Raw genomic sequence first — 72089 nt, 5'->3', positions numbered from 1 at the left:
GCAGGTCTCTGCCTCTGCTTCCATCAGTTGCTGGATGAAGGTTTTTATGGTGACTTTTAAGATTGTCATTAATCTGACTGCAGGGCAAAGCCAGGTTGAGCCCCCTCTCCTCTATTGCTTAGGGTCTTAGTTGGGATCATCCCCGTGGATTCCTGGAAATTTCTCTAGTGCTGGGTTTCTTACTAGCCCCATAAGGGCTCCCTCAATCAAAATATCTCTTTCCTTGTTCTCATCTCTGTCCTTCCTCCATCTTGACTATTCCATTCTTTCAAGTTCTCCTCCTGCCTTCTCTTCTCCCCTCATCTTACCCTTTTACTCTCCCTACTTCCCCCACCCCCATTCTCCCAAATTTGTCAGGCGATCTTGTCTATTTCCCCTTTCTAGGTGGATATATGTATGCTTTTCTTAGTGTTCACCTTGTTACTTAGCTTCTCTAGGATCATGAAATATAGGTTCATTGTCCTTTGTTTATAGCTAGTATCCACTTATGATTGAGTACATACCATGTTCATCTTTCTGACTCTGGGTTATCTCACTCAGATTTTTCTTCTAGTTCTATCCATTTGCATGCAAATCTCAAGATGTCATTGTTTTTTTACTGCTGAGTTGTACTCTAATATGAAAATGTGCCACATTTTCATTATCCCTCTTTGGTTGAGGGGCATCTAAGTTGTTGCCAGGTTCTGGCTATTACAAATAATGCTGCTATGAACATAGTTGAACAAATGTCTTTGTAGTATGACTGAGCATCTTTTGGGTATATGCCCAAGAGTGGTATTGCTGGGTCCTGAGGTAGGTTGATTCCCAATTTTCTGAGAAACAGCCATACTGATTTTCAAAATTGCTGTACAAGTTTGCACTCCCACCAGCAATACAGGAGTGTTCTCCTTACTCCACATCCTCTCCAGCATAAGCTATCATTGGTGTTTTTGACCTTAGTCATTCTGACAGGTGTAAGATGGTATCTCAGAGTTGTTTTGTTTTGCATTTCCCTGATGGCTAAGGATGCTGAACATTTTTGTAAGAGTCTTTTAGCCATTTGAGATTCTTTTGTTGAGAATTCTCTGTTTAGTTCTGTACCTCATTTTATTGGATTATTTGGAGTTTTGATGTCTAATTTCTCGAGTTCTTTATAAAGTTTTGGAGATCAGTCCTCTGTCTAATGTGAGCTTGGTATCTTTTCCCATTAAGTAGGCAGCCTTTCTGTTATATTGACTGTGTCCTTTGCTTTATAGAAGCTTCTCAATTTTAGGAGGTCCCATTTATTTACTGTGGCTCTCAGTGTCTGTGTTACTGGTGTTATATATAGGAAGTGCTCTCCTGTGCCCATGCTACTTCCTACTTTCTTTTCTATGAGGTTCAGTGTGGTTGGATTAATGTTGAGGTCTTCAATTCATTTGGACTTGAATTTTGTGCATGGGCATAGATATGGATCTATCTTCATTTTTCTACATGTTGACATCCAGTTTTGCCAGAACCATTTGTTGAAGAAGCTTTTTTTCCATTGTATATTTTTAGCTTCTTTGTCAAAAATCAGGTGTTCATAGGTATGTGGATTAATATCTGGGTCTTTTATTCAATTCCATTGGTCAACCAGTCTGTTTTTATGCCAATACCAATCTATTTTCATTTCTGTAGCTCTATAATAGGACTAGATGTCAGGGATGGCGATGCCTTTGGAATTTCCTTTATTGTACAGGATAGTTTTGGCTATCTTGACTTTTTTGTTTTTCCATATGAAGTTGAATATTTATCTTTCAAGGTCTGTGAAGAATTGTGTTGGGATTTTGATGGGAATTCCATTAAATCTATAGATTGCTTTTGGTAGAATTACCATTTTATTATGTTGATAGTACCTATTCAAGAGCATGGGAGATCTTTCCATTTTCTTATATCTTTTTCAGTTTCTTTCTTCAAAGACATAAAGTTCTTGTCATACAGGTCTTTCATGTGTTTGGTTACTGTCATCCAAAGATATTTCATGTTATTTGTGGTTATTGTGAAGGGTGATATTTCTGATTTCTTTCTCAGGTTGTTTATCATTTGTATATAGGAGGGCTACTGATATTTTCTAATTGATCTTATATCCTGCCACATTACTGAAGATATTTATCAGCTGTAGTATTTCCCTATTACAGTTTTTGTGGCCACTTATGTATACTATCATATCATCTGCAAATAATGAAAGTTTGATTTCTTCCTTTCTAATTTGAATCCCTTTGATCTCCTTTTGTTGTCTTATTGCTCTAGCCAGAACTTCAAGAACTATGTTGAGTAGATATGGAGAGAGTGAATAGCCTTGTCTTGTTCCTAATTTTAGTGGGATTCCTTTGAGTTTCTCTTCATTTATTTTGGTGTTGACTGTTGGCTTGCTGTATATTGCTTTTAGTATGTTTATATATGTTCCTTGTGTCCTGGATCTCTCCAAGACCTTTATCATGAAGGGGTGTTGGATTTTGTCAAATGCTTTTTCGGCATCTAATGAGATGATCATATGGTTTTCTTCTTTCAGTTTATTTATATGGTGGATTACATTGATAGATTTTTGTATGTTGAACCATCCTTGCATCTCTTAAGTGAAGCCTACTTGATCATGGTGGATGATTTTTTTTTTTGATGTGTTCTTGGATTTGGTTTGCCAGTATTTTGTTGAGTATTTTTGCTATGTTCATGAATGAGATTGGTCTGTACTTCTCTTTCATGGTTGATTCTTTGCATGGTTTTGGTATCAGAGTAACTGTAGCCTCATAAAAAAGAGTTTGGAAATGTTCCTTCTGTTTCTGTTATGTGGAACACTTTGAGGAGTACAGATATTAGCTCTTCTTTGAAGTTTTTGTAGAATTCTATACTAAAACCATCTGGCCCTGGACCTTTTTTGGTTGGGAGGTTTTTGATGACAGCTTCTATTTCCTTGCAGGTTAGAGGTCTATTTAAATTGTTTACCTGGTCTTGATTCAATTTTGGTATGTGGTACCTATTCAGAAAATTGTACATTTCTTTTATATTTTCCAATTTTGTGGAGTATAGGTTTTTGTAGTATGAACTAATGGTTATTTGAATTTCCTCAGTTTCTGTTGTTATGTCCCCCTATTTCTGATTTTGTTAATTCGGATGTTCTCTCTTTGCGTTTTGATTAGTTTGAATAAGGGTTTGTCTGTCTTGTTGATTTTCTTAACTAACCAGCTCTTTGTTTCATTGATTCTTTGTATTGTTTTCTTTGTTACTATTTTATTTATTTCAGCCTTCTATTTGATTATTTCCTGTCTTCTACTCCTCCTCAGTGAGTCTGCTTCTTTTTGTTCTAGAGCTTTCAGGTGTGCTGTTAAGTCACTAGTGTGAACTTTCTTCACTTTCTTTATATAGGCACTTAGTGCTATGAACTATCTTCTTAGCACTACTTTCATAGTTTCCGATAGGTTTGGGTACATTGTACCTTCATTTTTTTGAATACTCAGAAGTCTTTAATTTTTTTCTTGACTCAGACATGGTTCAATAGAGCACTGTTTAATTTCCATGTGTTTGTGGGATTTCTGAAATTAGTGTTGCTGCTGGATTCTAATTTTAAACCATGGTGATCTGATAAAATACAGGGGTTACTCCAATTTTTTTGTATCTGTTGAGGTTTGCTTTGTTACAGAGTATGTTGTCAATTTTAAAGAAGGTTCCATGAGGTGCTGAGAAGATAGTATATTCTTTTGTGTTTGGGTGGAATGTTCTGTAGATGTCTGATAATTCTGTTTGATCATATCTCTTCTTTCTTTTATTTCTCTATTAAGTTTCTGTCTGGTTGACCTGTCCATTGGAAGAAATGAGGTATTGAAGTCTCCTACTATTAACGTGTGGATTTTGCTGTGAGATTTAAGCTTTAGTAATGTTTTTTATTACATATGTGAGTGCTCTTGTATTTGGGGCATAGATGTTCAGAATTGAGACTTCATCTTGATGGATTTTTCCTGTGAAGAGTATGTAGTGTCCTCCATCTCTTTTGATTGATTTTAGTCTGAAATCTATTTTGTTAGATATTAGGATAGCTACACCTGCTTGTTTTTTAGGTCCATTTGATTGGAAAATTTGATTGGAAAACCTTTCCCCAACCCTTTACTTTGAGGTAATGTCTGTCATCCATGTTTGTTATACTTTTAGTCAGACTAATTAGGTTCTTTAGATGTATAGAGATTGTATTCTGCATAGATAGGTAGGTAATCTTCAACCACTTCAAAGATCCATTAAACATGGCATTTAAATAACTTAGGATTCTGTTGACATGAGACACAATTGCTTCTGTCACAAAGATCTATTCCCGAGGGAGGGTTGAACATCAAATACACTCCACTTGGAGTTTGTTTTCTTCTTGGCACAACTGGCTTTTGGGCAAAGAACTGCCCATGTCTTAATCACTGACAAAGTGCATGATGTCCACTCTGGGACAAGCTAGCTTACACAAATGAGACGCCATGTTTTATAGTGGTTTTTTTCTTTCTTCTGCTTTTTAAGCATAGTTTTTTTATTGCTACTTCACATCATGCCTCCAATCCACTCATTTCCCAGTCCCTCTGTATGTGCCATTTACCTTGTAACACTGATCCCCTGAAAACTTAAAAAAATTAAAAAAATAAAAAAGTAAAAAAAATAATAATTAAAACAAAAATCACAAAAACAAAAGCCAACAAAGCCAGGTCACTGTTCTCCATCACCTCTTCATTCACGGTGGCACTGGGGCTATGTGTCACGTAATAGACCCTTTGTCCACTCAGCTTCACTTGCAAATGTTCATTGTGTAAGTGATGTCGGTCAGGTTCAAGGCCTCTGGCTTCTGGCACACCATCAGTACTGGACCCTCACCAAGAGTCTTCTTGGATATCCTACAGCTGTCCCAATCATAGAGATGCCATGACTATGTCCCTTCATACACTCAAGTAGATCATACATGAAGCAGATGTTGGGGAGTGTCAATCACTACCATGAGTAAATTCTTGGGTGGTAGCTAAATTGGTCAGTTTGGGCCTTGAGGATCATCCCCCTCAGGTTAGGGGGTTGATTCAGCTCTCCCACACCTGAGGTAAAGGGTGGAGCCAGATTTCCCAAGTATTGGGCTAGGGCAGTTCTTTTGTGCTACGGTCCACTATCAGGGACTAGCAAGGAGAGGGGTCACCTTTCTGGTGACAGAGGGAGCTGTTTCTAGACCAGTGAGGGATGGGCTTGCTCAGCGTACCCTTATACTTCAACACTTGGTTCAACACATGGTTTTCATGGGCACCTGTGGCAATACAGCAATGGACATCAGCACAGACCCCAGCTGCAGTAGGACCAGTGACCCAGGCACGGCCATAAACAGCAACTTGGTTCCAGATGTCACCATGGCCCTAAGTGGCAGCACAGACCTCTCAAATTCGCATGGCCCTATCAGCACCATAGACCCCAGACTCCAACATTGTTTTATCCTGGTGGTCTTTGTTAGCAATAGGGGCCATGGATATCAACACAGATCCTGGCTTCAGTAGGACCATGGACCCAGACATTGACTCTGATCTAGGCTGCAGCTCAAACATAGACATTACCAGGACCCTGGGTGGCAAGCAGGCCTTCCACATCAGTCAATTCCTCCCTGCTTTGCCACTTCTGATTTGCTTTTCTCCTCAGGACAGGAACCGCTCTGCCTTTCTCTGTCCCTCATACCCCACCATATACCACAGCTCACCATAATGGCACCCAACTACCCAGTACTGCAAAGAACTGGCTAGGCATGTGGTTTCATTTATCTTTCCAGGGCAAGAGGCACCAGACAGGTGTGTGTGTGTTCTTCACCTGCCTTATCCTGATGGAATTGGGGGCCCCATTTTGCTCCATTTTTAAGAGAGAGGAAGAACATCAAGTTGGGTGGGTGGGGAAGGGGATGATCTGGAAGGGACTGGGGTGAGAAATAATTGCAAAATTGATATCATATGAAAATTTTAAATAATTTTTAAAAGGAAACAAATAAAATTTGATTATGCAAGAAAAGGAGGAGGAGAGAGGACGAGAAGAAGAAGGGAGGTGAAGGGAGGAAGGAAGGGAAATTCTGCTATCTCCAGCGGTCGGACAGGAATGGCTAGAATGTGATCAGCTTTCTCACTTTGCCCAGAATTGGGTTTTGATTTTTTTTTTTGCCAAAACTGGAGCAGTTCTAGGCAGTTTAAGATATCTCATCATCCTAATAGCAGCTGTAGTTGAAATCACTTGAAGCTATCATTAAATGTCTAGAGCCGTGGTTCTCAACCTTCCTAATGCTGTGACCCCTTAATACAGTGTTACAGGTCTTTCTTTGGAACACCAGCTCCCAAATAATGACATAGAGACTTATTATTAACTATGAAAACTTGGCCTTAGCTTAGATTTGTTCCCAACTAACTCTTAACCCATTTATATTAATCTGTTCCACCACATGGCTTGTTACCTCTCCTTCATACTGTATGTCTGACTTCTTCCACATCTTGCTGGTGAATGAATTCCACAAGGCTCACATTCTTCCTTCAGGTTCCTCTCTCTTCCCCAGAAGTCCCATCTATCCTCTCCTACCTAGCTATTGACCAATTCCTCTTTATGAAACCAATCAGAAGGTGCCTTAGGCAGGTAAGGTAAAACAGACACATCTTAACAGTGTACAAAAAGATTTATCACATAACACCACCACAATTCCTTGTGTTGTGGTGCCCCAACCATAAAATTATTTTTGTTGCTACTTCATAACTGTAGTTTTCCTATTATGGATTGTAATGTAAGTTTCTGTATTTTCTGATGGTCTTAGGCGACCCCTGTGACAGTCCTTTGACCTGTAAAGGGGTCGTGGTCCACAGGTGAGAACCACTAGTCTAGAAAGGTTTCTTTGTTTTGCTTATTCTTGTTTCTAATATACTCACGTCTACCACCACTGCTAAGGAGAGGCACCCACAAATCCTTTTCATCTGTATGTGGATACATTCTCATAAAAAGATTCACAGAAATATGTGAAGTTGTACATAAGTCTAGAAGCTTCCCAGTAGCAGTAGAATATAACCAGAAAGTAAGGTTAAGAATCTTTAGGCAAGTTATTTGGAAGATTATTTATGTAGCAACATGGATTACATTTCCTGTTGTGAGTGAATACTCAAGAAGAATCTCAAGGCCCCATCCATCCTATCAGGGAAGGGAAGACAACAAAGCTTGATGCATCTGGTCATACTGTATCCTACGTCAGCAGACAAAGCTTGATGCATCTGGTCATACTGTATCCTACGTCAGCAGACAAAGCTTGATGCATCTGGTCATACTGCATCCTATGTCAGCAGACAAAGCTTGATTCACCTGGTCACACTGTATCCTATGTCAGCAGACAAAGCTTGACGCATCTGGTCATACTGTATCCTACGTCAGCAGACAAAGCTTGATGCATCTGGTCATGCTGCATCCTACGTCAGCAGACAAAGCTTGATGCAGCTGGTCATGCTGCATCCTATGTCAGCAGACAAATCTTGATGCATCTGGTCATACTGCATCTTATGTCAGCAGACAAAGTTTGATGTATCCAGTCATACTGCATCCTACATCAGCAGACAAAGCTTGATGCATCTGGTCATGCTGCACCCTACGTCAGCAGAAAAAGCTTGATGCAGCCGGTCATGCTACATCCTACATCATTAGACATTCTTTTTTTTTTTTTAAACATGGAACCCTTTATTTTTTTTATTAAAAATTTCCACCTCCTCATCTCCTCCCATTTTCTCCCCTCTCTTTTACCCTTCCCTCTCCAGTCCTAAGAACAGTCAGGGTTCCCTGCCTTGTGAGAAGTCCAAGGTCCTCCCTGCTCTATCCAGGTCTAGGAAGGTGAGCATCCAAACAGACTAGGCTCCCACAAAGCCCATCCATGCAGTAGGATCAAAACCCAGTGCCATTGTCCTTGGCTTCTCAGTCAGCCCTCAATGTCAGCCACATTCAGAGAGTCCGGTTTGATCACACGCTAAATCGGTCCCAGGCCAGCTGGCCTTGGTGAACCCCTATTAAATCAGTCCCACCGTCTCAGTGGGTGGATGCATCCCTCATGGTCCTGACTTTCTTGGTCATGTTCTCCCTCCTTCTGCTCCTCATTTGGACCTTGGGTACTCAGTCCAGTGTTCCAATATGGGTCTCTGTCTCTATCTCCATCCATCATCAAATGAAGGTTCTATGGTGATATGCAAGATATTCATCAGTGTGGCTATAGGATAAGGCCAGTTCAGGCACCCTCTCCTCTGCTGCCCAAGCAACAAGCTAGGGACATCTCCTTGGACACCTGGGAACCTCTCTAGAGTCAAGACTCTTGCCAACCCTAAAATGGCTCCCTTAATTAGGATATCTACTTCCCTGCTCCCATATCCACCCTTCCTCCATTCCAACCATCCCATTCCCCAAGCTTTCCCCATCCTTTCCTTCTCCCTTTTCTCTCCCCATCTCCCCTTAGCTCCACCCCACCCCCACCCCTTTTCTCCATACTTTTGCCTGGCAATTTTGTCTACTTCCAATACCCAGGAGGATAACTATGTTTTTCTTTGGGTTCACCTTCTTATTTAGCTTCTCTAGGATCACGAATTATAGGCTCAATGTCCTTTATTTATGGCTAGAATCCACTTATGAGTGAGTACATTCCATATTCATCTTTTTGGGTCTGGGTTATCTCACTCAGTAAAGTGTTTTCTATTTCCATTCGTTTGCATGAAAAATTCAAGATGGCATTGTTTTTTACCCCTGAGTAAAACTCTAAAGTGTATATTGCCACACCTTCTTTATCCATTCTTCCATTGAGGGGCACCTGGGTTGTTTCCAGGTACTGGCTATTACAAATAATGCTGCCATGAAAATAGTTGAACAAATGCTTTTGTAGTATGATTGGGCATCTTTTGGGTATATTCCCAAGAGTGGAATTGTTGGGTCTTGAGGTAGGTTGACTCACAGTTTCCTGAGAAACTGCCATATTGATTTCCAAAGTGGTTGCACAAATTTGCATTCCACCAGCAATGGATGAGTATTCCCCTTACTCCACATCCTATCACCAGGCTATCATTGGTGTTTTTGATTTTAGCTATTCTGACAGGTGTAAGATGGTATCTCAAAGTTGTTTTGATTTGCATTTCCCTGATCACTAAGGAGGTTGAGCAGGACCTTAAGTGACTTTTGGCCATTTGAATTTCTTGTGTTCAGAATTCTCTGTTCAGTTCAGTACCCCATTTTTTAAATGGGTTAATTAGAGTTTTAATGTTTAGTTTCTTGAGTTCTTTATATATTTTGGAGATCAGACCTTTGTCTAATGAGGGGTTGATGAAGATCTTCTCCCAATCTCTTTGAGAGAATCTAAGATCTTTTTGTCTTAATGACAGTGTCCTTTGCTTTACAGAAGCTTCTCAGTTTCAGGAGGTCCCATTTATTCATTGTTGCTCTTATTGTTTGTGGTACTGGGGTTTTACTTCGAAAGTGGTCTCCTGTGCCCATGTGTTGCAGACTACTTCCCACTTTCTCTTCTATCAGGTTCAGTGTGGTCAGATTAATATTGAGGTCTTTATACCATTTGGGCTTGAGTTTTGTGCATGGTGATAGATATGGATTTATTTTCATTCTACAGGTTGACATCCAGTTATGCCTGCTCCATTTGTTAAAGATGTTTTCTTTCTTCCATTGTATAATTTTAGATCCTTTGTCGAAAATCAGGTGTTCAAGGGTTTGTGGATTAATATCTGGGTCTTTTATTCGATTCCATTGGTAAACATCTCTGTGTTTGTGACAATACCAAGCTGTTTTCATTACTGTAGCTTATTAATAGAGTTTGAAGTCAGGGATGGTAATGCCTCTGGCAGTTCCTTTATTGAGAAGGATTGTTTTGGCTATACTGGGTTTTTTTTTTTGTTTTTCCATATAAAGTTGATTATTGTTCTCTCAAGTTCTGTGAAGAATTTTGTTGGGATTTTGATGGGGGATTGCATTGAATCTATAGATTGCTTTTGGTAGAATTGCCATTTTTACTATGTTGATCCCCACAATCCAAGAGCATGGGAGATTCTTCCATTTTCTAGTATCCTCTTCAGTTTCTTTCTTCAAAGACTTAAAGTTCTTGTCAAATAGGTCTTTTGCATCCTTGGTTAGAGTTACTCCAAGATACTTTATGCTATTTGTGGCTATTGTGAAAGGTGAAGTTCCTCTGATTTCCCTCTCTGCTTCTGTGTTCTTTGTGTATAGGAGGGCAACTGATTTTTTGGAGTTGATCTTGTATCCTGCCACATTACTAAAGGTGTTTATCAGCTGTAGGAGTTCTTTGGTAGGGTTTTTTGGGGTTGCTTATGTACACTATCATATCATCTGCAAATAACGAAAGTTTGACTACTTCCTTTCCAATTGTAATCCACTTGATCTCCTTATGCTGTCTTATTGCTATTGCTAGAACTTCAAGCACTATATTGAAGAGGTATGGAGTGAGTGGACAGCCTTGTCTTGTTCCTGATTTTAGTGGGATGGCTTTGAGTTTCTCTCTATTTAATTTAATGTTAGCTGTTGGCTTGCTGTATATTGCTTTTATTATATTTAGGAATGACCCTTGTATCCCTAATCTCTCCAAAACCTTTATCATAAAGGGGTGTTAAATTTAGTCAAATTCTTTATCCACATCTAGTGAAATGATCATATGTTTTTTCCCCTTCAGTTTATTTATATGATGGATTACATTGATAGATTTTCATATGTTGAAGCAGCCCTGCCTCTCTGGGATGAAGCCTACTTGGTCATAATGTATAAATTTTTTGGATGCATTCTTGGATTCAATTTGCCAGTATTTTATTGAGAATTTTTGCATCGATGTTCATGAGTGAGATTGGTCTGTAATTCTCTTTCTTGGTTAAGTCTTTGTGTGGTTTTGGTATCAAGGTGACTGTAGCTTCATCAAAAGAGTTTGGCAATGACTCTTCTGTTTTTATTTTGTGAAACACATTAAAGAGTATAGCTATTAGCTCCTCTTGGAAGTTCTGGGAGAATTCTGCATGAAACCATCTGGTCGAGGGCTTTTTTTGGTAGGGAGGTTTCTGATGCCAGCTTCTAATTCCTGGTGACTTACAGGTTATTTAAACTGTTCACCAGGTCTTGATTTAATTTTGTTATATGGTACTTATATAAAAGGTGTCCATTTCTTTCACATTTTCCAATTTTGTGGCATACAGACTTTTGTTGTAAGATCTAATGATTATCTGAATTTCCTCTGTGTCTGTTGTTATGTCCCCCTTTTCATTTCTGATTTTGTTAATTTGCGTGTTCTCTCTGTGCCATTTGATTAGTTTGGATAGGGGTTTGTCAATCTTATTGATTTTCTCCAGGAACCAGCTTTTTGTTTCATTGATTCTTTGGATTGTTTTCCATGTTTCTATTTTGTTGATTTCAGCCCTCAGTTTGATTATTTCCAGTCTTCTACTTCTCCTGGGTGAATCTGCTTCTTTTTTTCTAGAGCTTTCAGGTGTGCTGTTAAGTCTCTAATATAAGCTTTCTCCATTTTCTTTATGTGGGAACTCAGTGCTATGAACTTTCCTCTTAGCACTGCTTTCATAGTGTCCCATATGTTTAAGTATGATGTGTCTTTGTTTTCATTGAATTCAAGGAAGACTTTAATTTCTTTATTGACCCAGGGTTGGTTCAGTAGTTGACTATTCAGTTTTCATGGGTTTGTAGGCTTTCTGGGATTAGAATTGTTGAATTCTCACTTTATTCCATGGTGATCTGATAGTACACAGGTGGTTACTACAATTTCTTTGTATCTATGGATGTTTGCTTTGTTACCAATTACATGATCAATTTTTGAGAAGGTTCCATGAGATGCTGAGAAGAAGGTATATTCTTTTTTGCTTGCGTGGAATGTTCTATAGATGTCTGTTAAGTTCATTTGGTTCATTAAATATGTTAGTTCTCTTATTTCTCTGTTAAGTTTCTATCTGGTTGACCTGTCCATTGGTGAGAGAGGAGTGTTGAAATCACCCACTCTTAGAGTGTGGGGTTTGATGTATGCTTTCAGTTTTAGTAATTTTTTTAAACATATGTGGGTGCCTTTATATTAGGGATGTAGATATTCAGGATTGAGGCTTCCTCCTGATAAATTGTTCCTGTTATTAGTATAAAGTGTCCATCTCCATCTCTTCCGAATGATTTTAGTTTGAAATCTATTTTGTTAGATATTAGTATACCCACACCCACTTGTTTCTTTGGTCCATTTGATTATAAAAGCTTTTCCCAACCCTTTACTCTGAGGTAGCATCTGTCTTTGAGTTTGAGGTGTGTTTCTTGTAAACAGCAGAATGTTGGATCCTGATTTTGTATCCATTCTCTTAAACTGTGCCTTTTTATAGGTGAATTGAGTCCATTGATATTAAGTTATATTAATAACTAGTGGTTGTTAACTCTGGTTATTTTTTCCTGGTGGTAGTGTTTGTGTGTTTCCCTTCTTTGAGTTGTGCTGGTGGAGGGTTGTCAGATGCTTGTGATATTATCAGTGTTGTTGGCTTCCTTGGTGTGTGATTTTCCTTCTAGTATTTTTTGTAAGGCTGGGTTTTGTGGCTATGTATTGTTTAAATATGTTTTTGTCCTGGACTATTTTGTTTTCTCCATCAATGATGAATGCAAGCTTTGCTGGGTATAGTAGTCTGGGCTTGCATCCATGGTCTCTTAGAGTCTGCAGCACATCTATCCAAGACCTTCTGGCTTTCATGGTTTCCATTGAGAAGTCAGGTGTAATTCTGATAGGTTTCCCTTTATATGTTACTTGACTTTTTCCCTTGCAGCTCTTAATATTCATTCTTTATTCTGTATGTTTTGTGTTTTGATTATTATATGGTGAGGGTATGCTTTTTTTTAATCCAGTCTATTTTGGTGTTCTGTATGCTTCTTGTACCTTCATAGGAATATCCTTCTTTAGGTTGGGAAAGTTTTCTTCTATAATTTTGTTGAACATATTTTCTGGGACTTTGAGCTGTAATTCTTCTCCTTCTTCTACCCCTATTATTCTTAGGTTTGGTCTTTTCACGGTGTGTCCCAGATTTCTTGGATGTTTTGTGTCAAGAATTTGTTGGATTTGTTTTGTTCTTTAATCAGTGAGTTTATTTCCTCTATAGTATCTTCAGTGTCTGAGATTCTTTCTTCTATCTCTTGTATTCTGTTGGTAATATTTGTCTCTGTAGTTCCTGTTCGTTTACCCGGATTTTCCATATCCAGCTTTCCCTCAGCTTGTGTTTTCTTCATAACCTCCATTTCATTTTTCAAGTCTTGAACTGTTTCCATTACCTGTTTGATTGCTTTTTCTTGGTTTTCTTGGGTATCTTTTAGAGATTTATTAATTTCCTCTACCTTTTTGTTTGTAATCTCCATTTCTTTATGGCAATTTTTCACGTCCTGTTTAAGGTCCTTTATTATTTTTATAATGTTCTGTTTAAAGTCGATTTCTTCTGTTTCTTCTGGAGTAGGGTGTACACTTCTTCTTGTTTTGGGATCCCTGGATTCTGGTGATGTCATGTTGCCTTTCAGGTTGTTGGAGGAATTCTTGCATTGGCGCCTGCCCATCTCTTCCTTCAAATGGAGCCAGGAGAGTCTTGGTGTCTTAGTCCAGTCTTTGCTGTGACTGACTGTCTGGGTGGATCTCCTCAGTGCAGGAGCAGGAACTGTTCCCTTCTGGATGGAACTCCTCAGCACAGAAACAGGGACGCCTGGTAGCCCAAGGACACCACAGACAAAAGGGCGAATGTGGGTGCAGGGCAGGGTCAAGTGGAACACAGAAGACCCTGCAGCAGAAGCTGAAGGTTCCTGCAGTCTCTTGCGGGGACCTTCTGTCCTGCCTGGCTGGCAGACACTCATCCGTCTCGATCTTGGCCATTCTTACAGGTGTAAGATTTAAAAACAAAGCCGGGCGGTGGTGGCGCACGCCTTTAATCCCAGCACTCGGGAGGCAGAGGCAGGCAGATCTCTGTGAGTTCAAGACCAGCCTGGTCTACAGAGCTAGTTCCAGGACAGGCTCCAAAGCCACAGAGAAACCCTGTCTCGAAAAACCGAAAAAAAAAAAATTAAAAACAAAGAAAAAGAATAAAGACAGGGAAATAGAAAATGAATGACATTTAACACAAGGGGGAATTCCAAATAGCCACTGATGCAAAAAAGGATGGTTGTTGCTTCCAACAGTCAGGGACATTTGGCTAACACAAGCCAAAAGAACATTTTTACACCCACCAGACAGAGCCTAGATCTGAACAAGAAAAGCAGTTCAGATGGCTGGACAGTGGGAAATGAGCACGGTCAGCCATGCACCCAGGAGCTGCACGTTGCACTGTCTTTTTACAGAGAAACATGCAACAGACACTCACAAGCACATGTTTTTCTGCATCTAATAGTCATACTTTTTTAAGAAAAAGATTCTATGGAAATAAAATTCTAGTGTGGTCAATGACATTGCTAAGAGGGTAAAAGCACTTACCACTAAGCCTGATGATTTGAGTTCCATGCCTAGGTTCCACATGGTAAAGGATGAAAACCCATTCTTCTGACCTCCACATGGGTGCCATAGAATGTGTGTGTGTGTGTTGTGTGTGTGTGTGTGTGTGTGTGCGTGCATGCATGTGTGTGCATGTGTCTTCCTGTCTGCCTGTATCTCTTTGTCTGACTCTGTGTCTCTGTCTCTCTGTTCCCTCATTTACAAAGATGATAACAATACCTACCCCCCAAGGAGACTTCAATAACAGTTAAAGACACAGCATGGAGAATAGTAAGTTCTTAATAATGTGAAATGTTCTGATTACTGATACTTTGTTGCTTTTCAATCAATAGTCTATTGCCACATGAATGTAATTGCGCCAAATAATTCTGTATCATGACTGTTCTTGATGCCTTTATCTTTGCGTTTCTCCCCCTGACTGGAAATCTAGAGCACTGACCGTGCAGGCAGCTAATACTTCAGGTATAGACAGGAGGTGTTATACGAGCTAATATATGTTCTCAGAAAAAAAGCACTTCTTCTTTCTGCCCATGAACCAAACATTAAGGAAGATTTCCCAGAGAGATGGGGGCTGGCGGTGTGAGCATAAAAAACTGCCCAAGCCACTACACTTGTGGACTTGAACATGGCCCTAAGTATGGGGAATGGAATCCTTGCTGAGCTGGACTTCGTGCTCAGGAATCAGAGGTGTGGGAGCTGTAGAATCAGAAGCATGGGATTCCTAAGGCAATGACTTGCAGGAAAACACTTCTACAGGGTGACTGCTCAGTTCAAGGGTGGCTCAGCTGAGGGCCCCTGGGTTTCACTCTGCCTAGAATTCCCTCTCAGATGCAAAGGTGGTGGCATTTTTCTCCAGATTCATATTTCTGCTTAAGCCCGCACTCCCCCACACAGATCTTCATTTCTATCCCATCACCCAGAATGGAAGAACTTCTGAAACAGTACCATTGTCTAACTTGACAGCCTTAGCAATATTTATTGCCTTCTAACATTTTTTTTCTTCAGACACTTCTATTGTCTTTCATGGCCAAGTATGGATCCTATGGCTCAAGAAGGTACATGAGTTTGACATGCTTCTTTATCTGCAATGGTTGGAAAAAATGCTTGGGACACAAAGGAAATAATATTCAAATGGTTTAAAAAAAAAAAACCAAGGTACCAGTTGAAGTACCTCAGGAACCAGAGAAAGAAGGTTTCATCCTGTGCAATTCTCAACACTGTGAACCTTAGCTATCCCAAGCACCCAGCTATAGCCTGAATTCCAGTTACCCACTTCCCCTCCATCAGTACAGGACTAAATACTGCCAAACAACATCCTGAGCCATTCAGCCAGATGAGGAGAATTCTCTTCCCAGGGTCCCTGTATTCCAACAGATGGCCCAGGTAAAGTTGGAGCCAGACAGCTGGGTTTACCACTCCTTGGAAATGCTCACTTGGGCAAGTGCAAGGCAACTTGAACTAGCAGTTTTTTCAGTTGTCTGGAGAAGTGGGAAGGCCTCAGGAAGCAGAGTTTTTAATTTGGACTGGATGTTGTTGGGAAGTAGGGGTTAATTTCATGACCAGATATCTTAAAGTTTTTTCTTTGTAAAGCGTATTTTAATTTTTATATTATGCATGTGTGTCTTTCGTGTGTGTGTGTGTGTGTGTGTGTGTGTGTGTGTGTGTGGTCTATGAAGGCCAGAAGAGGGCCTGGGATTCCCTGGAGCCGGAGTTATGGACATAGTGAACTACCTTTTATGGCTTCTGAGAACCAAACTCCAGTCCTCTGGAAGAGCAGCAAGCTACCTTAACAATAAGGTCAATTCTCTAGCAAAATCCAAGCTTGTTAAACTGCAGGCCATGGATACTGTGAGAACACATAACTGAATGTGGAGCTTGTAAAACATTTAGCAACAATAAAATGATTCTGAATGTGCAATGTCCAAATTAAGTCAAAGTTCAGAATGATAAATTCTATTTGTTTCTAGAAGAACTCACCGAGTAATATTACATGATTTCACTGTCGCCTTGGTTCTGAACATTACCCCACACTTTGCACTGTGCATGCACTGTTGTCATGACACATAACACTCTTTTACTATCACATCAAGGTTCCTGCACTATAGAGACATCAGGGTTTAATTAGAAAAGGATATATTAAGATCTTCTTCCAACAACAATGCATCTGTGACTACTGGAGCCTTGGCCCAGACTGTCCTTGGAGATGTGAGTGTCTGGGTCCCTGACTGGAGGGCTCATCTCTCTGTGCCCTAGCCCTGGGAGACACATCCTGGGACCCACACCCACCCACCAAGCCCCAGAGACCCTGGAGCAGCATCCCCACATGCACAACCATTCCCCCACCACATCTGTGTCCACGGGAGCCTTGACCCAAACTGCCCCTGGAGAGAGCTGTGGCCCTGCCTACACCTGGAGGAGCCCCAAAATGTATCAGCATCCACTAGAGGCATGAATTTGCTTGCAAGTGGATGGAGAGCAATGACCTAAGGCACAGGGCCACCTTCAGCAGTTGGAGAAAGAGAGACTCCCTGAAGCACAGGCCCTACTTGCACCCTCTGGAGAAAGAGATGGGCAGATGAACACAATCAACATAAAAAGAAATATGGCAGCACCAGAACCTAGTGGTCCTGTAATAGGAAGACCCGAACATCCTAACCTTGAAGAAGAAGACAACGGCCTTAAATACAACTTTATAAAGATGATAGAGATCCTTAAGAGGAAATGAAAATTTCTTCAAAGAAATGGAGAAAAAGACAAACAAAAAATTGGAAGAAGTCAATAAATCACTTAAAGAAAGCCAAGAAAACCAAAAATAAACAATCAAACAGGTGAACAAACAGCTCAGACAGTTCAAGACTTAAAAATTGAAATAGAGTCAATTAAGAAAATACAAACTGAGGGGATTCTGGAAATGGAAAATCTGGATAAATGAACAGAAACTACAGAGGCAAGCATAACCAACAGATTACAAGAGATGGAGGAGAGAATCTCAGGAGTTGAACTTACGATAGAGGAAATACGTCAAAGAAAATGTTAAATCCAACAAATCCTTAATACAAAACTTCCAGGAAATCTGGGACACCATAAGAATAACAGGGATAGGAGAAGGAGAAGAACTTCAGCTCATAGGAACAAAAAATATATTCAACAAAATCATAGAGGAAAACTTTCCCAACTTAAAGAAGAATATGCCTATGAAGGTACAAGAAGCTTACATAACACTAAACAGACTGTACCAGAAAAAATAGAACTCTTGCCATATAATAATCAAAATGCTAAACATACAGAATAAATAAAGAATATTAAGAGCCAAGAAAAAAGAAGGTCAAGTAATATATAAAGGTAGACCAATCAGAATTGCATCAGACTTCTCAATGGAAAACCTAAAAGCCTGAAGGTTCTGGACAGATGTTCTGAAGACACTAAGATACCATGGATGCAAGCCTAGACTCCTATACCCAGCAAGGTTTTCAATTACCATAGACAGAGAAAACAAGATATTCCATGATAAAACCAGATTTAATCAATACCTATCCACAAACACAGCCTTACAGAAACACCAACAAAAACAAAGGCAACAGATAACCTACACCTCACACCAGCAAACCCAAAAGAAGCAAAACAAGTGAAACAAACACTACCACCAAAAAACATAACAGGAATGAACAATCACTGGCCTCTCTTAATCTCTTAATCTCTTAATATCAATAGACTCAATTCACCTATAAGAAGATACAGGCTAAAAGAATGGACATGAAAACAGTATCCAGCCTTCTGCTGCATACAAGAAACATAACCTCAACCCCAAAGAAAGACATTATCTGAGAATAAAGGATTGGGAAAAGATTTTCCAATCAAATGGACCTAAGAAACAAGCAGGCTATCCTAATATCTAACAAAATAGACCTCAGACTAAAATCAATCAAAAGAGATGGAGAAGGATAAAAACAGAAAAAACCCATCATGATGAAGTCTCAATTCTATGCCCCAAATACAAGAGCACCTACATATGTAAAAAAAAAAAGTAAAGTTTAAATCACATATCAAACCCCATACACTAATGGTATACTTCAACACCCCACTCTCACCAATGAGCAAATCCACCAGACAGAAATTTAACAGAGTAATAAGAAAACTAACAGATTCATGACTCAAATGGACTTAACAGACATCTATAGAGCATTTCACTCAAACACACACACAAAAAAAATACCTTCTTCTCAGAACCTCATGGAGCCTTCTCTAAAACTAACCACATACTTGGTCACAAAGCAAACCTTAGCAGATACAAAAAAAAAATAATAACTGGAATAATCCCTGTATCTTATCAGATCACCATGACTTAAAGTTAGAATTCAACTACACTAATTGTAGAAAGTCTATAAACTCATGGAACTGGAACAATGCTCAACTGAATCACCCTTAGGTTAAGGAAGAAATAAAGAATCAAAAGCTTCCTAGAATTCAATGAAAATCAACGCACATGATACCCAAACCTATGTGACACTATGAAATCAGTGCTAAAAGGAAAGTTTATAGTACTAAGTACCTACATTAAAAAAAAATAATGGACAAATATCACACTAGTGACCTAACAGCACACCTGAAATCTCTAGAACCAAAAGAAGACGTCTAATCAAGGAGGAATAGAAGACAGGAAGTAATCAAATTAAAGGCTGATGCCAATGAAATAGAAACAAAATAATACGAAGAATTAACAAAACACGGAGTTGGTTCTTCAAAAAAGTCAACAAGATCGATAAACCCTTAGCCAAACTAACCAGAAGGCAAAGAGAAAATATCCAAATTTTAAAAAAAAAATGTCAGAAATGAAAAGAGGGACATAATAACAGACACTGAGGAAATTCAAATAATCATACTTTGAAGCCTGTACTGCACAAAATTGGAAAATATAAAAGAAATGGACAATTTTCTGGATACGTACACATACCAACCTAAATCAAGACCAGATAAACAATTTAAATAGACCTATAATTCCTAAGAAAATAGAAACAGTCATCAAAAGTTTCCCAAACAAAAAAGTCCAGAGCCAGATGGTTTCAGTGCAGAATTCTACCAGAACTTCAAAGTGCTAAACCCTCTACTCTTCAAATTGTTCCACACAATAGAAACAGAAGGAACATTGCTAAACTCTTTCTATGAGGTTGCAGTTACTATGATACTCAAAACACACAAAGACTCAACCAAAAAAGAGAATTACAGAACAACCCCCCTCATGAACAATGATGCAAAGATACTCAATAAAATACTGGCAAACCAAAGCCAAAAACACATAAAAAACCAAAACCATTCACCATGATCAAGTTAGCTTCATCCCAGAGATGTGAGGATGGTTCAACATATGATAATCAGTCAATGTGATCAACCATATAATAAACTGAAAAAAAAAACACATGATCATCTTATTAGATGCTGAACTGAAAAAATCCTTTGACAAAATCCAAAACCCCTTCATGATAAGGGTCTTGGTGAGATCAGAGATACAAACATAAAGAAAGCAATATATAACAAGTCAACAGCCAACATCAAATTAAATTAAGAGAAACTCAAAGTGATTCCACTAAAATGAGGAACAAGTCAAGGCTGTTCACTCTCTCCATATCTATCAATATAGTATTCAAAGTCCTAAGTAGAGCAATAAGACAACAAAAGGAGATCAAGAGACACAATTGGAAAGGAAGAAGTCAAACTTTTGCTATTTGCAGTTGATAAGATAGTGTACATAAGTGACCCTAAAATTCTACCAGGGAACTGCCACAATTGATAAACACCTTAAGTAATTTGGCAGGATACAAGATCAACTGCTTTATAAAATAATAAAAGGACTGAAAAGGAAATCAGAGAAACATCACCCTTTAAAATAACCACAAATAACATAAAATGTCTTGGAATCATGCTAACCAAAGAAGCAAAAGACCTGTATGAAAAGAACTTTAAATCTTTGAAGCAAGAAATTGAAGACAATATCTGAAAATGGAGAGATCTCCCATGTTCTTTGATAGGTGGGATAAACATAATAAAAATGACAATTTACAGATTCAATGCAACCCCCATCAAAATCTCAACACAATTCTTCACAGACCTTGAAAGAATAATACATAACTTCATATGGAAAAGCAAAAAACCCAGGATAATCAAAACAATCCTGTACCATAAAGAAACTTCCAGAGACATCACAATCCCTGACTTCAAGCTCTGTTATAGTAGAGTAATGAAAATGGCTTGGTATTGGAATAAAAACAGAGATGTGAACCAGTGGAATTGAATCAAAGACCCTGATATTAACCTATGAACACATGATTTTGACAAAAAGCCAAAATTATGAAATGGAAAAAAGAAAACATCTTCAACAAATGGTGCTGAAATAACTGGATGTTAACATGTAAAAGAATGCAAATAGATACATATCTATCCCCATGCACAAAACCCTAGTCCAAAAAATTGATCAAAGACCTCAATATAAATTCAGCCAAACTGAACCTCACTGAAGAGAAAGTGGGAAGTAGCCTGGGACACATGGGCACAGGAGACCACTTCCTAAGTATAACACCAGTGGCATAAACCCTGAGAGCAACAATTAATAAACAATAAATAGAAGCTTCTGAAACTGAGAAGCTTCTGTAAGGCAAAGGACATGGTCAATAAGACAAAATGGCAGCCTAGAGTATGGAAAAGAATCTTCACTAACCCCACATCAGAGGACTGATCTCCAAAACACATAAAGAATTCAAGAAACTAGACATCAAAATACCAAATAATCCAATTTAAAAATGGGGTAAAGAATTAAAAAGAAAATTCTCAGCAGAAGAATTACAAATTGCTGAAAGACACTTAAGGATTTGCTCAACATCCTTAGCCATCAGGAAAGTACAAAGCCAAACAACTCTGAGATACCATCTTACACTGATCAGAATGACTAAGATAAAAATCTTTGATGGTAGCTTATGCTGCAGTGGGTGTGGAGTAAGGGGAACACTCCTCCATTGATGGTGGAAGTGGAAACTTGTACAGTCACTTTGGGAATCAGTATGGTGGTTTCTCAGAAAATTGGGAATCAACAATCTTAAGACCCTGCAATACCACTCTTGGGCATATAAGCAAAAGTTTTATACTCATACCACAAGGCCATTTGTTCAACTGTGTTCATAGCAGCATTATTTGTAATAGCTAGAACCTAGAAACAATCTAGATGCCCCTCAACCACAGAATGGATAAAGAAAATGTGGTATACATTGGAGCACTGGACTGAGCTCCCAAGGTCCATATGAAGAGCAGAAGGAGAGAGAACATGAGCAAGGAAGTCATGACCACAAGGGGTGTGTCCACCCACTGAGACAGCAGGACTGATCTAATGAGAGATCACCAAGGCTAGTTGGACTGGAACTGATGGAGCATGTGATCAAACCAGACTCTCTGAATATGGCTGATGGTGGAGGCTGATGGAGAAGCCAAGGACAATGGCGCTGGGTTTTGATTCTACTGCATGGACGGGCTTTGTGGGAGCCTAGTCTGTTTGGATGCTCACCTTCCTGGACCTGGGGGAAACCAGGAGGACCTTGGACTTCCTATAGGGTAGGGAACCCTGACTGCTCCTTGGACTGGAGAGGGAGGGGGAGGAGGGAAGGAGGTGGAAATTTTCAATAAAAAATAAATAAATTTTTTTAAAATGTGGTATATTTATACAATGGAGTAATATTCAGTAGTAAAAATCAATGTCATCTTGAAATTTGCATGCAAAGGTATTGGACAAGGAAAAACCATCCTGAGTGAGGTAACCCAGACCCAGAAAGATGAGCATGGTATATACTCACTAATAAGTAGATATTAGCCATAAAGCAAAGGATAATCAACTTATAATTCACCACGCCAGAAAAGCTAGGTAACAATGAGAACCCTAAGAGAGACATACATGGATCCCCTGGAAAGGGGAAATAGACAAGATCTCCTGAGAAAATTGAAAGGGGGTAGAAAAGGAAGGGGAGGGGGAAAGAAGAGGGAGGAGGAGAACATGAGGAAACGTGATGGTTGAGATGGGGCAATGACAGAGAGGGAGAGCATGGAAAGAGATGTCTTGATTGAGAGAGCCATTATGGGGCTAGCGAGAAACCTGGTACTAAGGAAATTCTCAGGAATTCTGTAGGGTTAAGCCAGCCCCTTGAGGAGGCGGGTTTGCCTCAGGCGAATGCATACCGATAAATGGGCGCACGGGAGGCGGCTCCTCCCTTTTTTTCTTTCCTACCTCCTGGGCAACGCGGGAACCTAGGTTCTGTAAGTTTATCATTAAAGTAGTAAATATTCTTTAATATCTGCATTGCATTTATTTACGCTGATACATTTGGCGCCCGCCCTGTGGGGCTTTGCGGTTACCCGCCCCAAATTGGGCTACCGCTTCCAGCGGCACCTAGCCCCGGAGGTCTCCCTGGACACGCAAACTGGCTGCGGAAGCAGCTGAGATTCTGAGCGACTCGATCTTTCCTGGTGCTTGCTAGAGAATCAAGCGGGATGGGAGAGCTAGCACTCCCCGGCAGTTTGGAATCTGTAGTGCCTCTGTAACAGCGTGATCAGTCTCTGTTCCCCTCCCACCTCCGCCGGTGCTCGGGTCACGTGACAGCGGCCCTGCGAGCCAGCTCAAACACGCCGGCATCCCTTTGATTTGTTCACTTTGGCGGCTTTTCTCTCTGTTCCCTTTCTGGCCCAATTGCTATTTATCAGTCTGGTGTCTGTTTCAATTTTGTTTTTGAGTCATTTATTTCAGACTTAGGCCACATGGACTCAAGTGGACTCTTTCGCCACCACTGGCAGGAACTGGTCATTGCAGGTAAAAGAATTTTTCTTTTATAAATAAAATGTCTGAGAACGTGACTATTTCAAATTTCAACAGCTCTTTTGAGTGTACCATTTGGGAGATTTTACAAGAGGTGTCTATCACCCCACATCTATGGATATTTCTGGGATTCTTAATTTTCCTTAGCACTATTTGGTTTGATAATAGGAAAATGATAAAATCTCTTAAGGCAGAGGTTGAACGTTTAAAAACTATTGAGAATGACAACAATCTTCTCAAGAATCAGTTTGAAGTTCTCCAGGAAGAAAACAGATCTTTGTTTAACATGACTCGGTTAACTGAGCAAAATCTAGAAAAGGTACAGGCTGATGTTAAGGAGAAATTCATTACTATGGAAGAAGGAACAGCTGAATTAGATCGTAAGTTCCAGCAGTCCCTTTCTGTAGGAACTAAAACATTAACTGAGAGAATCAAAACTGCTGAATGTGACAATCGAATTTTGTCTAAAGCTTATGACAGATTGGCGGAAAGATTATCAATACAAGAAGGCACGGTTTATGCCATAAAAATTATGTCCAAAGATGACAAGTTATCTCTAATGGACAAATTTCATACATTAGAATCCTCAATGAAGGCTTTGGAACATAATTCTGGACTGGAGATTCAGACATTGCAAAAAGCAATGGTGAATAGAATTGAAAAGATTGCGGAATTTCTAAATTCTGATGAAGAAGAGCAAAGGGTAGAAAGGCAAATTTTAACTACATCTGTGGATAAATCCCTCCGGGACAATTTCCACAAAGTTCTACCTACATCTCTACATGCCTTTCCAGTAATAACAACAGAAAAGGTGATTGGTTCCAGAAACCCTAGGGTCATCAAGGAAGATACATGGGAGCCTGTCCGTATGAATGATCTCAAAGAAATTAAACAGGCTGTCATGACTTTTGGGATGCATGCCTCTTTTGTTAAAGAGATGCTAAAATCTTGGGCCACAACAAGCAGAGCAACCCCCTCGGACTGGCTCCACCTGAGCTCCACGGTCCTTGAGAGTGGACCGCAATTGAAATGGAAATGCTTATTCAGGCAAGAGGCTAGACTTTTAGAACAGCAGGAAAAGGCGAAGGGAATTGACATTTCCCTAGATAAAATTCTAGGTGAAGGGCTCTTTTCTGACCCTCAGGAACAAGCTAATTTGGAAGAAAACACACTCTCCATGTGTACTACAGCAGCCTTAAGGGCTTGGGACAGGGTCCAAGACCCAGGACAGAGAACGGAATCATTTGTCAGAGTTAAACAAGGTCAGAGAGAACCGTTTAGTGATTTTTACAAAGACTAACTAAGGCTGTACAAATAGGGATATCTGACCCAGAAGCAAGACGTATAATGATTGAGTCTTTGGCATAAGAAAATGCAAATGTGGAATGCAAAAAGATCTTGAGGCCTTTAAAGTTCAGATCAGCGCCGTTGGAAGAATGGGTCTTGCATACACTGAATGTTGACACATTTGACTATGGCACTGAAGCATGGGTGGAAGAAGCAATTTCCAATAGTAAAAGGAGACACCAGAATACAAAATGTTTTAATTGTGGCAAAATGGGTCATATGAAAAGGAATTGTAAACAACGGATTTTCAGAAATAATAATAATGCATCTTCTAGAAATGAAAGAAATAGAAGGACTCAGCCTTCAGGTTTATGTAGAAGATGTGGAAAAGGCAGACACTGGAAGAATGAATGCAAGTCTGCAAGAGATAGACAAGGCAATCTGATACAGATGGGAAACGTGAGAGGGGGGCCTCACAGGCCCCCATGGCAAACATGGTTCAGTTATTTCCAGTTTCTGCAGAGAACGTGCCTCGTCAGGACAATTAGAAAGCCCCATGCCTACTGTTACAAGCAATAGTGATCAGAAAGATGAGTTACGTGTGTTTTGGCAAACTTCTATAAATGATGAAAGACCTAAGCTGAGAGTGTATGTAAATGGCATTTTTATTACTGGCCTGCTGGACACAGGTGCTGATGTAAGTATCATTACCCCAGAATCTTGGCATCCATATTGGCCTCTTCAGAATGTAAATGTTCAGCTCCTAGGAATTGGAACCCTATCTCCAGTAAGGCAGAGCACAAGATGGGTTGAATGTATAGGGCCAGAGGGACAAATAGGAAAATTAAAGCCATATGTAGCCAATATTGCAATGAATTTATGGGGTCGTGACCTATTACAACAATGGAATACCCAAATTAACATTCCTGCTACTTCTAGAGCCTATATTTCTGAAAATAATATTAAAAGATATTACAAACAGAGAAAACCAGCCATTAGGACTTTGCAAGAACAAGCAATTGATGTCCCTTCAGAGATATCAACAGCCTTGCCTCTAAAATGGTTGACTGAGAAACCAATATGGACAAAGCAATGGCCTTTAGCTGAGGAAAAGTTACAGGCTTTAAAACAGCTGGTACAAGAACAACTAGATGCTGGACATATAGAAGAATCTACCAGCCCTTGGAATTCTCCTATATTTGTGGTTAAGAAAAAATCAGGTAAATGGAGAATGGTGACAGATCTCAGGGCCATCAACAAGGTTATTCAACTTATGGGCCCTCTGCAATCTGGAATTCCTTTGCCCTCTTTATTACCAAAAGGATGGCCTCTCATAGTTATTGATTTAAAGGATTGTTTTTTCACTATACCTTTGCAAAAAGAAGATAGAGAAAAATTTGCCTTCACAGTGCCTACTTATAACAATTCTCAACCTTCGAGGAGGTACCACTGGACCGTCTTCCCCCAGGGTATGTTAAATAGCCCCTCCCTGTGCCAATATTTTGTGAACCAACCATTGCAAATAATACGCAAGAAATTTCCCAAATCTATAGTATACCATTACATGGACGACATATTCTTATCCGATTCAAACATAGATACCTTGAACAGACTGTTTGAAGAAATACAGATACTTTTACCCAAATGGGGATTACAAATTGCTCCTGGAAAGATTCAGAAGGGAGATTCTGTTAATTATTTAGGTTATAGAATAGGTTTGCAAAAAATTAAGACAAAAGGCACAAATTCGGAGAGATCGCCTGCAGACTCTTAATGACTTTCAAAGACTGTTAGGAGACATTTCCAGTCTACGACCAGCTATTGGGATAACACCTGATCTAATAATTCATTTGAACAAAACCTTGGATGGTGATAAAGATTTAAACAGTCCCAGAGAATTAACAGCTGAAGCAGAAAAGGAACTGACAATGATTGAGGAGAAATTACAACAGGCACATGTGGACAGAGTGAATCCAGAGCTCGATTGTATTCTCATCATATTACGGTCAAAAATTTCTCCTACAGGAATTTTAATGCAGAGAGATGATATTATTTTGGAATGGATCTTTTTACCACATAAACCAAGTAAGAAACTAAAAACTTATGTGGAAAAAGTCTCTGAGTTAATTATAAAAGGCAAGCTGAGACTTCATCAACTAGCAGGCATAGACCCAGCAGAAATTATAGTGCCTTTCACTGCTGATGAACTAAAGAAATTATGGGAAGATAATGAACCATCGCAAAGAGCTTGTGCTAATTTTTTTGGGAGACATTAATAACAACTATCCAAAAAGCAAGCGGCTTAACTTCATAAAGAGAACTTCTTGGATCCTTCCTCGAATTGTCCATGATGCTCCAATAACTGGAGCCCATATATTCTATACTGATGCCAATAAATCAGGGAAGGCAGGTTACAAATCAGAAGACTTGGGTAAGGTGGAACAAAGTCCTTATGATTCTGTCCAGGAGGTGGAATTATATGCCATTCTTATGGTACTAAGAGATTTTAAAGAACCTATTAATGTAGTTACTGATTCACAATACACAGAAAGAGTTATTTTACATATTGAAACTGCTGAATTTATACCTGATGATACGGAACTAACCTCATTGTTTATCCAGGTTCAAGATTTGATCAGGAGGGCTGGAGAGATGGCGCAGTGGTTAAGAGCATTGCCTGCTCTTCCAAAGGTCCTGAGTTCATTTCCCAGCAACCACATGGTGGCTCACAACCATCTGTAATGGGGTTTGGTGCCCTCTTCTGGCCTTCGGCATACACACAGATAGACTATTGTATACATAATGAATAATAAATAAAATATTTAAAAAAAAAAAGATTTGATCAGGAACAGGCTTTGCCCTATGTACATAACACACATCCGATCCCATACGGGTCTGCCAGGTCCTCTAGCACAAGGTAATGCAGAAATTGATCAATTATTGATTGGCAGTGTGCTACAAGTCTCTGAATTTCATAAAAAACATCATGTTAATAGCAAAGGTTTGAAGAAAGAATTTTCTATTACATGGCAACAAGCTAAGGAGGTTGTGAAGAAATGCCCTACCTGCTCTTTCTATAACCAAACGCCACTGCCTGCAGGGGCTAATCCGAAGGGCACCCATAGGAATGAAATCTGGCAGATGGATGTGTTCCACTTTGCAGAATTTGGCAAATTGAAGTATGTTCATCACACCATTGACACTTATTCAGGCTTTCAGTGGGCAACTGCTTTAAGTTCAGAAAAAGCTGATTCAGTAATCACTCATTTATTAGAAGTCATGGCTATCATGGGTATACCTACACAAATAAAGACAGATAATGGTCCTGCTTATGTCTCTAGGTAAATGAAACGGTTTTTTGATTATTACAATATCAAGCATGTTACAGGTATACCATACAATCCTACAGGTCAAGCAGTCATAGAAAGATCAAATTGAACTATAAAGGATATGTTGAGCAAACAGAAAGGGGTGGAAAACACCCCCAGAAATAGGTTACATAATGCTTTGTTAACCTTGAATTTTCTCAACGCTAATGAGAAGGGAACGATGGCTGCAGAAAGACATTGGATAGTGGAAAAGTCTGTTGAACTAAATCAACCAGTTTATTTCAAGGATGTGCTGACCTCACAATGGAAGCCAGGAGTAATTGTGTCTCGTTGGCACAGAATTCTATGTTAGATTAAAGGCCTTTTTCTACAGCTCTTCAAAGAGGCTGAAGATTATACTATCTATACTAAAAATAATCTATATGTATCTAAAAGACCTGATTAACCTAAAAATAAATATGACAAACATATAATTCTCAATACCTATCTAATTTGAAAACTAAAAGAATAAACAACTGTGCAATATATGAAGACAATGTTCTTCACCTGTAAACAATGTCAGTTATGTTAGGCCTTAGCCAAAGTTGGTTGACTCAACATTGCAAACGAGACTTTGGGTGATTGCCCAGGTAGTCAGTTGTCTCTGTCATTTGTTGCACATTTTGGATATCTCTCATTTGTTAAGCAATATTTAGTCCCTTCTCAGATCTTTGATGGAGTTGAAGATTATTTAATTGTAGTTACTCTCTACATTATTTAGACTCCTTGAGATAGAATGTCTAGCAAAACTCTTGTTCTCAATATTGTTTGTTATATTTTTCATTTGTTATTATTGTTTATAGTTATATTTGGTTTAGTTCTGTCTTATTTAGACAAAAGGGGGAGATGTAGGGTTAAGTCAGCCCCTTGAGGAGGCAGGTTTGCCTCGGGCGAATGCATACCGATAAATGGGTGCGCAGGAGGTGGCTCCTCCCTTTTTTTCTTTCCTACCTCCTGGGCAACGCGGGAACCTAGGTTCTGTAAGTTTATCATTAAAGTTGTAAATATTCTTTAATATCTGCATTGCATTTATTTACGCCAATACAGAATTTACAAGGATGAACCCAGATAATACTCTAAGTAATAGAGGAGAGGGTTCCCAAACTGGCCTTGCTCTATAATCAGATTGATGACTCCCTTAATTGTCATCATAGAACCTTCATCTGGAAGCAGATGCAGAGATTCACATCTAAGCACCAGACTGAGCTTCCAGAGACCAGTCCAAGTAAGGGAGGAAGGATAATATGAACATAGGGGTCATGATCTTAATGGGGATACACATAGAAACAGCTGGCATGAGCTAGTGTGAACACAATGACTCTGGGCTAATAGTGGGGGAACCTTCATAGTGTAGGAGCCAGTCACGATAAGCTAAATATGAACAGATCACCCAAAGAAGGTTCTTTACTTCCAACCATTATTACCTATCAGAGTAGGACTCAGCCATTGATACATAGAGGCCTGAGTCTCAGTAGTTTACCTGGCTGCAGAAGAAACCACAAGCTGAGATTACCCAACCACCCCATCCCCAAGAACAGACCATCCAAAGGAAATACCTAGCATTTCAACCGCTGTAGATAGGATCACCTGCCAGAGCACCTCACCAGGACACTCCTAGAGAAATGTCTCCCAATCAGAGGTCCTAAAACCTCAGAAACCCCTCACCACATTTTGACTACTATAAAAACGCAACTCTAAATGAGCTTGGGGCTCTCCATTTATTTCAATAAATTGGATGTGCAGAGAGACCGAGTTTGCAAATTTGCATAAAATAAAGGGGTTTTTTTTTTTGGCTTTTACATACAGGACTCAATCTCCTTGTTGGCTTCTGGGGGACTTTGCAGATATGAGCATAACACATAGGATCAAACTGGGCCCATTAAATGTGGGTGACACAGTTGTGTGGTTTGGACAGTCTGTGGGGCCATTACAGTGGGACCAGGATTTATACCTAGTGCTTGAACCGGCTTTTTGGAGACCTTTTTTTTTTTTTTTTGAGGAATACCTTGTTAAGCATACATATGGGGGGAGGGTCTCAGCCCTGCCTCAAAGTGATGTGTCAGACTTTATTGACTCCTCATGGGAAGCCTTACTCTCTCTGAGGAGTGGGTGGTGGCTGAGGTAGGAAGAATGTGGAAAGAGTGGGAGGAGAAGGGAGAGTGGGAACTGGGATAGGTATATAAAATGAGAAAAGATTTTTTTTAAAAAAATTAATAATAATAAAAAAGATCTCCCACCTCATTCTCAGTACATAGCACATTAGTGTACCTTTGAGTTGTAGTATTAGATACACATTGCTTCATTATTGTGTGAGTTTTTTGTCTTTAATAGATAGTAAAATTATATGCATAGCAAATAATTATTTTAAAATATATTTCATCATGATTTATTATCAGTGAATGTTTGATTTGACCTATTCACATGTCCATACTCCCAGGGTTCCTAGCAAAGATAGCAATGGAGCCAGGAAGAAGCAGCCTTCACTCCTGTTAGCTGAGAGAGGGAACATTTGGCACTTATGGTTCGCTAATGCCCTTGTTGTCACCTGGGTTTAGACAAGATTCTGAAGTCTGTTTGCTTGGTGCCCCTTAGTCACTACAAAAAGTGGTCTTCTCTGGTGGGAGATTCTGGGAGATCGAGGACAACATGAGGCTTCAACATGAAAGTGGGGCTGGCTGCTGACCACACTGAGAGCAGGCTTCCGGAGATGGCCGGCTCCCACACCCAGGCCTCTCAGCTCCCTCCAATAAGCCCACTCTGCCCAATCCACAACATAGTTATGTTTAGTTTTGCTCACAGTTTAATCAAGTATGAAGGCACATTCCATACCATGAATTGTACCCAGGACCATGTAAGTCCTTTCCTCGAAAATGGCCTGGGGTTGTGTGGGAGTCTGAGGCTTTCCAGGTGTTACCTGGCTCACTGTGAGAAGGTTGCAGTGGCCCACTGGTTAAGTGGTCAGTTGGGCAGTATGGATATGAGAAACTTGAGCCATGAGATGTTGGAGAAGACTAGTTTGCTGGAGAAAGGGCTGCTTGTTGGTTCCTGGTTGCTCAGCTCCTAAAAACACAGAAACTATATTATTTAAATCACTGCTTGGCCCATTAGCTCTAATTTCTTATTGGCTAACTCTTACATATAAATTTAACCCATTTCTATTAATCTATGTATCACCAAAAGGTTGTGGCCTACCAGCAAAGTTTCAGCATATCTGTCTCTAGCGGAGGCTCCATGGCTTCTCTTACTCTGTCTCCTTTCTCATAGCATTCAGTTTAGTTTCCCCTGCCTACCTCTACTCCCTGCACAGGCCCAAGACAGTTTTCTTTATTAATTAATGGTATTCACAGCATACAGAGGAAAATCCCACATCAATGAGATATTTGACAGGGAAAATTTGTCAAATTGTGTTACAGATGACTGTGATATCTTGGTATTAGGGGGTGATAAAAACCAAGATTCTGGGAACTCACCCTATTGATAAAGTACTTCCTAGACCAGAAGACTACACAGAAGCCCTGGATTCACCCCCAGGACCACATAAACTGGGTCCAGTGGTCTGTGCCTGTAATTCCAGCACAGGTGAATCAGGAGTCCAGGGTCACCTTACACTACATACATAGAGTTCACAATGAGCCTGAGCTACATGAAGCCCCACCTCAAAAACAAGAAAATACCCCTAAAAACCAAACAAACAAGAAAATGAAAGCAAGATGAACCTACACATCTGAAGCAGGTACTCAGGGGAGATGGTCATTTATGTTGGAAAGGAACCAGCACTGGTGTCCAACAACACAGTATCAGCAGGATTAAACAGAGCATGCAGAATAAGAGATGTGTGGAATGAAGTGGATAGAAAGGAAGAGAGTGTATGGAGACTTGTTCAAGACTCAATGTTTCAAAGTAAGCTAATGTCTTTTTTCTTTAAAAAGTGAAAGGCCCAGAGAAATGAAACAGTCAAATAAACAGCAGCCACTTTCATACTTGGGTTTGCCCAAAAATGCTGATAGAAACCTGTGGAGCCTGAGAAATGGGGCCCATTTCCACCTTGTCTGGTGGTCAGAGAGTTTGGATGTTAGATTGACAAACATAGTGGCAACCTGTGGAGCCTGAGAAATGGGGCCCATTTCCACCTTGTCTGGTGGTCAGAGAGTTTGGATGTTAGATTGACAAACATAGTGGCAAATCCCAAATCAGGGCATGATGGCTTGGTTCCTTTGACACTAAGATAGCTCATTCTAGTAAGTCCATGCCACCCTAACAGGTGGTCCTGCTTTTGTAACTATGATGTCACCTGGGAAGGGGCGTCCATCAGCAGACTTGATATAGAGCAGCTTCCCTACCTAGACAACAGAATGCTAATGATTTTGTGCCTCAGAATGACAAAGCCATTGAATGTGTTGAGTTATCCTTTATATCATGTTAATAAAGTCTTTTGTTACCTTCTTCCCCACGCACCCCTTTACATTGGGTATAAAAGCTGTGGAAAAGCAAATGCAGGAATTTCAGGATTTCAGTCACTAAAATGCCCTCCTGATGCTTTCTATGGTTTTTGTCCTGTTATTTTTTATGTGTCTTTATATTCTTTACTTATATTTCTAAAATTCACATGCCCCTAAACTGGCAAAAAGTATTTTTGTCGAGGCTGGTACTTGACAGAAACCCACAAGTTAAAAGCTATTTACATCCTAAATATATCAAAGTGGAAGAAAAGAGACCAAAACTGCAAGGCCTGGTCATTCTTACTGCATAGTGGGGAAAACAGTAAGATGGGAGAGGGTATCACACATTTTTGAAAACAATGAACCAGAAGTAGTTGATTACAAGCAGGGATATGAGAGATTTTCACCTATAGATGAAATTCTCTCCTCATGCAGAGGAGAACTTGACTTATGCATTCTCCTGAAGCAGGTTTACATAATGGTCTGTTCTGTCCCTTTAAGAGACAAGCCCACCTACTCCCTCCCCTGTCCACTGATGCAAGCAATGCAAGCAAATCTTTCTTCTGATTCCAGCCTGCCAACTTTCTCTTGGACAGACCATTGCAGTTTGTCCAGATAACAGGGAAAGTTGTAGCTGCCTGCAGACCGAGGAGAGAAGGGCAGCTTCCAGGCACTGGATGCTGAATGACTGCTCAGGAAAGCAGTACAGTAGGGACCCAAGGAAGGTCAGTGAAATTAGACATGACAACAAGCCAATCTGGATTAAATAAAGTAGCTGTATAACTGCTAACATGAACTTCCCTGAGAGTGAATGTCATATAGATAACTAAGGAATAGGTATTTGAATGCTAGGAGTATGGGGCCTAGCTGGGGACAGGGTGGCCTTTTGTCATCCATAGGCTTCTCTTATCAAAAGAGACCTCAGGGTCTTGTTCTGATTGATGAACAGTGACATATAACCATTTCTTATAGCCAAAGCATCTGATATAAAACAGCTCTTATATACAGGTGTGGAAACAGGATTTATAACAAGGCTCCAATAAAGGTAAATTGTGTGTTGAGTTTTGAGAATGGAAATATCTGCTTCGCTGCCAGAGCCACGCAGAGCTCATGAATGATGCAGGCCCTGGCTTTCAGAGGTGCTATTTCTTTGCAGTGTTGCTTCTTGAGGGAACAAATATGAAAAATAAAACTCATCATTTTACATGATACAGAGTCTTTTTATTGTCACCTTCCTGGTTTTAAAAGTGAATAGGGAAAGTCATCAAAAGACATATTGTAGGCACCAGATATTCTAATGTGCACACAGTTCAGAGTCTCTTAGAGTCTCTCACTTCTCATATTTCTTATCCCTGACCGAGAGACCTGGTAATAATGCCACGAGCCATGAAAAGGATGATTTACTTGCCTTTTGGTTCATGGAGATAATCATTTTCCTTCAACTGACTCCACAGTGCAATCTTCACATCGAGTTTCAGGGAATGAGCAGGACTGGATCTATCACATAGGCTTTAAAGAGAACTTGCCAGATTTTCAGAGATCACAGTGATAGGAATTGCCTTAGCTATTTGTCTATTGCTATGACAAAATACCACAACCCAGGAGACCTGTGTACATATGTATGTAAGTATAGCATATGGATTTAAATATTATATTATATATTTAATTAGGCTTATAGTTTCAGGGAGTCAGAGTCCATGAGGGTGGAGCAAGGACATTGCAGCAGGAACAGTTGAGAGCTTAACTTCAGTTAAAGAGAGAACATTGGGAACAATGTGTCTTTTGAACCCTCAAGCCTACCCCAGGGACTCATCTTCTCCAACAAACCTTCCCAAATGGTTCCACCAACCAGGAACCAAGTGCTCAAATAGATGAGCCCATGAGGACAATCTTCACTCAAATTACCATAGAGTTATATTGCAGAGTTTGCCCACATATAAACTATTTAAAAACAATGAAAACACAAAAAGATAACCTCCTTCATTTTATTATAAAAAAGAGATAGGAATGTAATAGTCTGTCCCATCCCTTTAAGAGACAAGCCATGCCCACTCCCTCCCCTGTCTGCTGAGGCAAGCTGATCTTCAGCTTCCAGCCTGAGTCCCTTCCTGTCTCTCTCTGTCTCTCTCTCTCTCTCTCTCTCTCTCTCTCTCTCTCTCTCTCTCTCTCAAAGAGGCAGCTTCTGTCTCTCCTTTCTCTGCACTTCTCCCCTTCCCCCTCTCTGTTTCTCTCTCTCTGTCTCTCTCTCTGCTCTTCCCCCTTCTCCCCTTCCCTTCCATAACTCACTCAATAAATATCCAACTTCACTCTGCATGGTGTGTCTATCCATTTGTCTCTCACCCACTGTGTGGCTCCCTACCTGGGACCAGCTGCCTTCGAAGACCTGCGGCATGGTCTCGTGGCATGCCTATCCATTTGTCTCTCCTCGAGGGACTGGCTGCCCAGTCGAGGTCTTTGTCGAGGTCTCTCACCTGCCGTGCAGCTTCCTGTCAGAGACCCAGCTGCCTTCGTGGCCTGCTGTTGTCTCAGGATCCACTGCCTGCTGCAGCCACTCAGGGACCTGCAGCTTTTTACTTAAACCATAACAAGGGTGCTGTTACTCAGATAGGCTCTTCATATTCCCTCGGGCCCACGGGCAGGCTGGCTGAGAACCAGATTTCTTTCCAACAGTTCTCCATCCCATCTGCCTGAGCATGATTTCTACTCATACCACAGGCTTCAGTTGGTGAGTTTCCCCATTGTGATCAGCTTAACTGTTTCTTTGAACCCGAGGACTTGACTGTTGAGCTCCCAGAAATCTTCTAGTGTTCCTAGAAACAGGGGACAGCCCCCAACTATGGTCTTTATAGCTACAGTGAGCCCTTCCCAGACATTCATCTCTGGATTGCTTCCCTTAGCTAAAATCATCAGTCCTCCCATGACCAGGGACTCAGGGTCCCTCAGATTTTACTTTCTCTTTTTTCTTTTCTTTTTTTCTCCACCACAAAAGGCCACTCAAAGAAGCCTCTGGTCTATCTGGCTTCTGAGTCGCCCCGACCAAAGCCAGTCAGGCTTTAGCACCCCGTCTGTAGGCAGAGGACACTGTACTACAAGCCCTGCAGTGATCACCATTGATTCACACTTTGCCTATAGAGGGGAAACGTCTCCCTACAGGCCTTGTGGTGTCACCATTTTCATGCGTTTTCATGGTTTCAGCTATAGTTAACAAGTCATCCATGTCTGTCAATCCAGCCTCCCCCCGGGATGGATGCCTTTCAGAGGCTCTAAACCACCAGACCTTAACGCCCTACTTCTTTAGCTCCTACCCTCACTCCGCCAGTGTCCTGCTGGCTCCACTTTTATGGGAGCTTTCTAACTACGGTCAGCACACAGGCAAATGGAAGGAATTTCCTCATACTGTCTCTGCCACTGCTTTTGCTGCCAACAAGATTGGTTGGATCCATGAGATGGCTGTTTTGAATTCCAGCCTTTTGCTCCCCACTGCATCTTGTGGTATGATGGCTCAGTGATAGGGTGGATCATGCCTCTAGGTCTCTCTTATAATTAAACTTAAAAATCCCTGCAGTTCAAAAATCACGGCTTTTCCATATAAAAGGTAACTGCTGCCATTTTGACTGAGATCAGGTGACCTTACCATCATCTTAACTGAGGGCAGGTGACTTCATAGCCATCTTATCTGTATGGCTTTTCCATACAACATGTGTCTACTGCCATTTTGACTGAAGCCAGGTGACCTTACCACCATCTTAACTGAGGTCAGGTGATTTTACCACCATCTTGACTGAGAGCCAGGTCAGGTGACCAAGTTCTACCATCTTTACTGAGGCATTCCCTGTCTGGTCCCCCAATGCTGACTCTGTTGCATATGTGTTTTGTGCTGTGGCATGCCTTTGGTAGGGCCCACCAAGAACATCTACCTCACCCAATTCCTGTTCACTTTGTATGTGTGTGTGTTCATACATGCAACTTAAGTGTATCCATGTTTACTGTTAAATGTTATTATTGTCTGTTCATTGTATCTCATTCCAGACTTTAAAGCTGTGGGGGCAAACCATGACAAGCTAAGTATGGGCAAATCACCAAAGGAAGTTTTTTACTTCCAACCATTACCACCTGCCAGAGTAGGAATCAGCCATTGATAAATTTAAATGGAGGCCTAAGTCTCAGTAGTTACCCTGAGGCAATGCTTGGTTGCAGAAAAACCCACAAGCTGAGATTACCTGACCACCACCCAAGAACTGACCATCCAAAGAAAATGTCTAACATTCCAACCACTGTAGATAGGACCACCTGCGAGCACACTCACCAGGATACCCCTAGACAAATGTTAGCCAATCAGAGGTCCTAAAACCTCAGAAACCACTCACTCCCACCTTTACTACTATAAAAACCCAATTCTAACTGAACTTGGGGCTCTCTGGTTATTCCAATACATTGTACATGTGGAGAGACCAAGTTTACAAACTTGATTAAAATAAAGGCCCTTTGCCTTTACATACAGGACTCAGTTTCCTTGTTGGCTTTTGTGGGAACTTTGTGGATTTGGGCATAACAAAAACAGTAACTTTCAAGTTTTAAATTGGTATGTACTTTTAAGTCTCTTACAACAATACAATATACTTAATCCAACCCTGATTTAAAATATATTAATCTGTTCTCTATTATTGTCCATTCTGCTGTTAACCTTCTGTTGCAAGTAGTTTTTTCTTCTTTCTGTCTTCTTACAGGTATTTTACCCATCAAGTTTAGAGCCAGTACAGTCAAACTCAGACCCAGATCTCCAGGCAAATTCTATACTGTAGTTATGCCTGATAAACAGCCCTCAACTGCTCAGATATCTGGGGAATATGGCATTTAAATATTTAATTATTAAAAAACTTTTTATAACAAAAAGAGAAAGGTTGGCTCCTAGAAGCAACACTCTACTTTCTCCAAAGAAGACAAAAGACAAATGGGCACAGAACAACATCCATCTGCAGTTCACTTCAACTGCCAAGTGCTGACCGCTGGGAAAAACTGACTTTCATCTAAACTAAAGATCACCAGACAGTGGAAAGAATTGCTGAAATCAACATCCTAACTTATAAGGTCAATGTAGGTTTATCTTTCTACAGATTTACTAGCCCACAGGATCTTCTGGAGCCTGGTAGGCCCTGAGCTAAACAGCACAATACAATTATGACCTTCAGCAACCATATTGGACCCTGAGGAGTAGCTCTAGGTGCCAACCAAGTAATTTCTCTGTGGTTTTTTAATCTGTAACTCAAGTAAAATTTCATCCTTCTCAAATATTTCTGATGCAGTTTGACAGCTGAGAGGTTTTTGTCAGTTTAAAAGGACAATCTCACCAAACAAATTTCAGTAAAATGCAAGTTAAGGTATGTACCTGCAAATTATAAAGGTGTGAGGACAAATACAAGTTATCAAATTTCTCTCTCATGCTGCTTTTCATAGTCTTGAAAATACTTTTTTATTGTGCAAAAATATCTGCCACAGTAATTCTGCTGCTGTTTAAAACTTGTGTTTTCACAAACCCAAAAAATTCTTGTGAGTTCCAGGGAGCCAAATTGAAGGATCCACCTTAAACAGATCAGATACACCCCTCTCAATTCCCTGGTCCTATTTTTTTTTTCTTAACTTTGTTCTCTATTCTGCAGGACCTTAAACATGTGTAAGAGACACCAGATATTTTCATACCACAAACACCAGACAAGAGCAAAGAGACCAGCTATACCAGGATGTGACTAGCACACCCAGCATTCCCAGGTTCCCCCCCAAGATGACGCCCACAAATGAGCAGAAAGCAGTCTTGAGAATCCACTGCCCCAATTCCTTTAACCTATGGTGCCTAACCTCCCACTTTTTATTATAAAAAAGAGATGGAAATGTAATGATCTGTCCTGTTTCTTTAAGAGACAAGCCATGTTCACTTCCTCCCCCCTTCCACTGAGGCAAGCTGATCTTCAGCTTCCAGTTTGAGTTCCTCCCTTTTCTGTCTCTCTCCCAGAGTAGCTGCTGCTGTCACTCCCCTCTCTCTCTCTCTCTCTCTCTCTCTCTCTCTCTCTCTCTCTCCTCTTTTCCCCTATCCCCTCCCACTAAATAAATATCCAACTCCACTCTGCATGGTGTGCCTATCCATCTGTCTCTTGCCAGTTGCATGGCTCCCTGCCCAGAACCAGCCACCTTTGGAGACCTGTGGCATGGTCAGGAGGGGTCTCATGGTGTGCCTGCTATTCCATCTGTCTCTCCTTGTGGGACTGGCTGCCCCATTGAGTTCTCTCATCCACCACATGGCTCCCTGCCTGGTACTCACTGCCCTTCATGGGCCACTGCAGCCATTGGGGAATTGCATTGGGACTGACTGTTCTTGGGACCGCTGCCCACAGCCTGCCATTGTTTGGGGATCTGCAGCATGGTCTCATGGCCCACTGCCCACTGCCACCACTCGGGGACCTGTGGCATGGTCTCATGGCTGGCTGCCAACTGCTGCCACTGGAGGATCTGTAGCATTTTACCTAAACAATTTTACCTGTGATGGTTAATATAGGCAATAACAAGTGCTGGCAGTATGTGGAGACATTGGAGCTGCTGAGAACACAGAATAGTACGGCCCTTGTGAAAAACAATCCAGTAGTTCCTCTAGGAGTAAACACTGGGTTACCATACATCCCAGTAATTCCACCCCTTGCATGACCTAGGGATACAGGGAATATGGATTCTGCAACATTCTACAAGGTTCATAGCAGCATTATATTGCCCATTAGTTTATGGATAGTCAACTTAAACTGTGGTATGTCCAGCACAGTGGAATAATATTTTGGCCACAGAAAAGAATGAAGTGGGATAAAGATGTGGGTCAAGGGTTAAGAGCACTTTCTGCCTTTGCAGAGGATCCAGGTTTGGTTCTCAGCATTTGTATAGTGATTCACAACTCCACTTCCAGCAAATCTGACTCCTTCTTCTAGTCTCTACAAATGCCAGGTTTGTGTACACTGTACAAACACACATTCAGGCAAACACTGAATAAAGTTAAATAAAGCAATTACATACATAGGTGAACATTTAAAATATACTAGGTAATGAAAGGACAGATATCACATGGTTCTGTGCACAGGAAGTATGTAGGCTAGATAAATCCAGGAATAATCAACAAACAAAACACAGATCATGTTGCTTAGGATCAGAAAGTTCTTGGTTAATTAGAAGTGACTGGTAGCAGATGATTTTCTTCTAGAAACATACAGATAATCTAGCATTATGTTGTGGTGAAGTGGACAACAAGATTATACTTTTAAAAAATCATTGAACTGCATTTTAAAAGGATAAAATTTATGGCTATGTTAGTTTTAGTTCAGGGAATTTATTTAAAATCCAGGATTTTAAATATTATTAAATTGCTGGAGGAGGGGGCCACTTATTAGTTTCTGTCTGCTTGGCCCCTAAATAAACACACAGAAACTATATTGTTTAAAACACTGCTACTGTTAATTATCATTTTGATAATGCTTCTTTTTGTTTTGATAATCCTTAGTTTTTATCTTAAAAAAGTTGTTTGGTTTGACTGTTAAGATACAGGCCTTAGAAAAACTTAATAAAACAGATCATAGAGATATTCAGATCCAGACAGAGAAATTTAATAGAGATCCAGTTTCAGCATTGCATTATAAAGTTAGAGAGGAAAAGCCTAAGGTTTTCAAACAATCAACCTTAAGATACCCAGTAATCTTAAAAGAATTTCCAAATGATAAGAGGCTTTGTAAGAGCTAATTGGATTCCTGTGCCAATGTTAGATTTAAGGAGATTCAAAGAAGTAATAGTTTCATATAACACGCATTTTTTTTGGTGAAGCAAATGTTAAACTCATGGTCAGTTTGTGATAGAATTATGCCTAAAGACTGGATAGACTTGGTTAAAGTTTTTTTAGAGCCTGATCCACAATTACAGTGGAGTAGCTGGTTCAGAGAAAAGGCTAAGATTATTAAACAATGGAGTAAAGCTAGAGGTATGAAAATCTCCCAGGATCAACTTCTTAGAAAAGGAGTCTATGCTGCTATAGAAAGGCAATCTTTATATGATGACAATGCCCTGGTTTTATGTCACACAAAAGCTTTGAGTACTTGGGACAAAATTGGAGAAGTAGGAAAGAAAATTGAGCCATTTACTAAAATTATACAGGGCCCAAAGGAAGCATTCATGAATTTCTTACAAAGATTGACTTCAGCTAGACAAATAATAATTGAATCTCTGACTTTTGAAAATTCTAATTCTCAATGTAAAAGGATAATTAGGCCTATAAAGGCAAGGTCAGCACCCTTAGAAGAATGGAACTGAAATACAATCAATATTGAATCTTATGACCATAATGATGCTTAGATAAGAGAGGTGATTTCCAGAGGTTTGAGGAAAAATCGAAATGTTGAGTGTTATAATTGTGACAAACAAAGTCACCTTATTAGAGGTTATAGACAAGGTATTCCAAGAAGCAATGGTTTTCTAAGTATAATCAAAACAGAAATAGATTACATAATGTTTTATTCACTTTGAATTTTCTAAATGCTAATGAGAAAGAAACAGCAGCTGCAAAGGACATTGGATAATAGAAAAAGAACTATGGAATTAAATCAGCCAATATACTTTAAAGATGTGTTGACCTCAGAATGGAAACCAGGACATGTGTTACATTAGGAAAGGAGTTTTGCTCTCATTTCCACAGAAGAAAAACTACAGATACTATCTAAATTGATATAAATTTGATTTGAACAGGAGATACCTCTTAATTTAAAAAGATAATACTTTATCAAACAACATGTCCATTTAATTTAAACTGGCCTATAAAATTAACAAATGCTTTTTATTTGATCAGATATAACTTGCCAAAAAAGAACCTCTCCAAAATTGAGATTGGAGAAGGTTTTTTTTTTTTGTTTTTTTTTGTTTTTGTCTTTTCAGGAGAATAACAGTATCTAGCTAAGAAATCCAGAGACCACTAGACAAATGAGACATCTGAACAAAAAGGATAAATAATCCAGAAAAAAATATCCCAAGAAAAAGAATAAATTGCTCTATTGCTATATCACATTTCCAACAGGATAAAATTTTCTAAATCTTCCCAAATGTTTGTCTCTGTTATTCAATACAGACATACAATGCAAATGGTCTTTCTTGTAGTACCAGTCTAGTTAAAGATTAAATCTGGCTTTGGATTTGGAGTGTGGCTCTCTCCTTCTCTAGACCCATGCATGCTTATGAAAGCAAACTCCAAAATCTCTGTTTCATGTCAGATATGAGACAGAAGAAAAACAAATATTTAAGGACCTTTTACTATCACTAATTTCATAATCTTTTGGTTTTATTTTGACTCTTTAACAGCTTTTCTTAAGGTATAATTATTATCTTAAAATTATAAGTTTTAAACTTCTTGCCATGATATTAATGGTCATATAGAGTACTAATTCTAGACAAAAAGTTTCATCTACCTTCCTGTACATGTTTTCAGGTTTGAGTCTTTATCAGTTTTCTGCAGTGAACCATGAGCATGCCTAACAGTGACCTTTGAAGTCTCCATAAGTAGGATGGGGTCACACAACAATGATTTCTCCAGCACTATGATGACACCACTAAGATTAGCTGAAAACACTACCTCAAGATCAATTTTGGACCACAAACTTCTGAGAACAATTTTGAGATGTCCAGCTGAGATGATCCAGTCTAACAGATTACTCTGGTCTGGACTTGAGATAAGCCCCACACTTTCCCTATGCACAGAAACTGAACAACAAATAATAAAGCTATCTCTCCCAGGATGTGAAAATTAACACAAATTTTTCTTTTCTGGATCCTCTAAAGATGCTGTCACCATTAGACAGCAGGAAGTAAATTTAAAAATTTAAAGTCCACACTCCCCAGAAGTGGGATGAGAGGTTTTTCATCATCTAATGGGTTATTGTAGCATGAATAATAAAAATCCAGAGACAGATATGGGGGTTCAAGTTGAACGATCAGAGAAGCAAAGCAGCCAACACTAGGAGCTCTTTTCTCTACAAAATCTTCCATGGCTGATTACTGTGGTTGCTGGTATCAAAAGTGTGTACCACCACTGCCTGGCCTGTTGTAGGAGCCCGCTTGTTTGTTCCTGACTGCTCAGCCCAGAAATAAGCACACAGAAACCACATTATTTGCAATACTGTTTGCCCAATAGCTTGAGCGTATTTCTGGCTAATCTTAAATTAACCCATCTCCATTAATCTGTGTATCTCCACAAGGATGTGGCTTTTGGGGTAAAGTTTCAGTGTCTGTCTCTGGTGGGGCTACATGGTTTCTCATTGACTCTGCCTTTTTTCTCCAAGCATTCAGTTTAGGTTTCCCTGCCTAGTTCTATTCTGCTAAGTCACTGGCCAAAACAACTTCTTTATTCATTACCCACTAAAAGCAACACATAGACAAAAGGACTTCCCACACCACTGGCTTGTATGGCTGACTTGTGTGGCTAGTTTTATACTCTGATCTTCAGGCATGCTTTACTTGTTATATCACAAACAACATATCACTATAGATTGTGGATATTTGTCATTGTTTAGGGGGATGATTTTAAGTCGTTATTGGTTATGATCAGGAGGAAAATTGAACAAAGGAGATTAAATTCAGAGTTCTTCTTTTGAAAAGAAAAAAGATACAGACATGATAGAATAAAAGAGTAGATTATTGAATCTACTCTGAAAAGAAAAAGGAAGAATATAGATATGATAAGACAAAAAGTAGATTATTTTTATCTTTTAAAAAGCAACTACCAGTTTTAAATATTTTACATTGGATTAGATTTTTGTATATTGCGAACAAATCTTGTATATTTATAAAAATTTAAGATTAATTGTGTTCAAATATACTCTCATATGTTTCTAATCTTGCTCAAGGTGTTATAATTTAACAATCTAATGCAAGTTTCTATTTCTTAAAAGTTATTATTACCAACTGTTTAGGAAAATAAGAAAATTAGTCACCTATTACAATTAAACTTGTAGTCATAGTAGGTATGTTTTCAAGGTCAAGCAGAGATATATTTTAGATAGACACGTCATCTTCAAACACTTTCAGAGATCTACAGAATATGGCATTTAAGATGTTTTAATAACATAGGCTCTTTTTTATGACAGTGAGACATGTCTGCTCCTGGTAGCACCAATCTACTTCAGAGAAGATAATGGGTATCAAAGAAACTCCACACAGAGCTTAATTTCTTTTTGGCAAAAATAAACCATTGGGCAAAAAATTGCCCTCAACTGCTGACAGTATGCTGTCCTAATTGGACAAATACAAAACAAAAGAGAATGACTGCCAAATCTTATCAAGACAAGTGAGACAGTCCTTCAGAATATTCTGCTTCACAGAAAAGTCTGCTGAATATTTTAAGCCTTTAGGCTGAATATGGATGCCCCAAAGTTGCAGAGGAACTTTGGGTGACTGTCCAGGCAGCCAGCTGTTTCTGTTATTTCTCACGTTTTGGAAGTCACTTGCTTGCACTTCCTGCTCACTCAGTTAATATTATTTCCTTCTCAAGTCTCTGAAGTATTTGAAGACTAGATAGAGTTATAGTTTTTCTTGTTTATGAAACTCAGAAAAGAAATTCACTTAAGTGTAAAGTATATAAGGTTGAGAGATATCAAACATAGTAATGCAAGTTATGATAGAAAGTAAACTAGGTACAAGACTTTGGACTCACCAAGATAGAATAGATAATGGAGTATTTTTTCTGAATTTGTCAAATGCAAATAGACTAGATATTGTTGATGTATTTATTACTTGTATATATTACTCATAATTATTACACTTATTGTATATAGTTTTTCTTCTATTAATTATAGCTTTTTTATTTTGGGGGAAATATGGTGATATTTTATTTGGTTTTAATAATTAAAGCTTGCTTGAAGATCACAGAACAAAGCTTGCCACACTAGTCAGTCATACAGATCAGACAGAGGTGGCATACATCTTTAATCCTAGCAGCCACACCAGTAAGCCATATAGGCCAGGCGATGGTGGTGCATGCCTTCAATCCCAGCATTAGAGAGGAATATAGACAGGAGGAGACAGGCATTCAGGGTCTCAGTCTGCAGTCAGGCTGAGGATAGAACCTCCCAGCATTGGTCATGGCTGGCTGCTTTGCTTTTCTGATCTTCCGCTTGAACCCCAATATCCCTCTCTAGGTTTTTGTTATTCATGCCACTGAGTATTTATTTATGGGGGGCATGAGTGTGAAGGGGTAGAGTGGAGAATGGGGCATGGTGAACTTCCTATAAAACACAGGGAGAAGTTAGTTACGGAGTAGTAAATATTTACTATTATGAGGAATCATGTATGCTATAAAAACACTAGAGGCGGACAGGAAACTGGGCCCTGATACCAAACAAAAATCAGTTCACAGTGAGCCACAGCCTAACTGTAAGCCTAAGCCATAAAGCTTCTAGAAGAGAGCAGAGGGAAAGTCCTGAGCACTGGCCTGAGCAATGGGTAGTTTGAAGATCACACCAGAAGCTTAGACTACAAAATCCAGACTAGTTAAAAAGTAGACATTGAATTAAAGCTTGGGCCCAGCATAGAAACAATCAAGAAAGCAAAGTAGCAATCTACAATAGGAGAAGGTTTGTAAATGATGCACCTACTAAGATATCAATATCCAAAATTGATTAAGAGTTCATACCACCCAACAGTAGAAAAAGAATGCAATAAGATGAAAAATTGTTTTGTTTATAATTGTGGCATCATAGTGTAGACTATGCACAAAACGATGTCCCACCACCCCATATATGTGGGCAGCTCAAATTAAACTGCATAAATATTAAAAAAAAACACATGTAATTAGAAGGGAATAGAGACATTGGGGTGAATGGGGAGGAGTTGGGAGGAGTAGGGGTAAATATGATCAGAATACATTGTTTAACATTCTCAAAGAATCCTTGTTCGTATAGTGGTGAGTATCCGGGGTTCGATTCCTCAACAAGGAGCCAAAAAAAAAAATTCTCAAAGAATTAATAAAATATTATATTAAATATGTTTTAAAAGTGGCAAAGTACCGGGGTAGACATTTTACCCAAAGAAAACATGAAAGTAGCTGACTTCGCCTTGCTCTCTGAATCTAGAAAGTACTCAACATCCTTAGTCTACTGGGGCTTAGGGGAACAGAAATCAGGGGCTCCCTGAGACACATTCTCATACCTGCTAATGTAGCTGTCACTCAAAGGTCAAGAAGAACAGATGCTGACTATACAGAAGAGAGGAGGCTGTTTAGAGCTTTGTTGTTGGGCCTGTTTGTCAAGGTGTGTAGCCTAGATGGCAGTAGGGTGAAAACTTTTCAGATAATTGACACTAAAGCTATCATATAACCCAACAATCCCTGTTCCCAACTATATATCAAAGAAGATTCACCGCCTCTTAAAGATGTCTTCATTCAGTACACACTGTTCTCCATAGCCACAATGTGGAAACTATCTGTGTCCATCAGTGCATAAATGGAGAGAGAAAGTATGATGTATTTATACACACACATTGAATGTCTTTAAAATGGAGAGCCTGTTGTTTGTCACACGTAATCACCCTAAGTGAAATGGGGAATTGAATAAACCAGACACAGATAGAAACTGCACAACCTCATTTGTTTGTGGACTCTAAAAAATAAACATTAAAACACACAGAACAAGAGAGTAAAATAGTAGTTGCTGGGCACTGTAGACTTTACTGTTCTTTCCACACACGTAAAAACATCAACTCTGAGATGAGAAGAGTCTTAATTGTCTTAACATGACTATCATAGTTATTTCATTATCCAGCTGCATCTCATAGCCTAACCTGAGATACACTTTGAATATACAATATAGTTTTTTCAATTGAAGAAAAGCACTAGAGTAGAACAAATTGTTCTTCTATTTAATGTTCAGAGTAGCATCCTCCAGTTTGATATTTGAGCAAAAACTAGGATGAATCTAGTTAAATAGTTGGGAAATACTTCGTAAACTATAAAGATGAGTATTTCTCTTTGTTGTACTATAGAGTAATTATAGCCCCGGGCCAACTGCATTTGAGGATCTGCCCAGTCTTTTTCATTATACAACTTGGGGACTTACCTAAGAGACAGACACAGTTCTCATGCAGCATGCTCACTTCAGGTCCCCTTATTATTATTCTTTTTTCAAAACAAAGTTTCTCTGTGTAGTCCTGGCTGTCCTGGAAATTGCTCTCTAGACCAGGCTGGTCTCGAACTCACAGAGATCCACCTGCCTCCACCTCTGGATTGCTGGGATTGAAGGTGTGCGCCACCACTGCCTGGCTTGGTCCATATTTTTAAGACTTTTCCCAAAAATACTTTTAAAAGAAAACTCATTTGACAGAGGAGCATCGACAACAGACATGTTGCCTATCACATACTTTATTATTATTATTTTGCTTTTGTTTTCTCTTTAAATAAATAAGTTAGGAAATGGAAGTCTTTCTGTCTTGCCACCAGGGTTGGCAGACTTTTTCTGATAGGAGTTTTGGGCTTCATGGAGTCTGGTTCACAACTCTCAATTCTGCCAGTGAACACAAATGCAGCTGTAGGCAGCACATAAATAAACAAGTGTGCTGTAGTCCACAATGTCTTCATTTACAAAACCAGAGTAGCCATATTGGACCCTGTTTGTTAAACCTTGCCCTACCCAGTCTTTAGAAGTGTGTAAAATATCCGGTGTATAGTATTTATTCTCCTTGAGATCTAAAGGATGAATGAGACAGGAGGGTGGGTCAGGAGAGCAGTATCACCAAGGCAGATAAGAAATTATGTGCATGCTTGCTCTGAAAAGGGTTTGACAGCCATGACTCTGTGGACAAGAAGACTTTTTCTGAACCACAAGGATCTGAGTTCAAATCCCAGGCATCCACATCAAAAGCCAGATGAGGTTGAACACACATTTGCAAGCCTAGCACTGGTGTGTGGGGAGATCCCTGGGGCTGCCTATCAGCCTCATTCCAGGGTCTATAACAGAATCTGTCCCAAGGGAGGAAGGCAGACAGTAACAGAGTGGGACATTAAGTCAGTAGACTGCCGTCTGTTGTTTGAATTCATTATCAAAGTGGGGTTGCTCTCACACGTCCTTCAGACCCAAGCATATTTACACAGGCATCCTCCAAACCTCTGTCCTCTGTTACACTGGGCTCATGGCTCCATAACAAGGAAAAGAGAGGCAACAAAAGCAAGGAGAATTTGTGTTCTGGGAGTAGCGATAGGTCAGCTCTTTCCAACTGACTTTTCTGTATGCAAATACCTGTGGTAGGAAAGGGAAGTTGGAAGTTCAGTCATGGGAAGCTAATCCATGCAGATAAAGCTCCACTGCCTCAACTTCTCCACTCAAACTCTGCCAGATGGTTTTACAGATCATGATACCCACCATTGATTATTGTTATTCTTGAAAGGCTCACCTGAGGAATGGGGGTGCTGTTCCATCCCGACTCTGACTGCCTCAGTGGGGCTGCCCCAGTTTTCTCGGCTGGATGTTTGAGTGCCTGATTTGAAGATGTTTTTCTATCTATCAGCTTCTTCTCTCTATCTGCTACTCAGTATTCTTCTGTTTTTGCTTGGTATCTACTTAATGAATTCACTCATTCCAACTACAGCTACTCTGAATCATTCTCTGGACTGCATGGAACAACAGCCAACATCTCCTGATAGCCTCCTCATGTTCAAGGATGAAACGCACACATGTGTGCATGTACACGCGCGTGCACACACACAGATTGAGAGAGAGAGAGAGAGAGAGAGAGAGAGAGAGAGAGAGACAGAGAGAGAGACAGAGAGCGCTTTTAGTCACAGATATTGTTCCTGGAACTCTACATAGTTAACCCTGATGTTTCAAGCTGAAATCAACTGCTCTTTTACTTCATTGGTGAGATGGTGGAAGGAAGGTCTGTAGTTATTCCATTTTAACATTTTCTTCACTAGACTTTTTGAGTCTAAGTCACCTGTGATGAAAATGTTAACACTTCTAGGCACCCCACTTTGGGTGAGGATAAATGAGTACGTCTTTATTTCTCCCTTGGCTGGAGCTGTAATTCTAAAGATCCAGGTCTCTCAGCTTTAACTGTTCCATGTGTACTCCTGAGTCATGACATCCATATCTGATATCCATTTTGTTTTTCTATTACTTTTTTAGTCTTGAGTCAAATTCTGGAACTTTCTGAGGGATTTAGAGCCCTGCATACCCATGGTAAGACTTTGTTCCTAGTCATCCCTGCCATTTCTGATGCAATCTGGCACAGCATGCGCACACCTAATGGCACCCATCACTTAGCAAATCTCCCCATAGGGAGATGAGCCTGAGAAGATGGGCTTGCAGAGGGCTCTTTGGGGATGCTTTGTCATCTGTGCACAGAAATGTGTGTTCTGTCCTCAAATAGCTGCTACTGATGTGATAGTCGCAGAAACAGGCAAGGATTTGAGTTCTAACCACTTGCAACTCCAGGACGTTCAGTTTATAGATAAAGCCTTATCTGCAAAATAGAAAACTAATTAGTTCATAAAGTCAAGGTAGCAGAACAATTGAATGTTTGAGTTGGTGGGGCACAGTATCTAATTAACACTAAACTCCTGCACTTCCGTTCATGAATGTGGCCATTTTCTCACAAGGCTTATATATAGTTTCTGGATTAGTTGGGGTTCTCTAAGGATCTGCATCAATAGAATGCATATATATCCAAGACAGATTTATCAAGTCTGTTTTCCTGATATGGGATGGCGAGTCCAGCAAAGGCTGTGCGTTGGAGAGGCTGAGAAACCAGTATCATGATGTTAAAAGCCTCCCAGCCGGAAAACCCAGGCAAGTCCTGGACAGCCAGCAGTCTTCAGTCTACCTTGGGAGACTGAAGAGGCTTAGTTCTGATGTCCAAGGGAAAAGAGTAGCAGCAGCAATAGAGTAGGTGATCTGACAGAACAGCACGGACAAGGCAGCTAGACCTGCCAGCAGGCCAGGAAGCCAATGGGAATCTGGTAGGCAGGCACCAGAAGGTGCTATCTAGATTTCTGTGGGCCTTCCACTTCAAATAACCTGCCCAGGAAAATGCCTTACAGGTGTGCTTAACAGGTTTTTCTTAGTTGATCCAGATCCAGTCAAGTTAATAACCAAGGTTAACCATCATAGCTTTGTGAGCCAAACAGGAAAAATAAGAATTCATTCATAGGTATAGATTATTAGTATTAGTATTAGTATTAGTATTTTGAGACAAGGTTTTACTATGTAAACTGGCTGTTTTGGAACTTCATGGCTTCAAAATCACAGAGATTCACATGCCTCTACCTCCTAAATGCTGGAACGAAAGACATGCACCATATATGACTTTTTAAAATAGAAATTTTGATGGTAAAAATAAAAATAGGGGTTTAAAAGTTCATATACCATTTAAACAATTTGAGAAAAAATTAAAAGGAGAGACAGAAGTAAATTAGCATTCTAATTTATCTTCGTTGGTGTCAGTGCTATGTCTTCAAAGCACTAAACGTAATAAATACATTACATTCGTTGGGGAAGGTACACGTGCTCTTAGGGATTTAATAGCTCTAACGTTTCTAGAAAACGGATATCAATTATCAGCTTCAATGCACCCGAGAAGACTGAGAGTGTGGGTTTAAATGAGAACACCCCCATAGGTTCACATGTTTAAATACCTGTACTGAGTTTATGGAGCTATTTATGAAGGGCTGGAAGCTGTGGCTTTGTTGAAGGAGCTGCGACTATTGCTGAGGGTGGGATTTTAGGTTTCAAAAGCCCATGCTCTGCCCAGTTCTCTGTTGTCCTGGTGGATCAGGATGTTCCCTCTCAGCTATTGCTCTGGTGCAGTGCTGCCTGCCCATTGCCATCTTCCCTGCTGGGACGGTCATAGACTCTAAACTTCTGAAGCTGCAATTTCCAAATAAACCCTTTTCCCAGTGAGTTTCCTTTGTCATGGTGTCTTATCACAGGCATAGAAGAGTAAGTAAGAGACTGCATGATGAAGAAATTTCAGTATAGGAGCTGGGGACACTGTCAGTGGTAGAAGCTAGACCAGGTTATATGAGGCCCTAGGTTCCATATGCAAAATAAAAAAAGAAAGGAAAAATGAGAGGATGGAAGGAAATGAAATTTATAAAATCAGGTCTTTAGGTCACACACAGTTATGTGGGAATCAGCTTGACTGCAAACCCTGGCTCTCAGAATGCATTCTGACCTGTGGGGATTATAACGTCCTTAGCGTGTAAAATACATAGACAAGCCATTTACAATTCCTTCTTCCAAATGGTTTAGTGTTGAAGATATTTACAAATCAGGCAAAGGACAACTGTCTTGCACTCTATTATAAGCAATTCACTGCTCTTAAAGTTATTTCTGAACCTTTCTTCAACAAATCTTTTGAAAAAATTAATACGGATTTTTCACAGCTAACAAAGATAAAGATAGAAATAATCTGCTCATTTTTATTTCAGATGATATCATATGTTTTTATTTTTTTTCTTTTTTTAATTAATTAATTTATTTATTTATTAACGATTTCTGCCTCCTCCCCGCCACCGCCTCCCATTTCCCTCCCCCTTCCCCAATCAAGTCCACCTCCCTCGTCAGCCCGAAGAGCAATCAGGGTTCCCTGCCCTGTGGGAAGTCCAAGGACCACCCACCTCCATCCAGGTCTAGTAAGGTGAGCATCCAAACTGCCTAGGCTCCCACAAAGCCAGTACGTGCAGTAGGATCAAAAACCCATTGCCATTGTTCTTGAGATCTCAGTAGTCCTCATTGTCCGCTATGTTCAGCGAGTCCGGTTTTATCCCATGCTTTTTCAGACACAGGCCAGCTGACCTTGGTGAGTTCCCGATAGAACATCCCCATTGTCTCAGTGTGTGGGTGCACCCCTCGCGGTCCTGAGTTCCTTGCTCATGCTCTCTCTCCTTTAACTACTTAAATCAACTCAATAAAGTACTCTGAGAAATCATCATATCAGCCATGGGGTCAGATGCTGGGACTATACAAAGCTAGGCTAAAGGACTTTGCGGTTCTCTTGTACGTTTACGATTAGGTGATGTGTCCATCTGTGCATGCTAGATAACAGAATACCAGTGTCTGCGTTACTACAAAGAGCAGCAATTCATGTCCTCACGGTTCTGCATGATAAGAAGTTCAAGAGAGTGCTAGCAGTAGCTCAGTATGTCTGCTCCCAAGTTGCAGCCTTGGTGTTGTGGATCTCTAGAGGGAAGAAATGTCATCTTCACTAACAGAAGGTAGAATGGCGTGCTAGCGGAATACAGTATGAGGTTTCTTCCGCAAGCCTTTACTCCTATGCACACGAGATCTTAGTCTCATCACCGGATAGAGCCTGTCTCTCTGGATTCCGTCACATTCACTGTTTAGTTTCAGGAGCTGGTTTGGGAGCAGACACATTTAAACTACAGCAAGTGATGATGTCATGAATAAGGACAGAATGGTAGTGACGGGCTGGGTGGGAGTACCTTCTATAGGCCGATAACTCAGGGCTTTATTTTCAGAGTGATTAAGCTTTGTTTGAACCCATGAGACAAGGGAAGAAGTGGAGTATGATGGACTGGTCAGCTCAGGGTGATCACCAGAGGGGAAAAGTACAGAATATGTTCCTCACAGTTGTGGAGGATACAAAACAAAGTCGAGATACCAGAGTTGGTTTCTGGTGAGGACTTTTCTTGCCACATGGCTTGTTACCTTTTCCTCCTGATACTTCTCCTTCCAAGGACACCACTTCTAGAGTCAGAATTCCCAAGGACATAACCCCAATTAATGTTAATTACTTTCAAAGACAGAGTCACCCAGGTGGTTGAAGCTTTAGGCATATAAATGCTGAGGGACTCAGGTATTCCGTGCTTACTCCATACAGCGAGAAGATAAAGATACAGAATATAACCTGGCAGAGACGTTGGGAAAATGGTATAAATATGAAATATTTTCCATAAAGTTTGGAGTCTTAGAAGTGTCCCAAGGAAAGAAAGGGTTTACATCACTGGGACCCCTGTCACTTGGGTCTTGTAGCCTTGGCTAGGGACAGTGAAGGAAAGAAGAAAGAAGGGACCTACAGACACATGTGAGAGAGACACGTGAGTCAGAACGACTGTCAAAATGGGAGGAAGGCATTAAAGCTTGAGGGGAGTCTTCCAAAATGTCAGGAGAGGGAAGTATGTAAGCTGGAGAGAGGTGTCAGAGCAGAAAAGACAGATGTCAAAGCTGGAGACAGAGGTGTCAGAGCCAGAAGAGGGAGGTGTCAATGAAGAGTCAGCAGAGAAAACTTTTCAAGTGGGAGAGAGAGGTGTCAAGAACTCTGGAGAGAGAGGTGTCATCGTGGAAGAGAAGTGTCAGAGCTGGAGAGAGAAGTGTCAAAGAGTCAAGAGAGGTGTCAAAGTGGAGAAAGAGGTGTCAATGGGTTGGATGAGAGAGGAGTCCAAGCAGGAGAGAGAGAGAGAAAGAGAGAGGTGTCCAAGCAGGAGAGAGAGACATCAAAAGAGGGGGAGGTGTCAAAGGGAAGAAAGAGGTGTCAAAGAGTCAGGAGAGTCAGGTATCAAAGTGAGAAGAGATGTCAAAGGAGAGAGAAAGTGTCAAAGCAGGAGGTGCTTCAGAGTCAGGAGAGAGAAGCATCAAAGAATAAAGAGGGGTGTCAAAGTGGGAAAGAAAGAGAGGTACCAAAGAAGGGGGGAGAGAAGATATGTCAAAGGGGAACAGTGAGGTGTCAAACTTGGAGAGAGAGAGGTGTCAAAGCCAGCATCCACATTACTGCCTTGTTCCTCCTCAGTACTCAGAAATGGGAGGAATACTGTAGCTACATATAGAATGCTCAAAGGATATGTCACACACAGAAACAGAGCACTGCTGTCGTGACTAACGTGACTAACGTGACAGACATGACCAACGACCCATCTGCAGTCCTTGACCATCAGAGCTCCTGACACCAGTTGGGCTTTTATAGCCACGTTAACCTTTTAAGTTTAAAAGCTTGGGATATTTCATTCTACGCATTTACAAGCCCCCTCCCTCAATTTTCACACAGGTTTAGGTTCTGAACATTCCTTTTATCTTCTTGGGCATATTTTATGCAAAGCATTGGGAGATTGTAGAGCTATATGGACAGACTTCTGGGATCCTGCTTGTTGGTATGGAGACAGATACATTAGATGTCTTTTCTGGAAGACTACTAATGGAGATGTATTTAGGTCTGATGCTGATCATTAAAGTCAATAGTCTTTGAGTGCTAGCCAATACCAAGTACTGGGCTAAGGTTTACGTATCAAAGATGATCTTGGTCACTGCCTTTGAGGAAAGCACCATGTCTCATCCTATAGATGAGCACACTGAAATTTTGGATGTGAGGCACTTGCTCGGAGATTCCACACTTGAGAAGGAAGTCAAACTTGGATTGACTCATGATGTTTCTGTCCTGATCTGGATGCTATTTTCTCTCTTCAATTCTGTCTGTGATGGTTTAGCATCTGAGACATAATTTTAAACATTTTCCTTGTTACACACTAAGCATCTACCCTGTGCTGCTTTAAAGCACAGTCTGTGTGATTCTATTAGTGGAGGCTCACGGCAAGAAACCGGAAATGTATAAAGGAAGGAAAAACCATCTGTAATTCTATCACCTGGAGATAGCCATTACTATGATTTTGATATATTTCATGCCAATATTTTTCAGTAAATTTTTACAATTGAAATTAGTGTTTACACATTTTCATCATGCTTTCTCATTTGAATTATAAATACCACCCTTTCTTCTTGCTGTTAAGCATGGTTTACAAATGCGCTTTTCAATGGTTGTGAAATATTTCATTTTATATGGATAATTGATGAAACCATGAGAGCATTTTTGAACACTTAGATTTTTTTTACTAATATAAATAGTGCATTCTGTTATTTCCTTTAAAAAATATTCCTAGAAGTGTAATTATTGCTTTTAGAGGGGTAGGCATGTTTCTAAGGCTCTTACTACTTTGCAGAACCTCTGAGACAATGCACAGGCATAGGGGTATGAGACCCCGTCTTAGTAGATGTTTTTCTGCACAGTAAATGACCAGTAGTCTTTCTGGGCACACACACTATCCAGCATCTTGTCATAGTCCCTTTGCATAATATTTTTATATTTTTAAAAGCTTTATATTCTTTTACTGCCCTTTACCACTTGTTTGTTTATTTATTTATTTATTATTTATTGAGGTTTGTTTGTTTGTTGAGACAGGGTTTTACTATGTAGCTCTGGCTGACCTGGAACTCACTAAGTAAACCAGGCTGGCCTTGAACTCTCAGACATCTGCCTGCTTCTGCCTCCCAATTGCTGGATTAAAAGGGTATGCCAGCATGACTGATGACTCTTTTACTACAATATCTGACAACCTCCTGTTGTATGGTAGGCCCTGCTGGGAATATGAAAATATTCTTGCCAAGATCGACAAGGCATCCACTTGCATTGTGCTGACAGTTCAGGGCTGAGGAATACAGCAAATGAATAAAAATTTAAAGAAAGTATCTGATAATAGAATTATCAGGCTACTAGAGATAAAATTGGTGTACCTCAGAATGCCTACCCAGCCCTGCATAAAGTAAGTATGGAGGAGAGCACTTTGGAAGTGGAGGCAGGAGGATAAGAAGTTCAAGGTTTGGCTTGGCTACACGGGAAATTCAAGAGGAATCCACTTATTTGTACATGCACTTGTGCACACAGAAATACACACAAACAATAGAATTTTTAAAAACTCTTAAGTTTTATGGTCTTAAAAATACTTTAAATGTATATGTCTTAGATATTTCTATATGTGACTTTAGCACATATATTAGTATTAGTATATATCCATTTTTGATTCACGCCTGTATATCTGTTAGCATTAGAAATGAAAATTGAAAAGGTATAAAAACACAAGCAACTCAAGGACACATCCAATAGCCATGGAGAACAATGCTCAGATATCATGTAGCTTTTTGAAAACTTCCCTGTACACTAGGCTGACAATAAGAAGGAGCTCAGTGTGGGATTATTGTGAAAACAGTCCTGCTGGGCCTGCAACTAAGGGCTTAGGAATCTCTGGGTTCCTCAGAATCACCATGGTGGGGAAGAACGTGCTACTCTGATTGGAGGGTTATAGGATTCCTGAGAATGCAGCATTTAACCAGGCCCAAGTGGTGGGAAGAGTGACACCGTGAATGTGATAAAAAGACAAGAGACAGTACGAGGAAAGGTCCAAAAGGGGCAGGCAGAGAGTGTCCTGGAGAACAAAAGTAAGGCCATGTGCCAATCTCTGGAGAAATTCTTCTTAAAACTTATTTTTAATTGAAGTGTGTGTGTGTGTGTGTGTGTGTGTTTGTGTGTGTGCTCATGAGAGTGTCGTTGTCCATGGAGGTGAGAAAAGGGTGTCAGATCCCCCTGAGCCTCTGAATATTGGGAGCAAAGGTAATGTGACCATGCCTAGCTCTGCCTCTGTGGAGTTTGATCGGCACACATCAAGGTTGTTGGGTTTTTGTTTGTCTGTTGTTTTTATTTTCTTACACTATAGTTATTTAATAAGTGCCAGTGACATATAAAGAAAGTCCACAAACTGTAAGTACACGGTTTAATGAAACGTCACAGAATAGATGCCCCTTGGCATCACCGTCCAGATAGACACCTAGGCGTTTCTACCATCTTACAATGTTCTGTGTTCAGTGCCATGTTTTCTATATGCAGCTGTTTTGCTGTGACTTCTCACTGTGCTGCTTAGACTGGACTCTGGTGATCCTTGCCTCAGGCTCCTGCATGCTGCACCGTAGAAAGACCCACTATTCCTGCTGAGCTATTTTTGCCTCTTTTTTACCTGTTAGACTTGAGCTCAATATCTCAACTCATTCATTATGTGGATTTAGACTACGCACTTTGCTCCTGGACACAAAATCGTCTGTGCTAACATTGTGAGTCCCACCTGTGGAAGACAAGAGATTCCAGAATGCAGGTTTGGCATCAATATTTGAATTGTTTTAAGCATTAAATAAAATACGTTCACAAATTTGAGCCCAGAAACAAAATCTCTACCTCTTAATTTGGGGCTTCTGATTGCCTAACAGGGATTATTTATACCATCTCTCAATAATCACCCAGAAATTGGATAAACAACTTTTCTTCATTCTTTTCAAAATACTAAGTTATTAAACTGAAATAAAATCAATGAAAATTTTGAAATATAGAAAGAAGAAAACCTATAAACCATACAGCTATTCAAATCTATTTTCTCCTTTATGAAAGCAGGTGTGGTTCTCACATGGTATAAGTCCACATAATTAACAGTTTGATATCTTCCCTTTTTAACTTACATAACATAATTTACTCGTTTAGTTATACTTTATTTTTCTCTTCCCTGCTCTACCTAGAACACAAATGTTACAAAGATAAGGCAAGAATTTGTGTCTCTTCTGTCCATTCCTGTCTCCTAGTGTTAAAATAATGCCTAGTGCATCACAGTCACTTACATTAGTCATATGCTTTGTCAGTATGATTAACAACTTGAGCAACAAATTCAAGGAAGGATGATTGATTTGGGCTCATTGTATCAGATAGCTCAGTCCCTGGCCAATGACTCCTCTGATTCTGGAACAGTTGTGAGGTAGAGTGTCATAACAGGAAGTCGTAAGTCAACAAAGTGGCTCATTTCCTGGAAGACAGGAAACGGAGAGACCAAAGAGAGAGCTGGAGGAGGAGAAGAGAAACAGAGAAAACCACACCATTTGTAAGCAGCCCCGTGGCAAGGGTGGGCAGCTTCAGAGAAAGAAACACAAACCCTGTGTGTCAGGGAAACCATACTCAGATTCGGACAAAGAGAAGGAAAAGAAAAGTCATACTTTTTCAGTAACTCAAGAAATAGGCAGGCTTAGCAGAGGTTCATTGTAGTGGATTCATAAGTACTGAGAGGGATTTCTGGGAAGGACCAGCATGTTCTCTAATTAGGGGTCTAATCAGGCCTTCCCTCCCCTTTGTATGTCTTTTTGTGAATCAGCTTTCCCTGAAGGATGGCCAGTAACTGACAGGCCCAACTGTATCAACTCTTAAGGAAAGACCATGGTACAGATTACTATTTTTTGGAGTGGATCCAAATGTCATTTCTCCAGCTAGACCAGAGATAGACTCAATCTTTCTTACCAGGTAGAAATAGCTTTCCCTTAATGTGTCTCAACAAAGGCTTAGGATCTATCCCCAATGGCTTCCAAGACTACTATAATAATAGCGACCCGTCCTCTGACACAGGGGCCTTTTTGTAGGAAATCTTCATATCCGAACTCTAATAGTGCTCCATCAGCATCTTTATTTCACCAAATGCTGGACATATCCCATTTGGGTTTTCATACCAATATGGTCTTCTGACTTGTCCTTCAAATAGATTTCAGACTTCACTCTTGAGAAGAGTAGTCCCGGAGATATCTCTCTCTCTCTCTCTCTCTCTCTCTCTCTCTCTCTCTCTCTCTCTCTCTCTCTCACACACACACACACACACACACACACCCCTTTTCTGTTCCATATTTCCCAATACTATTTTCTCTTACTCTTCAGCCCAGAAACTAGTTGCAAACCATAATGCCCTTAAGCTTGGTCAGCTAAAGAAAAGCCTAGCACGCATCATTGCATGGTCTAGGGAAAATGTGACACTTTAATTTGTCATATCCAGAGGAGGCATGGCAACATCTCTATTCACAAATATTCTAACAAAAGCTCAAGCTCAGGGCCCACCAGGTCAGTTGATCTTTCTTGAGAAATATGAGAAAATCAGTTTCTGAAAAATGACCTTCATGTTCCTCGTCTTTACTGTTGCCGACTAAATCAAGCTCTGCAGGTCTTTTCACTCAGCCAAGCAGGTGGAGCTGAAGGACCATGAGACACAACTGGGCACCCACCTATTCGGATGCCTGCTACCAGAGTAACAAGCTACAACAGTGCGGTGTGGGACATGAAGAAACAGAAAACTTTGTGTTTTGCTGGTAGGCTGTACTTCACAAAAAAAAAAAAAAGCAAAAACAAAAACAAAAAAAACTGTACTTCACAAAATTGGAAAACTTAAAGGAAATGGACAATTTTCTGGATAAATATCATTACCAAAATTAAATCAAGCAAATTAAATAGACCTATAACTGCTAAAGAAATAGAAACAGTCATCAAAAGTCTCCCAACCAAAGAAAGCCCAGGGTCAGATGGTTTCAGCTTAGAATTCTACAAGATTTTCAAAGAAGAACTAATACCAATACGCCTCAAATTATTCCAAACAATAGAAGCAGAAGGAACACTGTCAAACTCTTTTTATGAGGCTATAGTTACTCTGATACCAAAACTACACAAAGACATTACTAAGAAAGAAAATTACAGACCAATGTCACTCATGAACATTGATGCAAAAATACTCAATAAAATACTGGCAAACTAAATCCAAGAACACATCAGAAAAAATCATCAACCATGATCAAGTTGGCTTTATCCCAGAGATGCAGGGATGGTTCAACATATGAAAATCTGTCAATGTAATCCACCATATAAAAAATTGAAACAAATAAACCACATGATCATCTCACTAGATGTTGAAAAAACCTTCAACAAAATACAACATCTCTTTATGATAAAAGTCTTAGAGAAAGTGGGGATACAAGGAACATACCTAAACATAATAAAGGCAATATACAGCAAGCCAACAGCCAATGTCAAACTAAATTGAAACTCAACGTGATCCCACTGAAATCAGGAACAAGACAAGGTTGTCCACTCTCTCCATATTTATTCAATATAGATCTTAAGGCCCTAGCTAGAGCAATAAGACAACAAAAGGAGATCAAGGGGATACAAATTGGAAAAGAAGAAGTCAATATTTCACTATTTGCTGATGATATGATAGCTTACATAAGCGACTGCAGGGTCCCTCTGTAATCACCATCACTTCCACCCCACTCCCAGCTCCAACAAAGATTAGAGCCAGGCACCCAGAGCAGGCCCTGGCTGAGGAGGGAAAGTGCACTGACCTATCCCTCAGGGCCCAGAGACAATCAGACACAGTGGGGTGTCAAGTAAAGCAGTAACTCATTTATTTCCTTACAGCATGCAACTTAGAAAGCAAAAACCATGGGGGCTGTAGAGATGGTTCAGAGGTTAAGAGCATTGCCTGCTCTTCCAAAGGTCCTGAGTTCAATTCCCAGCAACCGCAAGGTAGCTCACAACCATCTATAATGGGGTCTGGTGCCCTTTTCTGGCCTGCTGGCATACACACAGACAGAATATTGTATGCATAGTAAATAAATAAATAAATAAATAAATAAATAAGAAAGCAAAAACCAATGAACCCCAGAAGAGGCAGAAGGGGAATTAGCCAATCACATCAACTCTCATACCCACATGAGCTATAAATAAGTGCTTGTTCCCCATCAGTGTCATCTTGGCTGGGAATATTTTTCGCAGGCTTTGTGACATCATTGTTATTGAATTTCAAGTGTTTGTCTAACTGTTACACTATTGGTGCAAACTTTGGCCACTCCAACCTTTTATCTGCTCAATTTGGCCCACAAGTGACTCCAAAACTCCTACCAAGAACTTCTACAACTCATAAACAACTTCAGTAATGTAGCAGGATACAAGATTAACTAAAAAATATCAGTAGCTCTCCTTTATGTAGATGATAAACAGGCTGAGAAAGAAATCAGAGAAACATCACCCTTCATAATAGTCACAAATAACATAAAGTATCTTGGAGTAATTCTAACCAAACAAGTAAAAGACCTGTATGACAAAAACTTTAAATCATTGGGGAAAGAAATTGAAGAAAACACCAGAAGGTGGAAAAGATCTCCCATACTCTTGGGTAGGTAGAATTAACATAGTAAAAATGGCAATCTTACCAAAAGCAATCTACAGATTCAATGCAATGCCCATCAAAATCCCAGCAGAATTCTTCACAGACTTTGAAAGAACAATACTCCATATGGAAAAGCAAAAAACCCAGGATAGCCAAAGCAACCCTGTACAATAAAAAGAACTTCTAGAGGCATCACAATCCCTGACTTCAAACTCTACTACAGAGCTACAGTACTGAAAACAGCCTGGTATTGGCATAAGAACAGAGAAGAGGACCAATGGAATCAAATAGAAGACCCGGATATTGTAGATAGAGCAGCGGGCTGCATCCCTGCAGCCTGGCTCCTGGCCACCTGGCTAGCTTATGCCCCAAAATAATTACACAGAAACTGTATTCTTTTAAACACTGCCTGGCCCATTATCTTCAGTCTCTTACTGGCTAACTCTCACATCTTGCTTAACCCATTTCTATTAATGTGTGTAGCATCATGAAGTGGTGGCTTACTGGGAAAGATTCAGCATGTCTGGCCTGGTGGCTGGCTCCATGGCATCTGACCAACTATGCTTTCTTTCTCCCAGCATTCTGTTCTGTTTACTCCCCTATCTAAATCCTGCTCTATAAAAAAGCCAAGGCAATTTCTTTATTAACCAATGAGAGTAACACATAGACAGATGACCCTCCTCCATCAGGATATTAATCTACACACCTTCGCACCCCTTATTTTTGACAAAGAAGCAAAAAATATCAAATGGAAAAAAAGAAGGCATATTTAACAAATGGTATTGGCGTAAAAACAGACAGCAGGACCAATGGAACTGAATTGAAGATCCAGACATGAATCCACTCACCTACAAACACCTGTTTTTTGACAAAGAAGCAAAAAATATAAAATAGAAAAAATATTCAACAAATGGTGCTGGCATAACTGAATATATATACATGTAGAAGAGTGAAAATAGACCCATATCTATGGCCATGCACAAAACTCATATCCAAACAGATCAAAAACCTCAATATAAAATCAACCATACTGAAACTCACAGAAGAGAAAGTAAGTACACTTGAACACATTGGCACAGGAGACCACTTCCTAAATATAATCCCAGTAACACAGACACTGAAACAACTAATAAATGGGACCTCCTGAAACTGAGAAACTTCTGTAAAGCAAAGGACATGGTCAATAAAAAAAAAAAAAAAAAAACCAAAAAAAAACCCAGCAGCCTACAGGATGGAAAAAGATCTTCACCAATCCCATATCAGGCAGAGGACTGATCTCCAAAATATGCAAAGAACTCAAGAAATTGGTCATCAAAAGAACAAATAATCTAATAAAAAATGGAGTACAGACCTAAATAGAGAACCCTCAAAGGATGAATCTAAAATGGCTGAAAGAAACTTAAGGACATGTTCAACATCCTTAGTCATCAGAGAAATGCAAATCAAAACAACTCTGAGATTCCACCTTATACCAAGATCAAAAACATTGAGGACAACTTATGCTGGAGAGGATGTGGGGTAAGGGAACACTTCTCCATTGCTGGTGAGAGTGCAAACTGGTATAGCTGCTTAGGATATCAGTATGACAGTTTCTCAGAAAATTAGAAAACAACCTTCCTCAAGACCCAATAATACCACTTTTGGGCATATACCCAAAGGATGTTCAATCATGCCACAAGGACATGTGCTCAACTATGTTCATAGCAGCATTGTTTGTCATTGACAGAACCTATAATCAACCTAAATGCCCCTCGACCGAAGAATGGATAAGGAAAATGTGGTACATTTACACAATGGAGTACTACACAGCAGAAAACAATAATGACAGCTTGAAATCTGTGAACAAATGGATGAAGCTAAGAAACAATATTGAGTGAGGTAACCCAGACCCAGAAAGACAAATATCATATGTACTCACTCATAAGTGACTTCTAGGCATAATGGAAAGAAAATTCCGCCTACAATTCACAATCCCAGAGAACCTAGACAACAAAGAGGACCCTAAGAGAGACATACATGGATATAATCTCCATGGGAAGTAGAAAAAGACAAGATCTCCTGAGTAAATTGGGACCATGGGGACCCATGGGGAAAGGGAGGGGAGAAAAAGGGAAGGGAGCAACGAAAAAATATAGCTCAATAAAATTGTTTTTAATTTGTTAAAAATTAAAAATTTAAAAAATAGGAAAAGAACCCGATCAATTACAAACATGAACAAGTTCCCAAAGGCTCTGAAGTTTCATATTTCCTCCTTCCTGTCTGTGTCCCCTAGTGCCCAGCAGACACTCCCACTTAGCTGTCAGCAAGAAAATGCTATAGAGCTCCAGCAAATCAAATGCCTTTTGGTAGAGAACATCTCTGGGGGTAGGGGCTAACTAAAAGATTAGATGGAATTTATGTTTCAATCCCGAAATGCATCCATAATAGGAGTTCTTAAACACAGATGGCATCCTCTGTTATGAACCCAGGTATTGAAGAATCTCAAAGTGAAGCCTCTCCCAGAAGAGTTCTGAGACTTCTTTAGCAAAATGACATTAAGGGACACTTGCCTCCTTTTACATTGCTGGCCCTCCAGGCAATCTGTAAGTTCAGAGTTGAAGAAATATGGGAATGTCTATATTGTCAAGTGTCATAGGTACTTCAGAGAGGAAAGGAGAGAGGTTTATTTGCATATTTGCATAGCTTAATACGCAAATATAAGTAGACTATTTCTTGGCAGATCTTCACCTGTATGTTTAGAACCTCTGAGATACCAGGGAAGAAATGACCAAAGATTGAAAACACAGGGAGTAGCAGCTGGGTTTTGTTTGTTTGTTTAGGTAGGAATAAAAAAATGCCTCCAAAACAGAATAAAGTTCACTGGGGACTTTAATGGAGGTCAAGAAATTAGACACTCTATGTTTACAACTTAAAATGTGGTTCTGTCAGCGGTATGGGGGACAAGGAAGGAGGCATAGCTCCAAACTGTCACCTTTAGCAGTCTTGGGAATTCCCCTAGTCTTTTTAGGACATGGACTTAAGCTAAATTGAGATTTGTGGCTTTGAGAGAAAAGAATTTTGGGACTAGCCAGTGTGTAGCAGAGCTGGGGTTCAATAAAGTATTTTAATAGTGGTTTAAGAGAAAGAAAGATACCCATGAAAGGACCTAGAGCCCCTTGCAGGTTCTCAGAGAGAGTCAGCCTCACTGTCCTTATACCCTCAGATGCAGAATTGGTGTTGGGGGTCGAAGATATTCTCTTCAAAGAGCTGAAAGGAGCCCACGAAATGTCTTCAAGCAGAATGAGTTCATAGATGTCTACTCAGGCCTTGATCTGATTCATCAATATTTTAACGTAGGTGAAATATTTTTTCTGTTGGCAACATTAGACACAAGTGCTGTTCGCTGTGGTAGAATCATTGCTTCTAACCTGGCCACAGATTTTCCTGAGAGGTTCCTTTCTCTTCTTAGGCCCCCAGGCTTTCTAGTCTTTCTAGCCTGTCTCAGGCCTGAGTAGTGCTTTTGAAAAAAGAGAAAGAAGAGCTGGGAGGGAGAGGAGGAGGAGATGGAGAAGACAAGGAGGACCTGGAGAGGATGCCACCAAGTGATAGAGTGCTTCTCTCTCACAAGTGCTCTTCCCAGCAGCATATCAAAAGGGGGAGCCTTCAGTGTCACTGTGAATTCCATCTGCACAGCACCTCGTTAGTGCCCTGGAGCAGGGCTCCAGGGAACTGCCCTTCAGGAGTGGGGTCGGCAGGGTTCCAGGCCCACACATACACTCCAGGACTGGTGATTCATCCTGCTTCCTTGCCATTTGTCAACCATGTGAGAACAAACTTCCGAGTCTTTGGGATTCTAATGCCAATCATATAGCAAAGATTAGAACTTCTAAATTTGTGGAAAGTCTCCAGGAGCCTGGAAAAATAAAAGGTATGGAGCAGTGTTCAGAGGGAGGAACCAAAGCCACTTTGGTGATTAGACCTTCTCCATCTAATTGTTTATGGTCTCTGCCTCTTGACATTAGAGTGCCTGGTCACTTATTTATTCCTCATCTAACTCTGCAGTGTAGGCAGAAATCCAAGTCACTCTTAATTCGTGTTGTTTTAGCAACATATAATCTGGTCTAATTTGCTCCTTAAGAATGAAGTCTCAAGTCATACCTTTGCCTCTGTGCTCAGACCCATCAACACAGGTTTCTGCGGAAGCACCCAGAGAGGCTGGGGAGGGGCTCAGTACCTCAGAGAAGGCACCTTCACACGAGGCGTGACTAATGCGCCATTTACGGTATTTCATTTCCCTGGGGGAAAGAAGTCCCTGGTCAGTCTTTCTAATTTCACGTGAAATGTGTGTCTGTTGGTATTTGGCGGGAAGAGGCTGCATACATGCAGGCTTTCACATCCTGTGCTCTGTGACTGCTTCCGGTTCAGAGGAAAAAGGCATCTGCTAAATAGCTCATAGATTAATTTCTAAACACTTATTTGATAACATGATTAATACCTTGCAAATACTTATCGTACCCTTTTAATGAACTGGTGGATTTTGCCAAACATTATATGACAAAAAAAAAAAGTCTAAAATTTCCAATCACAGAAAATTCAGTCCTGTTATTTCAAAAAGAATTTCTGGGCAAGCCTACCGACATAGCCAGCTGGTGTGGAAAGGCCCCAATGGCGTGAATCCACCCTGCTCTGCTTCCAGATGACTTGGTGCAACCAGCCTGGTGGTGACTATCTGATCTCACTCATCAGTGGAAACAGGTCCGGCCAATATGGCTCCACCAGGCTCCAGGACACAGCAGCACTTCAAGAATCCTCCATTGCTTGGTGCCAGACTTTGAATGATTGGACAGGAAAAATACTGGCAACAAAATGCTTTCCTTTTTCATGCCATTTACAAAATCTGAGTTGCCTATTTCATTTTCCCTGATTTGAACCATGCATGCTGGGTAAAGAATGAAAGCCAGTCAACAACTACATAATTGTCTGATTCACACAGCTACAGGGTTTGCTCGATTATAATTACCAATATTGTCTTGGCTTGCTTGTCCTAGAAACAAGCAAACAAGGGAAAGGAAGAAAGGAATGAGCGAGGGATAGAGAGATGGAGGGAGGGATAGAGGAACAGAGGGAGGGAGGGCAAAGTAAAACTACAGGAAATGGCATGTCATGTAGCTTAGTGATGAAGTGCCTTCCAAACATGCTCGCGACTCTAAGCTTGTTTCAAAATATCACACACACACACACACACATACACATACGCTCTTACGATATGATAGAGGGAGACCTTCAAACTAAAACAAACTTAGAAGAGGGCCAGAAATAGTCATACGTGGGTATATACATACATACATATATATATATACATACATACATATATATATATATCAAATGTATATGTACATTTTATTTTACCTCTCAATATTTATAAAACATGAAACTATGAAAGTCTATATATCTGAGGCTGAATTTCCCAGTTTATAGCATATACACCTGAAATATATAATGGCACAAAGATCAGAGGTAGAGGGACAGGCTGTATTTTTTAGCAAAGATATTGGAAATTCAATAAATAGCATGGTACTTGTACTACCTCTTTTAGGTAAAGGCCCTCCTAGGTGGTTTCAACATGGGAGAGAGCTCACAAGAAAGAGACAGAATCCCATAATCTCTTGTGAAGCACAGCCCCAACAACCTAAGAACATCCCACAAAGGTTTCACTTCACTATGGTCCCAACACTTCCCAACTGTGCCACTGTGGGAACCAAGACCTCAATTACAATAGGCCTTTGAGGGGCACAATTAGACAGTCAAACCATGTGGAAACCTTAGCACTACCCTAGAGAGAGAGAGAGAGAGAGAGAGAGAGAGAGAGAGAGAGAGAGACAGACAGAGAGAGAGAGACAGAGAGAGAAAGAGAGAGAAAGAGATTATTTCTCCTTTTGGATTATTAGAAAAAAAAATCTCTGATCTAATCATTTGATAGAACAAACCTTTTCAGATAATGCCAAGTTGGTCTCCTGAGACCTTTTTATCAAATAATATTTCTACTGAAGAATAATAAATAAGTTTTCTCTTTATACTCACCAGTACTAGTTACCATTCTTCAAAAATAAACAAAGCTTGAATCCAGGTATGATGGCACACGTCTACAATCCTGGTATTTAAAAGGCTGAGATAGAAAGACCAGAATTTCAATACTAGCTTGGGCTACGTGATGAGACTTTGTCTCAAAAAACAAGAGCAAAAAGAAAACAAAACAGTTGCCCATGTAGTAGGAGAAAAACAAAGACACATACGCATTAATTTATATTTGAGAACTACTATTGACATTCAAGAGTGTTCTATTTTTATTAACCATTGCCTACCCTTTACTGTTCCATTTGTGATCAGACAGCCTGAGTTTTACATTATTTTCCTTATCAAATTAGTTGCTTGACTCTAAATTTATTTGGGGTGCAAAACAAAACAGACAAAATAAAGCAAACAATCAAATAAACAAAAAACAGAGTCTCACTGTGTAGTTCTGACTAGATTTGCCTTCACAAAGATCTACTTGACTCTGTCTTCCTTGTGCTGGGATTAAGGGTGTACACTACTCTACTCAGCTCTTATGGTGCTTTTGCACATGTAAAAGTACAAAGATCCTGTATTTCTATATGGATAAGCATAGACTTTCCCATCATCAAGATCATAAAAGCACTCAAAGATTGATTTAATTTTCCTCCAAGTTTTATCATGGCTTAACCAAAATATTATCTCATATTTCTTTTAAATTCTAAGCAGTATACAAAATTCAAGTCCAAATGGATGAAAGACATCAATATAAATCTGACCACACTGAACCTGATAAAAGGAAAAGTGAAAAGTAGTCTTCAATGAATGGGCATAGGAGACCAACTTCCTAAATATAATCCCAGTAGCACAGACATTAAAAACAACAATGGGACCCCCTGAAACTAAGAAGCTTCTGTAAAGCAAAGGACACAATCACTAAAGCAAAAAGGAAACCTACTGAATGGGTAAAGATCTTCAATAACCCCACATCGGACAGAGGGCTGATATCCAAAATATATAAGGAACTCAAGAAATTAGACATCAAAATACCAAATAATCCAATTAAAAATGGGGTATAGGTCAAAACAGAGGATTATCGACAAAAGATTCTCAAATGGCTGAAAAACACTTAAGAAAATGTTCAACATCCTTATCCATTAGGAAAATGCAAATCAAAACAACTCTGAGATACCATCTTACACCTGTCACAATGGCTAAGGTCAATAACACCAATGATAGCTGGTGTAGGAGGTTCTTCTGTTCATGTGTTGGTTAATGAATAAAGAAACTGCTATGGACAAAACTTGGGTAGGAGGAGAAGACAGAACTGAATGCTGGGAAGAAGAGCAGAGTGGGAGAAGCCATGGATCCTCCCGCCTGAGATGGTAAGCCACTGGCATGTGGTGATACACAGATTAATAGAAATGGATTAAATTAAGATGTATGAGTTAGCCGATAAGAAATTAGAGCTAATGGCCAAGCAGTATTTTAATTAATACAATTTCTTTATGGTTATTTTGGGTGTAAGCTAGCTGGGCAGCCAGGAAAAACAAGCGGGCCCTCTCTCCATACAACAATCTGGACAAACAAAGGGCCCTTCTCTCCTTGTAACAGATAGCTTATGCTGGAGAGGATGTGGAGTAAGAAGAACACTCATCCTTTGCTGGTGGGAATTGTACAACCACTCTGGAAATCAGTGTGGTGGTATCTCAGACAATTAGGAATCAACCTAACTCAGGATCCAGCAATATCACTCTTGGGCATATACCCAAAGGATGCTCAATCATACTACAAGGATATTTGTTCAACTATGTTCATAGCAGCATTATTTGTAATAGCCAGAACCTGGAAACAACCTAGATGTCCCTCAACCAAAAAATGGATAAAGAAAATGTAGTACATTTACACAATGGAGTACTATTCAGTGCTAAAAAAAACAATGACATCTTGAAATTTGCATGCAAATGGATGGAACTAGAAAAAATATTCTGAGTAAGCTTACCCAGACCTAGAAAGATGAGCATGGTATGTATTCACTTATGAGTGGATATTAGACATAAAGCAAGGATAACGAGTCTATAGTCCACAACCCCAGAGAAGCTAAGTAACAAAAAGAACCCTAAAAGAAATATATATAAACCTCCCTTGGAAGGGGAAATAGACAAGCTCTCCTGAGAAAATTGGGAACATATGGGTGGGGGTAAAAAGGAGGATGGAAAGAGAGGAGGAGAAGGGAAGAGGAAGGGGAAGGAGAACTTGAGGGAATGGGATAGTCAAGATGGGTGAAGGACAGATGGAGAGCAAGGAAAGAGATAATAACTTGATTGAGGGAATCATTATGGGGCTAGCAGGAAACCTGACACTAGAGAAATTCCCATCAATCCACAAGGATGACCCTAGCTAGGACCCTAAGCAATAGTGGAAAGGGTACCCGAACTGGCCTTGCCGTGCAGTCAGATTAATGACTATTTTAAATGTCACCATAGAACCTTCATCCAGCAACCACAGTGGAGCTCTGAGCTGAGCTCCCAAAGTCCAGTTGAAGAGAGGGAAGAGTGAGAATATGAGTGTTGTGCCTGTGTCATGAGACCCCAGACAAGACCACCCCAGAGCCGGCATCGAATGCAAACTCAAAGGGGTTTATTACAAGCCCAGGCATAGTCCACTGCCCAACACTCCGGTGTAGCAGGTGAAGGAGAATGGCCCTGAGCATTTACAGGCCAGCATTTATTCAGGGAAAACCACAAGTGGTTCACAGCCTTGTCAGAGTGTAGGGGAAGCCCAGCCCAACAGGGCGTGTTCACCTCGGGCTAATGTTTACGTATAAATCTGGCAGGCATGAGCCCCGCCCGTCCCTTTTGTATTTCCTGCCTATCACTGGATCCCTGGTGTTGTAAGCTATTCCTTCATTAAATTTTGCTGTTTCATATTTTTTAAAAAAGGGATTAACTGGTTTGATGGGATGATTGGTATTTGTGAATTACTGTTCTTAGAAAATTGTATTGGTACTGATTCTTGTATATTGATATATTGAATATTGAATGTGAGTGCTTCTACCTCTATTGTATAAGCGTATGCTTATACCTCTGTCTATATTGTATTGATATATTTACCATATTGCAATGTACATTTCTACCTCTGATACATTTGGTATGTAATGACATTGTTTACAGTTGGAGATCATTGTCCTCTTATATTGCACAGTTGTTTATTCTCTTAGTCTTCAAGTTAGATAGGTATTGAGAATTATATGTTTGTCGTATTTATATTTAGGATAATCAGGTTTTTTAGATACATAGAGATTATATTTAGTATAGGTAGTATAATCTTCAACCTCTTCGAAGAGCTGTAGAAAATGGCCTTTAATCTAACCTAGAATTCCATGCCAATGAGACACAATCACTCCTGGCAACACCGCTCTACTCCCGAGAGAAAGTTGAGCACCAAATACACTCCACTGGGAGTTTGTCTTCTTCTTGGCACAACTGGCCTTTGGGTTAAGAAAAGCCCATACCTCAACTACTGACAAAGATACAGAATATCCATAAATGGGTGAAACAGGATTGTCTTATCTTGCTAAAACAGGGTAGGATAGTTCTAAGAAAGTTCCTTGCCTTTAATAATGGTATGTCAGTTATGTTAAGCCTTAGCCAAAGTTGGTTGACTCAGCATTGCTAACGAGACTTTGGGTGATTGCCCAGGTAGTCAGTTGTCTCTGTCATTTGTTACACATTTTGGAAGTTTCTCGTTTGTTCTTCCTGGTTGCTTATGTAATATTACTTCCCTTCTCAGATCTTTGACGGAGTTGAAGATTAGATAATTGTAGTTACTCTCTACATTATTTAGACTCCTTGAGATAGAGTGTTTAGCAAAACTTTTGTTACATGTTTCTTTCTCAATATTGTTTGTTATTTGTAATTTTATATTTATTATTTGTTCCTATTGTATATAGTTGTATTTGGTTTGGTTCTGTCTTATTTAGACAAAAGGGGGAGATGCAGGGGAAGCCCAGCCCAAGGGGGCATGTTCGCCTCAGGCTAATGTTTACGTATAAATCTGGCGTCCCTTTTGTATTTCCTGCCCATCTCTGGATCTCTGGTATTGTAAGCTATTTCTTCATTAAATTTTGCTCTTTCATATTAAGCTAGCCTGGTTATTACGCCACATCATCAGAGTGTCTTGGGGTAGCTGACATTTAATGTGATTGGTTATAGTGAAGTGAAGTTTAGAACTAAAGAGTAAAATAGTTAAAACTACATCAGGCATGGTTGAGGCATGTGGTTAGTAACTGCCATTAGCCATGTGGTTAGTGCCTGTCATCAATTATACCCTCATCAGTCAAGTGAGTTCAACTCGCTGGGGGAACTTGGAGCCATGGAGAGGGCATAAGTGGGGTGCTCTTAGTTTAGTTCAAATTTGACCCTCACAATGAGCAAAGAGGTCAAGACTATGATTGGTAATACTCCTGAAAGAGTTCACCTAAGGTAATGGGAGCCCACTGACTCTGGCTGACCATGGAAGGAGCCAACTGTAAGTCCTAAGTCCTGGTCTATGGCCTCCATATTTGACCCCTCCCTGGAGGAGTGTCAAGATGAGCCCGCCAAAATCTTCACCACTTTCCCAGTCTACTTAAACTGCTCACCCGGAAGGTCCCTTGTGGTCTCTTTTTGTCATCCCCTCCCCCCCTCCGTGGTCACATTAGTGTCCTCCTAGTTCGCCCCTGGGGCCACCTGAGAGTGCAGGAATCCCATTGAACCTAGATATTTCTTTCTTTTTAAAGATTTATTTATTTATTATGTATACAACTTTCTGCCTCCATGTATACCCACACGCCAGAGGAGGGAGCCAGATCTCATTACAGATGGTTGTGAGCCACCATGTGGTTGCTGGGAATTGAACTCAGGACCTCTGGAAGAGCAGACAGTGCTCCTAACCACTGAGCCATCTCTCCAGCCCAAACCTATATATTTCTTAATTTGGCTTGTTGTGATTTGGCTTGATTGGGATTTTTTGTGTCAGCAGAGAGCTCGTGTTAGGAAAAATTCCTAACACCAACATAGGACCAAACTAGGCCCTTGGCATGCAGGTGACAGTTGTGTGGCTGAGGCAGACTGTGGGGCCACCTGCAGTGGCACCAGGATTTATCCCTACTGCTTGCACTAGCTTTTTGGGAACCCGTTCTCTAGATGGATACCTTGCTCAGCCTAGATAGAGTAGGGAGGGCCCTGGACCTTCCTCAAAGCAACATGCCTTACCCTCTCTGAGGAGTAGATGGGGAGTGGGGCACGAGGAGTGGGGAGAATGGGAGGAAAGAAGGGAGTTGGAACTGGGATTGGTATGTAAAATGAAAAAAGATAGTTTTTGTAAAATAAAATAAAAATAGAAAAAAATCTAAGCAGTGCATTGCTGTGGAATAATCCTTCTGTACTCTGTGAATATGTATTACTCTCATTGGTTAAGGAAAGTTAAAGCAGGAAGTATAGGCAGGATAGGCAAACACAGAGAACTCAGAGGAGATACCAGCCAGCTTCCGAGCAAGCAGGGTGGTGTATAGAAAATGAGGTAACAAGTCAAGAGCCATATGGTGAAGCACAAATAAAAATATGGGTTAATTTAAGTGTCAGAGATAGCTAGTAACAAGCTGGAGCCATTGGCCAAGCATTTATAAGTAATATTAGAACCTCTGTGCTGGTTATTTGGGAACAGGTACCAGTACAGGAAACTCTGCCTACAGTGAAGCATATAGTGTTGGGTAGAACTCAGCTTATGATTACATGGTCTCAAA

Source organism: Microtus oregoni, unplaced genomic scaffold (genome assembly GCF_018167655.1).
Source record: "Microtus oregoni isolate MIOR12 unplaced genomic scaffold, Mior012 000056F_ref0000123, whole genome shotgun sequence".
NCBI lineage: Eukaryota > Metazoa > Chordata > Mammalia > Rodentia > Cricetidae > Microtus > Microtus oregoni.
Note: the sequence above shows the minus strand (reverse complement) of the source record.